This window comes from Colius striatus, chromosome 29 (assembly GCF_028858725.1).
Source record: "Colius striatus isolate bColStr4 chromosome 29, bColStr4.1.hap1, whole genome shotgun sequence".
NCBI lineage: Eukaryota > Metazoa > Chordata > Aves > Coliiformes > Coliidae > Colius > Colius striatus.
The window spans coordinates 1491218-1559518 of NC_084787.1; the positions used below are offsets into that span (position 1 = coordinate 1491218).

A 68301-nucleotide genomic window follows, 5' to 3' on the forward strand; every position below is an offset into this window, starting at 1 on the left:
TTTATCTTTTATTTTGCCTCCTTCTGCAGCAACCGTTGCCTGTGATGGGAATTGTGTGTCTACAGAAGCCACTTGGGCAAACTTGCCTTCATGAGTAAGCTATGAGTAAAGCTTTAGCTCAGAGTACCATAGAGTTCACCGTGCATCTCGAGCTCACCCAGCTCTTCCCTGGGGCAGGATGGGTGCAAAGCAGCAGACTGCTGCACAGCCTCAGACACTCTCCTGGCCCTGGTGCAACCAACAGTGCAACCAGGGCTTTGCAACAGCCCCAGTTTCTCCTTTTCCCTCCCATTCACAGCTAGACTGTGTGATTTCAGCAGGGCTCCCTGTGTGATTGTTACTCATTTTGCATATTAACTCCCCCTGTGAACATGGGAGTCACAAGGTTTTGTTGGGCAGAGATTGGTTGAACATCTGAAGCAGTGAGGTGGCTCCCACTTGCTATCTCTAAATGTCTTCAGTTTCTATCCAGAGGCGCCAGTTAGTGACTTTCATCCAGAAGCCAGGTTGGTGTTTACTGTTCAGCCTGCCTGTTTACAAACAGCCCAAGCTGAGGGGCCACAGCTTTTGCAAGTACCAACACGCTTGTGGACAAGAGTCCTGCACTATCACAGTTCGTCAGCAATGAGGGATGAGTCCTCCCCTGTTGCACAATGAGTGGGGAGGAAATCTGCATATGGACGTGTGCATGAGCATGCCTGCATGTGAAGCCCATCCTCTGCCTGCTCTCAGCTGTATGCTGGAGGTAAGCTGCAGCCCCTAAAGTGAGCAAAGACACTGGGATGCAGCCCCAGCTCCTCATGTTCAAGCTCTGGATGCAAGAGCACTCTCCTCCTCCCCTGGGTCCTACTCTATCATCTAACTCCATTAACATCTGAGCTTTTTGGTATAATCCTTAAAGCACCACCCAGGTGGGACAATAATTAAGCAAAATCCCTTTAAAGTGTTTTCAATTTCTTTATTTTTGGGAGGGGAATGAAATTTTGAGGTGGGTTTTGGTCAGTTAGTTGAATAGACAAGAAGTTTTTGAACACTCCAGAGTTTAACCAGCTTTCTGGAAGTCTCCTGGAAGCTGCTTGAGCTTACCTCTGATGCCATCAGGAGAAATGGGGAACACAACAGAAATCAATCACAAAGTGGGAGATTTTAGAAACATAAGCAAATGCAAATAAATGCTAATGCTGTCTAATTTTAGAACATAATTGAATATGGCTGATGACAAAAACTTATGTAATGTTCCCTGCACCACAGTCTTACAACATTTTATGGCCTGAAAGACACGTGTTGTGGCACCAAACATGAGGGTAGAGCTCAGAGGATTCGGGGGTTTTGGAAGCTGTGCTGTTTTAAAAACATCAGGGCAAAGTTTTCTGGATTTTTGTTGAGCTGAAAGGGTTGAAATGCCCACAGGTGGGTGGAAGCAGCAGTGGTTAAAAATACTGGATGATGTAATTTTATGGTCTTCTGTCTCCCATTAAATGGGCACAAATCTATGGATGGGTTTTTTCCCTTCATTACCAATATTAATATAAGGACTCAAAAAAATCCCAGAGATCAATCCTGAAACGTTGAATGTTTGGCAAATACCACATAAAAACCAGCCCTGGATGTCCAAACCTCCCTTGTGTTGTCCCATCAGCACAGCACAGAGGAACCATCTTAACCCTCTGCCTAATTAAGGGCCTGAGCCTATCAAAAAATGCCATAAAGCAGGTCAGTGCAAAGAAGCAAACGAGCTCATTTGAGTTGCCTCATGCCACTGGTGCAAGCAGTGCTCCAGCTTACGTGTTCCAGCTTACAAAATCACCTGCAATCTCTCTGAGACAGGAGCCTGGTGTGTAATTGCTTCCAGGTAAACAATCCTGCACTCCCAAGGTCAAGCTGTAAATAATAATCAGGCTGAAATCCCCTGGGAGTTTTGCATATCTCACATAATGTAGCTCACAGAGTTTGGCCTGAGCCCCCACAGAGGGTCTTGGCACGGCACAGCGTTCTTCCTTTGATGGGAACAGCATGGGGAAGCTCTGGCTTCAGCAAGAGTGAAATTAGGAACCCTCTCTTGCTGTTGAAAACGAAGTGTTTTCATTCTGTGAAATGCAACATTACATTTGAGTGTGGTTGTAAAATACATGCCAAAAACGTCGGCAGGTACACCTTGTGTTGGGAAATAGATTCCTCGAGTATCTGTGTTTTTGAGGGAAGGAGCCAGAAATCAAAGAAATGATTCAGATGCTGGAATTTTCCACAGACTATGAGAGTTTATTTTCCAACCCATGAGCAAAAGGAGATGGAGACAAGAATCCAGAAGCACAGATCACTTTTCCCAGCAGTACTCGTAGCGATGTCGCTAGTACAGCTCGATGCAAAGCGTTCACAGCTCCCTGACCATAATGACACAGTTGGGAAAAGCCTCATTGTTGGGAAAAGCCTCATCCAGGGCACTTTTCCTTGAGCAGGGATGGCTGCTGGGCCACTCACTTCTTCTGGATAGGGGGCCAGTGGCTCGTCTGCTTGCTCTGTTTGGGCTCAATACTGGGAATGACCACGGGGCATTTCTGCTGTATGATCTGGGAGGACCCACTGCCTCCAGAGCTGAACTCTGGGCCTGAGTGTCCCCCCATGTCATAGCCTGATCCTCCACCATAATACCCTGGTCCATAACTGTCCCCACCTGTTGTTAAGGGATTTTCTCTTGGTGATGCATCATATCCGTAGCTTCCTCCCACAGTGATGCCCAACCTCCCGCTGTGGTAGCTGGATCCTCTACCGCCCCCCGAGCTGCCAGCGATGCCTGAGTCCTCACTGCTGCACCCCATCCCCTCGCCAGTGCCATAAACAGGGACTGTACCCACTGAAACACCCCAGCCAGATGTTCCCCCGCTGTCACTGTTGTCTATCGTGACAGACCCATCAACACCACAACTGTACCGCCCTGCAAGGCTGTAGGGGGACGGTGATGGCGTGGGCTGGGAGAAGGAAGCTCCTCGGCTGTAGATGACTGAGCCTTCTCCACCACAGAAGAAGGAGCCATGTCCTTGGATGTTTGAGGGGCGCCTGCTGCCACCACCAAACCATCCGTGGTGAGAGGAGATCTCATTGCCGTAGCCTCTGTGCCGACGGTTGCATCTCCCTCGGAGGTACTGATAAATCTGAAACAGGAGGAAAAAAACAACCACCCTGGACCATTTTGTTTCATTTTGGCACCGTGCCAAGTGGGGAAGTTTCATGTACTGTGGTAAGAAATGCTTTGCCAGGCTTCAAAACCAGGTCCTGCCTCACTGCTCTTCAAGGGCAAGAGTGTTTTGACTCTTGCTGGGATAACTTTTCTCTTTCTTATCTCCAGAGGATCAAAACCTGAAATAGATCCTTATGAACTGCCATAGTTTCCCCCAGTCATCTGTTTTCATGGCTGTTAACTACAGAGCTGTTAAAACAGCAAGGATTCTCCCTGCCTCTGCTTGTAAACTGTGTCAAGAGCAGCAGATCAGAATTCGCCCCGCGAGGAGACGTTACTGGCTGGATTATTGCCACCATCACGTTGCATCCCCAAAGCTCTTTTGCATCAGGCAATCAGCACAGCCACAGACCTGTGTAACCCTTCTGAGGCACAGCAGAGGCTTGTTATGAAATAATATCAAAAGTGTGTCGTTACAAACACGTTCAGAACCTCAAAGTCTGTGCAATCGCCTCCTGCCGGCCTCGCTACAGACTCCTCTGGGTTTTGGCTGTGCCCTATGGCTCCCAGTCCAGTGACCTGACTTCACTTTGCTGCCTAATGATCTGAAGCCTTAGCAAGGAGCCCTACAGATCCCCAGAATTTTGTTATAGGTGCTCAGGCAGCGTGGGTACTGCTGCAAGCACGTGTCCAGGTCTCAAATGAAACCATCTCCCATGAACATGAAACAATAAAGTCTCAGAAAAGAGCAGACTTACCCTCCTCAGCCATTGGAAGCACATTGAGGAGCTAAAAAGTCAACTGAACGAGGAGCTTTAACAGACAGGAACTTTTATATTGCATTATCATGTATGGGAAGTGAGACATCCTAAGGAATGGCAAGGATTTAATTACCAATCAAACTCTGATTTCAGTGTTTGCTCTGACTCATCACATCTGATCGATATCTTTCCTTCACGCTGCTCGTCGTGCTGCGTGTGGCAGTAATTGCCACTTCTGCTTAATGATCCTATTCCTGTGCTCCAGTCCTGATCTACAGAGTGAGCTGGGACTGCTGGAGGGGACTGGGGAAGGTGGGTGGGAGTGTGGGTGGAGGGAAATGCTGAGTGAGGGGATTACAGTGTGAGGCAGAGAGTGATGGTGACCAGGTCCGGCTCAGGGAAGGGAGGCTGTAGTTCAGCGGTGTAGCAGCACTTGTGGTGTCACTATAGGGCTGGGTGTGAGCAGCTGGTACCCAGGAAAGAGGAAAGTAAATGCTCATAAATGTGTGTAGACACACGGCACATTGAGCCCCCCAGCATCTCACTGGTGGCTCTGGAGGGAGGTTTCTTGAAGAAAACATTTGGATCTGAACCAGAAGATTGTCAACAAGGGTGCTAGGGATGCTCTGAGAAAAGGGCCCTGGAGAGATTGCAGCGGTGTAAATATCCTAAAACTCAATCCCACGGTGGCTGGATCACTCCTATAATGAAGGATGATGCCTCCAAATGCTTTCAGCATCTTCATATGCTGTGTGCTTTCTCTGGCTTAGAAAGGACATGGAGCACCAGGGACTCCAGGAGCTTGTTCTGGAGGGCTGCAGGGGATGTGTGCTGTGGCCATGCTGGTAGTGCTGCCCAGCACGACGTCCGTGCTCCAGCTCAGCCCCGCAGCACAGCTCATGCAGGCTGGACTAGGTCTGTTCAGCTCTGCCTTGGGCACAGTGAGTCCCAGCTTTGGAAGAAAGGCCACGTCTGGGTCACTTCTACCAGGCAGAAAGCAGTGCACAGGGTGGTGCTGCCCTCAGCATTTCAAAACAGGTTTCAAATGCTGGGGCAAGGAGGGATTGAATGCCCAGAGGCAGGATTTGGAGTGTGTTGAGCTGCCTGAGGGACTTCCTGGTGGTTTTATTTCCTTCTACATGGCCTAGGGCTGATTTGTCTGACTCAGCATGTGATGTTTACCCTCTGGGTAAAGATGCTCTGAGGTTTGCAAATCTGGGAGGGAAGGAGAGGGGAAAGTCAGCAGAGACATGGACATTGGTATAGTGTTTGCAACCCTGGGCAGCAACAGCTGCTATTGAGGGTCAACCCCAATCCCTGCTCCTCAGGATGAAGCCCAATGGGCTTGGTCATGTCTGCCAGCAGCACTTTATTAATACACAGACATGGTCATTGGGTGCTTATACCTCAGACGACTTGAGCTGGGAGGGCTGCACCATGCACAGGTGCCAGAGGGGTGTGGAGTGCTGTGATTGCTTCATGTTTTAAGCTGTTACTCTATCACTGACCAAGCCCAGGGAGAAAATGAAGGTGAAAACTCTGCAGGGCTATAAACTGGATGGTTCTAGAACAACATCTACAGCAATGCACTGTTGGACCCATCATCCTCTTTACAGAGAGGAATGACACGTCTCATCCTATAGACTTCTATCTTCCATGTCAATGAGATGCTGATTGAGAACTCGAGAAAAGAAACAAACTCCCAAAAAAGGCAGCTTTGAGGTATTGTTACATTTATTGGATTAAAAAAGAACTCTTTGGAAAAGCAGCAGAGCCTTCTCAGAGGCATCTCAGCACCTGCAGCAGGGCAGGTTAATCCTGCAGTTCTCAGCACAGGGATGCAACGTCAAGGGAAGAGAAGAGGGTGGGGAGAAACCAAGCAAAGAGAGCCAGGTCTGGAGGGAAAAAGTAGACATGGAAAGAGGGAGGGCTGTTCTTGATGGGTGCCAAGAACACCCAGAGCTGTTACTTATGGCTGCAGGGGGGCCAGGCAGATCTCTGCTTGGCCTGATGGGACACGATGGTGGGGATGACAATGGGATGCTTCTGCTGTGTGGACTGGTAGGACCCTCCACCACCCCCTCCAGAGCTGATGATGACTGCATGGCCTGAGGAACCTCCACTGGATCCTCCACTGCAGCATCCAGAGGAACCTCCACTCCCACCACCTCCAATGATGATCTGCCCTCCTGAAGAGCCTCCACTGGATCCTCCACTGCAGCATCCAGATGATCCACCACCTCCACCACCTGAGCTAATAATGATCTTCTGGCTTGATCCCCCACTGCCACCACTGTATCCTCCTCCCATGCCGTAGCTGGACCCTCCACTGCAGCATCCAGATGATCCTCCACTACCTCCCCCTCCAATGATGCTCTTTGATCCTGAATAACCACCACTGTAACCTCCTCCCATACCATAGCCTGAGGACCCTCCACTACAGCATCCAGATGATCCTCCACTACCACCCCCTCCAATGATGCTCTTTGATCCCGAATAACCACCACTGTAACCTCCTCCCATGCCATAGCCTGAGGACCCTCCACTGCAGCATCCAGATGATCCTCCACTACCTCCCCCTCCAATGATGCTCTTTGATCCTGAATAACCACCACTGTAACCTCCTCCCATACCATAGCCTGAGGACCCTCCACTACAGCATCCAGATGATCCTCCACTCCCACCACCTCCAATGATGCTCTTTGATCCCCCACTGCCACCACTGTATCCTCCTCCCATGCCATAGCTGGAGCCTCCACTACCTCCACCTACAATGATAGTCTTCCCACCTGAAGACCCACCACCATATCCTCCACTGCACCATCCAGATGATCCTCCACTGCTTCCACCTCCAATGATGCTCTTTGATCCTGAATACCCACCACTGTATCCTTTTCCCATGCCATAGCTGGAGCCTCCACTGCAGCAGCCAGATGATCCTCCACTATCTCCCCCTACAATGATGCTCTTTGATCCTGAAGACCCACTACTGTATCCTTTTCCCATGCTGTAGCTGGAGGAGCCTCCACTGCAGCAGCCAGATGATCCTCCACTACCTCCACCTACAATGACGCTCTTTGATCCTGAAGAGCCACCACTGTATCCTCCACTGCACCATCCAGATGATCCTCCACTGCTTCCACCTCCAATGATGCTCTTTGATCCTGAATACCCACCACTGTATCCTCCTCCCATGCCATAGCCTGAAGAGCCTCCACTGCAGCATCCAGAGGAGCCTCCACTACCTCCACCTACAATGATGCTCTTTGATCCTGAAGATCCACCACTGTATCCTCCTCCCATGCCATAGCCTGAGGACCCCCCACTGCAGCAGGATCCACCTCCTCCACCTCCAGAGCTCACAATGATCTTGCTGGAGCCCCCACTGCTGGAGCCCCCACAGCAAGAGGAGCCCTGTGTCTGGTAGCTGGAGTAGCCGCCTCCGTGGCAGGAGGAGCCTCCGCTGTGGCATCCACTGGACTGGGAGGACATTCCATGCCAACCTCCGGAGTTCTGTTTGGACCACATCTTTGAGCAGTGACCCTGCAAGAAACAGTGCAGTCAGAAAGGAGACCCTTGGAGATGCTGTTGAACCTTCACCCCAAACCAAAAGTGGAGCAGTACCCAGGATATTCTGTCTGCCCCATTTTCTACAGTCCTACAGCATTGGCAGCTTGATAAATTCCCTCACCCTTGATAGATGATGGGAAAGACCTGCAGTGCAAAGCACCCACGGACTGCTCTGCAATTACAGCTCTTGCACAAACACTATGGAGGACTGAAAGTACTTCCAGAGGTTTGCACACATGGTCTGAACACGCCCAGAGCAAAAAGTCTAAAAGATTTAGTCCCACCGTAGATCCTTCTGAATATATTCACTGCAACAACTCACAGCAGCTGAAAATCCAGTGTTTGCAGCTGAAATATCAGCTATGACTCCCTCTGTAAGGAAGGCAGTCAACTTGGATTTTGGTGAACCCAGTCCAATATCAAGCTGACATGATTCTGTTCTTCAAATCCTTCTAAAAGACCAACTGGTGGAGCAACGTCTCTACACAGGGGTTCGGAAAGTTTCCGTACGGATGAACTCACCTTCAGTCAACTGGAAACGTGTGAGGCTCAGCGGTGGGTGAATGAGCAGCACTGGGACAGAAGAGCTTTTATTGTCTGCCCTGTGCTCTTAAGGGAAATGAGACAGCCTGAGGAATGATGATAGATTTATTTACTGGGCTTTAGCTGCCTCCTTCTTTGACTCACTTGCAGCAGAGACGTGATACTAAGGAGTTGTATCAATTACACTTGGCATCGCCGTTGCTAATTCTACTTAATGATCTGTTTCCGGGAGTCTTGCTCTGAAATGTTGGGGGCAACCAACTTCTGGGGGTCTACCTTGGGGCATCCCCGAGGTATTTCTGGGAGGAGCTCAGCAGAGAGTGGAGACTGAGCAAACGCTGAGGGATGGAGGGTTGAGTGTTAAGGCTAGAGTGTGGTGGAAGGACAAAGGGTAAAGGATGTGCTGGAGCAGAGTCCCAGGGAATTTTGGGGAAAGAGGGTTTCCTCAAGGGCTGCTGAGCTGGGTGGGGAGCAGGAGTACATCCAGCCCACTGGGAAAGGCAACCATGTACTCAGCAGGCCAGAGGTACCACATCTGATGGGGCTCCACTTTGGAGCACCTTAGTCCAGAGGGCCCTATGAGCATAGAAGAGATGTGGGGGCCATTTCCCCTCACCTTTTTGGGACCCCGAAGTGGTCACTGCTGTTGGGCTGAGCAGAGAGGTCTGTGTTCAGCTCCAGCTTCCCAGAGGTCCTGATCACCAGGCTGGAGTGGGGAAAGTCTTGAAACCTTTCTGTCTGCCAAAGTGTATTTATTTGAAGGCCACCAAGACCCTCCTACTCTGGGACATCAAACATTTCCTCTGTCTCAGCCAGACCTGTTTTCTGATGGTCCTGCTTCACTGGCCATGCCACCCACACCTGAAGCTGGGGAAGCGTCTGGGTGTTTTCCCTTGCTGGAGAATGGCTGTTTGTCAGCCCAGCACCAGCTTGCTGTGTTTTACGGCAGCTTCATCCTGTCTCTGCGTCACACGTGCTTGCAGGTTGACAACAGCATCCACCCTCACAGGAGACTGAGCAGAGGAAAGAATAATTGAGGGGTGATAGTTGAGAGGATGCTTGCATGACAGCAGCAGCACGTTGCCCAGCCATGTTATGATGGACATCGTTTGGAGCACGCACTCAACTCCATGGGGACAGGAGCATCAGCAGCGGGAACGTGGGTGCAGGGGGCTTCCCTCATTTTGCTTTGGGCACTCCTCAGTGGCTTAAGATCCACTCTCATCACCAAAGGAAAGTCTAAGGTGTCACTGCAATTCTACCTCTCGTCTGTGAAATATGGGTGGTGTGCTCCTGAGCGTTGCAACACCTCGATCCCTTCTGTGCATCTCACCTGTAGGGACTTGCACAAAGGGGCACAAAGGATTTGTGGCTCATCAGGACACAGGGTGTGAAGAAAGGCTGTGCAGGCTTTTGGCAGGGGTAGTGGGAGATGCTGCTGCAAGCTCTGGTGTAGAGACCCCAAGAACCCCTCCAAGGAACTGGAAACACTGAATCTGTGGCACACACACACGTGTGGCACTTGTCATACGTGGAGGAAGAACTTGGTGCTGGAGGGATTGGCATTGCCACAACCCAACCCCTCAGGTTACAAAGCAGCTTTAAGACTTGTATGGGTGAAGGTAAGGGTAGATGGAGAAGGCCCTTTAAGCCCTTTAAGCTCATTGAGTCCAACCCCTCCTCTCACCCTGCCCAGCCCAGCACTGACCCACAGCCCTCAGCACCTCAGCTCCACGGCTTTGGGGACTCCCCAGGGCTGGGCACTCCCCCAGCTCCCTGGGCAGCCTGGCACAGGGGCTAACAGCCCTCTCAGGGAAACAGTTCTGCCTCAGCTCCAATCTAAACACTCATGGTGGAGGCTGCCTCAAATTTGGGTCATGCTGCCCGTTGTCTGATGCTCTGGCTGGAACTTTTTCTGCAAAAGGCAGAAGCTGGTTGGTCATGATCCCTTGAGTGTTTTCATGGTTGATGATGCCTTTTACTCTTAATTTGGTTTTCTGACTGCCACTTGCGTGAGATGGACAAAAAGACTTCTTCAGTTGAAGTTTATTGAGTGCAAGACTGTTGTTTCTCCTCTCCTGAGGAGCACAAATGCTGCTGAATGCTTCTTACTGTAATTAATGGTTTTCTTGTCATAAATCTAGAGAAATGGAGTACATGGAAACCCATCTTTGTTTCCAAAAGGAGCTGCCCTCTACACTGGAAAGAGCTGCAATGAAACTCAGAACTTGTGGTCTGTTTTCTTCTCTAGGAGTGGAGGATCTGAGGTGGAGCTATTTCCCTGATTAATGTTGGAGCCATGGTGGACTTTATTTGCAAGAGGGACGGTGATCATCTGCTTAAGGAATAAGGTTTCTCTCAAGCCAGATCTGGTAATAACCAGCTGCTGCAGCACTGCAGGCTGAAGGTGTTTCACAGCTGAAGGTATTTGATGTAACGTTCCCTATTTGAAAGGAAAAGAGGGACTGACAAAGGACTTCAGAACACAGTAATCTTTATTTCCCTTCATATGGATGGGTGAGAAGGGAGTTCACAGCACAGGGATGAAGCATAAGGGGAAGAAAAGGAAAGATGACATGCTGGGAGGAGACAGGCAAACTTGCAGGAAAGAGGGAGGGCTGTTCTTGATGAGTGCCATGGCTGCCCACAGCTGTTACTTATGGCTGCAGGGGGGCCAGGCAGATCTCTGCTTGGCCTGATGGGACACGATGGTGGGGATGACAATGGGATGCTTCTGCTGTGTGGACTGGTAGGACCCTCCACCACCCCCTCCAGAGCTGATGATGACTGCATGGCCTGAGGAACCTCCACTGGATCCTCCACTGCAGCATCCAGAGGAACCTCCACTCCCACCACCTCCAATGATGATCTGCCCTCCTGAAGAGCCACCACTGGATCCTCCACTGCAGCATCCAGATGATCCTCCACTCCCACCACCTCCAATGATGATCTGCCCTCCTGAGGAGCCACCACTGGATCCTCCACTGCAGCATCCAGATGATCCACCACCTCCACCACCTGAGCTAATAATGATCTTCTGGCTTGATCCCCCACTGCCACCACTGTATCCTCCTCCCATGCTGTAGCTGGATCCTCCACTGCAGCATCCGGAGGATCCTCCGCTACTCCCGCCTCCAATGATGATCTTTGATCCTGAAGAACCACCACTGGATCCTCCACTGCAGCATCCAGATGATCCTCCACTACTTCCACCACCTCCAATGATGCTCTTTGATCCTGAAGACCCACCACTGGATCCCCCACTGCAGCATCCAGATGATCCTCCACTACTTCCACCTCCAATGATGCTCTTTGATCCCCCACCGCCACCACTGTATCCTCCTCCCATGCCATAGCTGGAGCCTCCACTACAGCATCCAGAGGAGCCCCCACTCCCACCACCTACAATGATGATCTTCCCCCCTGAAGACCCACCACTAGATCCCCCACTGCAGCATCCAGATGATCCTCCACTACTCCCACCTCCAATGATGCTCTTTGATCCTGAAGACCCACCACTAGAGCCTCCACTGCAGTATCCAGATGATCCTCCACTACTCCCACCTCCAATGATGCTCTTTGATCCTGAAGACCCACCACTGTATCCTCCTCCTATGCTACCGTAGCCTGATGACCCTCCACTACAGCATCCAGAGGAGCCCCCACTACCTCCACCTCCAATGATGCTCTTTGATCCTGAAGACCCACCACTGGAGCCTCCACTACAGCATCCAGAGGAGCCCCCACTACCTCCACCTCCAATGATGCTCTTTGATCCTGAAGACCCACCACTGGAGCCTCCACCGCAGCAGCTGGATGATCCTCCACTACTCCCACCTCCAACGATGCTCTTTGATCCTGAAGACCCACCACTGTATCCTCCTCCCATACCATAGCCTGAGGAGCCTCCACTCCCACCACCTACAATGATGATCTTCCCTCCTGAAGACCCACCACTGGAGCCTCCACCGCAGCAGCTGGATGATCCTCCACTACCTCCACCTCCAATGATGCTCTTTGATCCTGAAGACCCACCACTGGAGCCTCCACCGCAGCAGCTGGATGATCCTCCACTACTCCCACCTCCAATGATACTCTTTGATCCTGAAGACCCGCCACTGTATCCTCCTCCCATACCATAGCCTGAGGAGCCTCCACTCCCACCACCTACAATGATGATCTTCCCTCCTGAAGACCCACCACTGGAGCCTCCACCACAGCAGCTGGATGATCCTCCACTACCTCCACCCCCAATGATGCTCTTTGATCCTGAAGATCCACCACTGTATCCTCCTCCCATGCCATAGCCTGAGGACCCCCCACTGCAGCAGGATCCACCTCCTCCACCTCCAGAGCTCACAATGATCTTGCTGGAGCCCCCACTGCCGGAGCTGCCTGAGCCTGAGCCCCCACAGCACGAGGAGCCCTGTGTCTGGTAGCTGGAGGAGCTGCCTCCGTGGCAGGAGGAGCCTCCGCTGTGGCATCCACTGGACTGGGAGGACATTCCATGGCAGCCTCCGGAGTTCTGTCTGGAGCACATCTTTGAGCAGTGACCCTGCAAGAAACAAGAAGCTTTTCACTCAAGAGCTGTTGCTGTCATCATGATAGTTTCCCCAGCCAGAAGGACCCTTGTACAGCCCAATGACATTGGCCAACAATCTCCAGAATCAATGAGCATCCTTCTTCTAAGAACTTTCCCCTCCACAGATTCCAGCCTTTTGCTAACAGATCACCAGTTTGAAGCTCATCAACCCATCATGTAACATCTTTTGCCCCCTCAGCTGTTCCACCTCCTTCGCTGTGTTGATGAAACGCTTCAGATGATCCGACTTGTGCTGATTATTCCCCAGGAGATTTAAATCCACCCAATCTCTTGCCCTTCAGGCCACCACCCATCAGACACACGTTACCAAAGCGTTTATGTTTTGCAAGTGTGAAAAGTAAGAGAAGAACCACTGCCTTGGGCAGAAATGGACTTACCCTTCTTGGCTCTGACGACTTGTCCTACAGAGCAAAGCTGAGCTACTGAAGCACTGCGAGATCCAGCAGCTCTTATACAGCTTCATGTGGGAAGTGAGGCATCCAAAGGAATGGTGATAGGTTTATTTACCAAACAAACTGTCCTCTTTCAGCCCACTTGGTCCTGACTCATCGAATCAGATCGGTGCCTCTCCAGTGCATCATTTCCTAGGAGACCTGCAGTTTGGCCCCAGGTATGACACGTGAGCTCGGCTCTCGCGGTTGGCTTTCAAGGTAGGGCCGTGGGACTGCAGAGAGCATCCACCACTCAAGGTGGGAGATGCTGCTGGGGTGGTTGCTGAGAGCAGAGAGGGTCATAGAGATTTGTATCTATTGTGTGTTATAGACTATGGAGATGCCCAGTGGAATGGAGAGGGCTGCATGGGGTGGGACGGTGTTGCTGGGGCAGCAGAGGGTTCTCACGTGCCTGGACTGTCCCACTGCAACACTCAAGTGTTGATTGTGATTTTTGTTGTGAGTGCAGCATTGTGGACAGTACAGAGGTGGGGTCGCCATCCCTGGAGATACTTAGAAGACACATAGATGAGGTGCTAAGGGACGTGGGTTAGTGATGGGCTTGGCAGTGTGAGGTGAGTGGTGGGACTCGGTGATCTCAAAGGTCTTTTCCAACCAAAATGACTTCATGATCCTGAGAGGGTACATAGAGGCTTTACACTCTTTTGGAGGAGGGTGATGCCTACTTTAGAAAGGAATTGAAGTTCTGCAGGTACCAGATCCAGCATCCACCCTGGGTACCAGCATCCTGGTAGTTATTAACCAAAAGGATCAATTCACTCCAGTTCAGGACACGGCTCTGGCGTTTCTGAAGGGGCCACAAGATCTGAGGATGTACTGCTGTCGCCCTGAGAGCCTCTGAAACTTGCCTCCTATCTGTCTTGATCTTGGGCCATTTCTGAGTGCAGGGACATTCTAACAGCAACTCTCTCAGCTCTTTCAAGTGGAACCCCAAACTTTGTTAGCGCTGTGCAGGCAACATCAGTTTGTGCAGCTTCCAGAGCTGGTATTTTAGCATCCTCTGTCTTTCCACAATAAAATCCCAGGCAACTCAGCAGTTCCAGTGGCAGCACTGGCTGGAGAAACTCATCCAGTTGTGCTTTGAGAATGCTTGCATACCTGGGGTCCTCAGGAGGAGAGGATAGAGGTTAGAGGGACACATAAACATGAAGCCTGCTGTAGATGTGTCTCACTCCTGTCTCTCCTGGGTCACTTCCAGGTACCTGTCATCTGCCTCATGTAGAATAGTTCAGGCAGAGAAGGTTTGTTTTCCTTTCCCTGCTAATTGCCAAAATATACCACATCAAAGAAATAACTTCTCATAGGGAAACTCCCTCTGAAGACTCAGGCCCAGAGCTGTGTTTCACTCCTATGGGGATGAGGAGGTTCCTAGTTACCCCAGGCTTAGCACCTCAGCCTTTGGAAGGGGTCCCATCCCTGCTGCTGTCTCTCCTAGGGGTTCAGACCTGGAGTAAGGGTGGAGACACACCTCATTTCTCATTTACAGCTGTTTGGTGAGCTGTGAGCACCAAGAACTGCACCATGCACGTACAAGAACCTCAGCTTCACACCTGTAGGCAGTATCCTGTAATTCTTTGTACTAGGGTTATTGCATCTTTTCTCTCCCAACCCATTAAGAACCTCCTTGGGCATTGTGTGACCTTTGGATGAGGCAGAGAGACTGTCATGTTTTGTGGATCCTTATCTGATGGGCAAAAGTCAGGGTTATGAGTAGCAACAGACGTGAAAAGAGGACCTAGAGAAGATTTAGTGCATCCTGCACCTCTTCTACAGGTGGATTTTCAATGCACTTGTGCTCTGGAGCTTTATTACAGCAGCATCAGCTCAGAATCAAAACATGATCATGGAAACAATGCAAATGTTGTGGTGTACAGTGAAATCCAACCAATCAGACACTGAAGTTCTCTAGAATTGCAAGTTTTTATTGTCTTATTCAAGCACTAGAAAATGGAGGCAGATAACAGACAGTGAAGCAACCCTGGATGGAAGATATTGATAGACAACACCAGAGCTTCTGGTCCCCTCCAGCTCTGGAGAGCTGAACAGGAAAATCCCAGGGAAGAGGAGAAAGGAAGAATGCAAATATTCTTAAATTTAATAGAGAAAGAAATGTGAGGCACGTTTGTATCTGCAGCTAGAGAGTCCCTTCTGCAGACACTACTTGTGTTTAGCCTGTGGGGGCCAGGAGGTTGGCTGGGTACGCTGTTCAATGGACAGATGTCCAGAACTGGATGAACCACCTCCACCTCCTCCAGAAGAGGATGATCCCTGGCTCTGGTGGCCTGAGCCACCTCCTCCAATGATGCAGATGGATCCTTGACTCTGGTGGCCTGAACTACCACCACCTCCTCCTCCTCCTCCTCCTCCACTAATAATGATGGGGCCTTGGCTCTGATGGCTGGAACCACCTCCACCACCACCACCACCTCCAATGCAGATGGGTCCTTGGCTTTGGTAGCCTGAACCACCTCCTCCTCCACCACCACCACCACTGCTTCCTCCACCAATAATGATGGGTCCTTGTTCCTGATGACTGCCTCCACCACCGCCAATGCAGATGGGACCTTGTCCCTGGTGGCCTGAACCTCCTCCTCCTCCACCACCACCACCTCCAATGATGTAGATGGGACCTTGGCCTTGGTGGCCTGAACCACCTCCACCACCACCTCCACCACCACTGCTTCCTCCACCAATAATGATGGGACCTTGGCCTTGGTGGCCTGAACCACCTCCACCACCACCACCACTGCTTCCTCCACCAATAATGATGGGACCTTGGCCTTGGTGGCCTGAACTACCTCCACCACCACCACCACTGCTTCCTCCACCAATAATGATGGGACCTTGGCCTTGGTGGCCTGAACTACCTCCACCACCACCACCACTGCTTCCTCCACCAATAATGATGGGACCTTGGCCTTGGTGGCCTGAACTACCTCCACCACCACCACCACTGCTTCCTCCACCAATAATGATGGGTCCTTCACTTTGATGACCTGAGCCACCTCCTCCTCCTCCTCCTATGCTGCCACCTCCAATGCAGATGGGTCCTTGGCTTTGGTGGCCTGAACTACCTCCACCACCACCTCCACCACCACTGCTTCCTCCACTAATAATGATGGGGCCTTGGCTTTGATGACTTGACCCACCACATCCTCCTCCTCCGCCTCCGCCTCCTCCTCCTCCAATGATGTAGACAGGACCTTGGCCCTGGTGGCCTGAACCACCTCCTCCTCCTCCTCCACCACCACCTCCTCCTCCTCCAATAATGCAGATGGGGCTTTGACCTTGATGGCTTGAACCACCACCTCCTCCTCCTCCACCACCACCTCCTCCTCCTCCTCCAATAATGATGGGTCCTTGGCTTTGGTAGCCTGAACCACCTCCTCCTCCTCCACTGCCGCCACTGATGGATCCTTGGCTCTGGTGGCATGAACCACCTCCACCTCCTCCTCCTCCTTCAATGGAGGATGATGGTATGTGTGTCTGGTAAATCACACCACCACCGCTGCTGCCGCCGCCGCCACTGCCGCCTCCTCCTCCTCCTCCTCCGTGGCAAGATGATCCATGGCTCTGGTATATTATAGATCCTCCTCCACCGCCTCCATGGCACGAGCCTCCTCCACCACCTCCATGGCACGAGCCTCCTCCACCACCTCCATGGCATGAGCCTCCTCCACCACCACTGCCATGGCATCCACCAGACTGCTCAGAGATCCCATGGCCGTCGCCTTTCTGCTGATGAGAGCCCATTGTTACAGGTGCCGGGGAGTCCTCCAAGAGAAAGAGAAAACAAGCCTTAGCAAAACCAGGAGGAGAAAAGCTCATGTTCCTGTGCCTTCTCATCTCCTTCCAAAGGCAGGCCAAAAGTTTTCCTGTTCCCTTTTTGCCCTTCCATCCACTTCCAATAGCTAATGCAAAATGTCAACCTCAGGAGTTTATAAACTAAAATGATTCCCTGGGAAGTTTTCAACTCATTTCCCACCCTTTGATCATTTCTTCTACAGGAATTCCTTTACCCATAGATAACTGTCCTGGTTTCTTTTTTCTAGGAGAGGTGCAACCATAATTGTTCCTCAATAATTCCTCCTTGCAGCAAGTTGCCAGAGTGGCATGTCACTGCAAGAGGCACAAAAGGCCACTGTACACCAGAATTAGCCTTATCCAAATGTGGTTTGGGAGGTTTGAATGAGCTGTGATGCACAGGGCTAGATATTAATACTCCGTGTCATACAAGAAGCAACGAACACAGGTTATTGTTTGCATAGAAGCAACTTCATTGCACTTTGAAATCCTCCAATCTAGGTTCCAAAGCTGCACACTGAATGTTTTATTTCTTCTTGCAAATCAGAAGAAAAAGTAGAAAACGATATCAGCAATGCAAAAAAAAAACCCTCCCCAAAAAGCAGCCACACAAAGCTTTAGCAGAATGCTCTGGGTCACTCCTTGCAAGGGCATGATGGATGCCTGTACCCAAGGCTGCAACCTACAGGGATGCTGTGAAGTTTGAGCACTTTTTTTGGCACATAATCCCCACCACAACCTGCATCCATCCTGCTGGCAGTAATAACTTATATTCTTCTGACTGGCAAGTGGCAGCTCTGTGAATGAAAAGGATCTATGGGTCAGGTGGCTGAGGTGTCCAAATCTGCCACGGGAGAAAGTGGTTCCTCCAAGACAAAAGCTGCTCAAAAGAGAATCATTTCCAATTTAGAGAAAGGACTGGGAAATTAGACCAGACACCCATTTTGTATTTCAATTCCTTTGTTTCTCACTCTTTGCTAAAACTCCTTTTTTTCCCTGCTCTTTTTCTGAAGATTTATGCTCCAAGAGGATGTAGGAGCTGCCTGGTTACAGTGGTACCACATGCTGTTGGGCCCAGAGAAATCAAAGGGCTTCCAAAGAACATCTTTTCTATGTCCCAGGTTCCCCCCCTTTTCTGTGTGATTAAGTAATCCCATAGACTGAATAATTAGGAAAAAAAAGGAGAAATACTGTAAATAAGGAGGAATGTTTGGATTATGAGACCCCAAAGCCCCCTTTAGTCTCCTCTTTTCCCAGTTTAGCATTGCAAAGCTAGTCAGCCAAGTCAGTTTTCATCAGTAGCGTGATGATCTTACCTTGTCCCACGGCACGAACCAGTGGAAAGAAGTGAAATGGAGTGAAGAAACCTGTGTGTGAGAACTTTTATATAGTATCTAGTCCTCCTCTTGGAAAGAAACAATGATTGATTTATTTACCAGCCAAACCCAACCACAACTACCCACTTACTTGGCATAATCTTAGGCTTGTAATTTCTGATTACTATCTCCCTTCCACCACCTCTTTTGTTTTCAGCTGTATTAAAGTCATTGGATGGCTCCACCTACTACAAGTGGGGGGATGGGGAAATGCAGAGCTGCTCTTGTGTTTTCAGAAGGAAAACTAATGATTTGCTTCCACCTCCCTCTACAAAGGGGTCCAGAAAGGAAACATGAAAGAGGAACTTTTGTCTTTATTCACATAGTTAATTTGCCTCTCGTGCTACCAAATGCTTCTGAACACCCAGACGTGGCTCTGGCGTGTCATTATGTCGTGTTGTAACTGGCAGATTTGTAGGAGTGTATTATATGTTTCCAAGGACACCCACATTATTGCCAAGGGCTGTAGGGACACACATTGGACTCTGGTCTGATGAGCTGAAGTTTCCCAAACCACAACACGTGCCTATAGAGGCAGAGGATGAAGTGATGCAAATCTGGGACACTCCAGGTCATTCACAGCCTTAGAGGACGTGACCTACAGAGAAATGGAGGAAAGAAACAGCCAAAGCAGCAGTGAAATGGTCATCATGTAGACTTGCAGTGGTGTAAAAACACCTGGTTCAGGACTGGGACCCTTTTAGTTGCTTTTAACCACTCTGGCCTGCAGAGACCTCAAGTACAAGAGCAAAGGGGCTGGTTGTCAGCTGTGACAGGGATGGCAGTGAGCTGGCAATGCTGTGAGAGGATGGTCACCACATCCCATCAGATCATAGGAGTCATCCACAGCCGTGCAGACACTGCAAGAGCTGTCCTTGCCCTCAGGGGGTTGAAATGCCATAACTTCATTGGCACTTCCCTTTGTTTTTGCTTTAGCTGTGCCTGACATAGCCAGAGGACGTGGCCAGCTTGCTTAATTTTAGCTTTAAAGTCCAAAAGCCATTTCTCTGCTACATTCACTGGTAGTTACATACACAATAGCAGTGAGAGGTGCTCAGATGCTCTGAGCACTGACTGTGTGGTCAGTTTTGAAAGAAAGTCAAGACAATACCCTGAGTTTTATATTCAGTGGGGAGACAAATATGCATCAGGCTCTCTTTGAACCTCTTGGGAGCATATAAGAATAAGGAAAGACCCTCTTGCTGAGTGAGCATCATTTATTGCAGGCTGCACACAGTATTTTGCTACATTTACTTGTGGATTAAGAGATAAAAGGGCTCATCTTTGCCAATTCTCCTCCTGTAGCACCTCATTTCTTAACTATAAGGGCCACAGGGGATTTCACTCTGAATACATAGTTTGCTCACACTTTTCATGCCTTTCTTCTGCCAAACTGGAATGATTACAAGCAGCAGCAGCAAGTTCCTCTAATAAAATCCTCCAGCTCCAGGCAAGTTCTTAAGTGGCAGTTCTGGAAGGATCTTTCACTCAGATACATCTGATGGAGGCAACTGTAGCTTGGTTTATTATTTCAGAGCCACACTTTGTGACAGAAAGCTGTAGGCTGTGCCATCTGTAGTCTCTGCTAAGTGCCTCCTTCCTTGTTTTGCCCATGTGCATTTCCTGCCCTGGAGCACGAGACCTGCTCAGCCTTATCTCATCTCTGCACTCGTGCCTCTCAGAGGATGCTCTGTCAGAGATGCTCATCAGCCTCACCAAACCCCTCGCTGCATGGCCACCCTCCTGGGAGGAAGGAAACATCACCATTAGTGGTGGAGGACAAGAGATCCCCTTCCCATGACAGAGTGCTCTGTTGATGGCTCTCATCTGAAAGTTGCCTGTAAGTGACCCCAAAAGAGAATTGCATTGTCTATCAGCCAGCCTGAGTGCTCAAACACTTGTAAAAACATGTAATTTGCAAACCCAGAAGAATAATCTCATCACTAGTGTGCTTTCTTCTTCTTTTTTCCTAGCAAGGAGACGGGTGGTGCCTGTATGATGTGTAAAAGAACTAATTTGGACAGCAGGCTGTAACCTTGACCAGGAACCAAGAAGAGCCAATGAGGCAAAATATCTCCCTCTAATTACTGATTTTCATAAAAGATTTGCCTGAAACACAGATTGCTGCCAGCCAAGAGGAGCCCAGAAAGACCTGGTGTCCCTTGAATCCCTCCCAAGTGATCGTGCACAAGGCAGCCATCCTCATCCTCTCAACCACCTGGATGTGCATCCAATTGAGCAGAGCTAAATAAAGTCAGATAAAGCAAAAATCACCTCTTCTTCCCATCTGCTCCTTCACTAAGTGAAAATGCAGTACTTGCTCCAAGACTGTTACATTTACATCTAGAAACACCCAACTGAGATCATACAGCCCCTAATGTGACAGAGACACAGTCACAGGTAGTGTCAAAGCCCCTCTGTGGTGTGTCTGGACTGGGAAGGTAAGTAGGGCAGGGAAGACAGATGTCAAAGGATTCACTGTTTGTCTGAAAACCAAATTAAGGGCTGTGGTTGTAGCATATACTTAGCTTATCTAGAACAGCTTGTTTATCTCTGCTATTAAGCTCAAGGGTAGTCAGGATGCAGTAGTAAGAGGTTTAGCATGTTCTGGCACATAAAAGATGAGTCCTGGGATTTTAGGTACTTGTGCTGGGGAGTGGGGCATAAGAAGCTTGATCTGGTTGCTCTAAATGAGGCTTGTTAGCCTGGCTGCATAGATCAGAGCAACTCAGAGGTGCTGGCACATGCTGCCACCTTGTTAAAGGACAGAACAGGAGCATTTGCAAACTACTGAGAGACAGCAAGAAAATCAGAATTCGAGACCAAATCCTGCATTTTGACAGGGAAATTAAATGCTCTCATTAGCTGAAATGGGCTTTATAGTTAGTCTCAAACCTTCTGAGTTTTGCTTCCAACCACTCAGTCCTTCCCACTGCTAAGGTCCCTTTTTGCAGGTATATCAATGGCAGGTTTAGTACCAGAGAAAGCAGAATTATGTCCCCATTTTAGGCACAGGGGAGAGTGATTTGTGAGATCAGTGACTCAAACCAAAGATATAAAATCTCAGCCTGAGATTTTATCTCACCAGATAAAGCCCCTCCTTAAAGAAGGAAAATCACGTCAGAGGCAGAGCTCCCCAGAATTTGGGGTTCAGAGCTCTCTTTCCTTCAAGCAATTTAATGCAGAAGCCTCCAAAGAACACCCTGTACACTGGATATTTCTTTTGTTCACTACAACGCAGGGTCTGGAGCTACCAAAGCTGTACCAAGTGGGTGGAGTATAATTGCCACAGAGGCATACGTGTTCTCATGCTGCTCGATACCTCCTGATTGCATCCTCTGCATGGGTTATGAAAGAGGTGTGATCCTCACATCCGTCCTGACTGTAGGAGAGGGCCACGCTGCTGATGGGTGACGGGGAGCAGATGGTTGGTTGTTGGTGTGACCAAGGCACACTGGAGATCCAGCCAGTCTCTGAAGCCCTCAGATCGTTTTCTGTTGAATTCTCTCTTCCTGTGATTTTTGCACGTCACAGGCTGGTGGAGAAGGATGGGGAAGTAAAGGCAGTGTGGGTGCTGGGATGGAGGATCATCTGTTCCTTGATGTAAGCCATCTCTCCACAAGACTTCAGTTGCTCCCTCAGTAGATTAATATGGCAAAAACGTTTAACAAAGTGGCCTAATGCACAAAATACCTGTGAAGTCCAGCATCCCCATACACATCCAGGCACTGGGGGACATCATCCCTGGAGACATCTAAAAGCTGTGTAGATGGGGTGCTGAGGGCCATGGGTTAGTGGTGGGCTTAGCAGTGTGAGGTGAGGGGTGGGACTTGATGAGCTTAAAGGCTTTTTCCAACCCAAATGGTTCTATGATTCCATGACACTCGTGCCAGTGAGTTGAACACAGAGCTGGGCACACCCTGGGCAACTCCCAGGGCTACAGGAACCTGACATCTCCTTTGTGCCTCCACCTACTCTGAGCTTTCAGGGACTGGGGTGAGTGGTCCTCAAGGAGAGCAGCAGTTCATGAAGGATATTTGGAACAGTTTTATCTCTTCACCAGCTCGCTGCCACCAAAGCAAGACCTACCCACTCTCCCCTGACAGGCAATCTGTCTTTGCTGCCAGACAGCTTGATGATGCAAGACTTGCTACTGGGTATGACAGACACCCAGACAGCGGGTGCAACGGGTGCTGTCCGTGGCTGGGAGTCCCTGGAGGTGGCCAGGACTGATGCCACGCTCCATTTGTGGTGGTGGCCTGTGCTCTGGTGCAGTCAGCACCCCTGTCCTGAGGACGCTGACCCACCTCTACCGAGCAGAAGTTGCTTTTCTCCTTTCCACAGTATCACTTCCTTTTCACAGCTATTTCCTCACTCTCCATCTCCTCAGACAAGGCACAGCCTGCCTCTCTACCCACTTAATCCTTGCTGTCAGATGGGTGCAGGAACTGGAAAGGAAGGATTATTTTTAATCTGGAAGTGTTTCTGCCTCCATCCCTCGGGTTCTGCTTCTATTTCTGGGCATCGATGCTTTCCTCTCCTTGGTGCCAGCTCTTCCCCCACATCTGTCCATTGAGAAATTACCCTTTTTGTCCTTATTACAGTACTTCACCTTCTATAATCTTGGCTGGGCCTCTTTCTATCAGTATTCCTTCTAATTCCAACGCGTGGCGTGATCGAGGCCTCTCTGCCAAGGAACACGGGCACGGCGACAGAGGTTTGTGTACCCCAACGAGGACAGCTTTCCCCAGTAACCATTCCCTGGTGGCTCTGGCAGTTGAACAGTCAGTTGTCCAGCCGTGGCTTCCTCTCCTCATTTCACTTTTATCTGGCCACATAAAGTCACAAACCAGGCACACCCTGTTTTCGATTTTCTTCTTTGCACCCCCTCAGTTCCTCATTCTTCCTGAGCTCGTTGGGAAATGATCACTGCTACGGTGGGAATTTGGGAGATATGAAAGAAGATGACTCTGTCCTGCCCTACCAGTAGCAGCAAAGCCTGCTCAGCTCTGCAGCTTTGTGATGACACGAAGCAAAGCTCACCCACAGGCAGCTTTGGCTTTCGATCACAGGGTATGACAGAGGCTACATCAAAGAAACGTCCTTGAGATCAAAATATTCCCAATTGCAACGTTTAATGCCTGATAAAATTTGGTGGTGGGTGTGCTTGGATGCTGCCCTGCACCTGCAGTCTGCTGGATACCAAAAAGCTGATCACCTCAGAGGGTTTTTAGCTCTCTGGGTTGAAAGAGGGGAAATATTTATTCAGTTATTTCACCATTTTTCAGCCAATGTTTTCTGAATATGAGGAAAAAAACCCAACAGGGTGAGAGAACAGAAAGGATTACTTTAATGAATTCCTTTACAGAAATTATTACTTTAAAACAACTGAAATGGCTGAGATTGATGGAAAAGTGGAAGGATCTTATGAAGAAAGGGGGGAAAAAAGACACACGGGCCCTCACTGTTTCCTCTGGCGTGCCTCAGCCTAGGGACAAGTCTGACCAAGTAAGACAGCAACAGGTAGATCAAGCAAAAAAGGAGGATAGGTCAAGATTGAGCAACAGCTCTGGTGCACTGGATATGCAGATCTCTTATCACACCCACAGTCTCATCGCTGAGAGGTTTTGTAACGACAGCAAAGATCAGAGCACAAAGGGGAATATGATGAAAGGCACCGTGGTGCTGTGGGCACGATGCCCTCTGACACCATGGTTGCCCTTCCCCTCCCACTGCTCTGGTGTCAGCAGCCATGGGGTGATATAGGCCCAGGCATGAGCTTCATGGTGGAGAGGGGAGAGGAAAGCATTAGGGCATCCTGCGTGAGAAGCAGCTGGTTCTTGGTTTGCTTGTACACATGCATCACCCAGCAGAGCCTGGGCATAAAGCAACCTGAATCCCACGGTACAAAACCACTGCCTTCCTTCAAATATCAAACTTTGGCCCATGTTGTTTGGATAATTCCAGCTCTGGCCAAATGAGCTTGTTATCTCTGGTACTGGACTTTCCACATGTTAGGTGGTGACCAGAGAGAGAGCTCCAAGACCATCGCAGCCTCATGAGGTGGGAGACCATTTCCTTCTGTTTACAGGTGAGATACAGAAGGGACCACCAGCCTGCACCCACCCCAGAACTCACCTCCTGAGCCAGACTTCCTGCCCTGATCAGGGAAAATGAGGTTTACCAGGCAATTACAGGGCATTCAGGCTGGAGATGACTCGTTCATCCAGCTCAGGGCTGCGGCTCAGACACATCCATGTCTTTGGTAAGGGGACGTGACAGGACATTCATGGGAGGCGTCTGCCCACTGCCCAAGCCACTGGCATGGGGTTCAAGCAGTATTTTAAAGTCCTTTGGCTTTAATGAAGCTATTTCTGGGTTGTGGCAGTGTGAGAGGAACCAGGCCTTTCATTTACACTCACAGAAGGTAATTCTGCTGTCTACCAGCAAACCCAAGCAGGCAGATCACACCCTCATTAACCCACATTTCAAGGTCTTCTGAAAGGGAACATCATCCACTGGCAAAGGAGGGCAAGAAACCCATGGGGTTATTTTGTCTTGTTTAATTATCCACAGCAAGTCTTTGCTTTACCCTCCTTTTCACCAAGCCTTTTACCTTCACGTGCAGGAGTTTTGCAGAGCCCATGGACAGCACCCTGTGGGACCAGGTTACAAAGGAAACTGGAGTAGTGATGGGGTGACAGCCATCACCTCAGCACCTCCTTCCTCACCAGAACCTCCTCACCAGTGGGCATTTTCTCATCCTCTCCTCGCCAAAAGGGAACAGGAGCATTTCTGAGATGCCAGGAGAGCTTGCTTGAGGAACATGTCATTAGTTACCTAGGCACCAGCAGCACTCAAAATGTGTCACAGCCAACCTCATTTTAGTATCCAGTATGGACTGATGGTGACAAGGCCTGTGTGCAGGACAAACTCCTTGGGAAGATGGAGCTGCTCATCACCTGGCAAGTTTAATTGCATAGCTTCCTATTTTTATGATCCACCCAGCTGTTTAGTGGGTCATCTGCCCAGTTTTTACCTATGGCACTGATGCAGCTTCCTTCCTGTGTTATTGGGCTGGTTTTGCACCAGCCCATTAAAATTACAGTCATCAAATGGAAAGTCTTAATTGCTCCATTCATTATGGTTAGTGGTCATATCCGACAGTTAATTTATTTGCCTGGGAACTCCCCACAGGCTTCACAAGAGGATTTCTTAGACTAAACCAAGATTAGCTGTTCTGACAGTAAGCTGAGGACAGTCAGAATAAGGAATGCCACCCATATGGGAGACCCCTTCCAATGACCACAGTTCAGGGCAGTTCATTGGCAAGAGGCCAACGGCAGCCTGGGGAGCATGAAGGAGAATGTAGGCAGCAGATCAAGGGAGGTTCTGCTCTACCTCTGTTCTGCCCTGGGGAGGCCTCAGCTGGAGTCCTGTGTCCAGCTGTGGGCTCCCAGCTCAGGAGAGACAGGGAAGTGCTGGAGAGAGGCCACTGCAGGGCTGCCAAGATGCTGAGGGGCTGGAACATGTGTGTGAGTAGGAAAGGCTGCAGCCCTGGGGCTGTTGAGCCTGGGGAAGAGAAGCCTGAGCTCAGGGGGATCTCATTAACACTTACAAGTACCAAAAGAGTGGCTGCTAGTAGCATGGGGCCAGTCTTTTTTTTTCTGTGATGACCAGTGCCAGGACAGAGGGTGATGGACACAAACTGGAACACAAGAAGTTCCACTTAAACCCAAGGAGAAAGTGCTTTGGTGCTGAGGTGAGGGAGCCCTGGCCCAGGCTGCCCAGGGAGGGTGTGGAGGCTCCTTCTCAGGAGGTTTGCAAACCCACCTGGACATGTTCCTGTGCCTTTGAGGGCAACCTGCTTGAGCAGGGGCTGGGGCTGGATGATCTTTAGAGGTCCTTTCCAATCCCCATCATTCTGTGTTTAACATTTACCAGGGTTACCACATCTTTCTCTTTAAAGCTGAGCCATTTTTGCACTACTTCATTCAGTCATGGACAAGGCAGTACCACCACACTGGCATCCCAGCACCATGTACCTGCTTTTCTCCATCTCCACTGACAGGCAGTGTTGCATCACTTTACCACTGAGTTTACAGACAGAAGTTTGTCATCAGGACAGCGACTTGCAATTTCAACAGCAAAGCACACCATTCCTGTGCTGCTTTGCCTTCCCACACCCACATCCATTCTTTAACTCCCCAAATCACCTTATGCAACACCTCAGATTCACTCTTCAAAGTGAAGAACAAAACCAAAGCTGCACTTGCCTCTTTTAATGATAAAAGTCAGAGGATGAGCCGTAGAGAGATCCCTGAAGAACACCAGACCTTTACAGTCTTGTGTGAATAGCTCATCTGCTTGTCCCACTCCTCCTTGGTTTCCATCCACAGCAGTATCTAGGCTGGGGATCAGCTGAGCTTTGGTTATTCATCAGCTAATTGCAACAAGCACCTGCAGCTGTACCAGGAACGAGGATGATGAGTCAGGAGGGAGCACATTCCTCAAGCTTAGCACCTGCATTGCCACAGGATGGCGCTCTATGACCATCTAACTCCTCTTGGATTTGAAAAGATTGGCCATCAATTGAGGCTGCTGTCCCAATCCACCTGAGGAGACTCAGCTGCCTCCTGTTTGTTAGCTAATGACCCACCTATGCACTAAATATAACAGTCCCTCGTTAAGCCCTGACTCTTTTCTGGGACAGGAGGTCTTTTGATGGAGCTGTCGTTGCAGGAGCAATATTGTGAAGCTGGAAGTGATGCCTGAAGCTTAGAAGCAGGTAAGCTTTTCTGAATACAGTAAAAAGGTAGTTTCTGTTCCTCTCTGTAATGTATTGAGAGAGCACTGGGGATTGTACCAGCTGGATGGTGGAGAAAGCTTTGCTTTGACTTCTTCTCTTGAAAATGCTTTGTGTTTGTATCAATTTGTCTGCAAGCTGCTTCTCTGCTCTTGTTAACTGAGGTGTGATGTGCTGGGATGCTCTCTGGGCTGTTGGAATCCTGAGCTTTACTTCTAGTCCAAGTAGGTGAAATACAGATGCACGTCCACGAGGTGACAGCTGTGAGCACGTTGGGAAGATGCTCCAGTGTAAATTACTTGTCTGTTTTGTCCAGGACCATAAGTGGCAATTAGGCCCTCCCTGTCCTTCGAGATTTACAAGGTCTCATCGTGGTCTTTTGTCCCTGGATGGCCCTAAACTATGACATTGTGGTTCTAATTAGTCTCACAATATTCTCATTGGAACATCCATTCAAATCAACCTTTGTGGTGCTGCTGCTGGTTTCCAGCTGCTGCTGAAAGCTCTCTCATTTGGAAAGATTATTCTAATGCTTAGCACCTTTCTATTCTAGGGGGCCTAATGGGACATTGTCAAGGGTAAATGTTTTGTGAGGTGACTCAGTTGCTGTTTGCTTCCAGCCTACAAGCACCTAAGGGTAGGGCTGGGTGGCTGGTGCAGATCAGGCTGAGCTCCTTGGGGCAGGCTGGCTTTGGACTGATGAGCTGTGGCACTTATAGTTTAGCTCTAACTTAATGTCCCCTGTCTCCCTGAGCTTGGACTAACCTCAGCGTGGCATTTTGGCATTTAACCACATTGATCTGCCTCTGCACAGGGCTTTGAAAGCTGGGTAGAGGTTTCTGGATGGCAGGGACACTTTAAATGCCTCCCTAACTTCTCACCCTTTTTGTTATTTAATGAGGCAGTTGTTGCCCAGCTTGTTGAAAGAGCAGACAGCTGTATCCATGCATTTAAATGCGAATCACATGCATTTTCCTTGCCATATTGTTGTCCAGGAGTAATGGAGATTAGGAGAGTTGGGCAAATTTAAAGCATTTTGGGAAGCAAGTGATGTAGAGAGATGATGGTGAGGCGATGAGCCCTTCAACAGAGATGCTCTCCAGATGATCACACGGTACTGAAACCTCTGAACACGCAGGAACTCTTAAATCCTGAATGCAGCATGGAGGAGTGGGTGAAAAACTGGGGGTTTTGGATGTGGAAAGGTTCCTTTGTTCAAGTTGCTGATGTACCATCTTCCCAGGCTGTAGCGTAGCAGCCAGGAGAGGGAATGGGAGAACATTGCCCTTGCTTGGTATCGCTAGGCGGCTTCACCCTCCTTTGAAAGCCACCACATTAGAGCTGTGCCCTTTGGCTACCTGGTGGGGAGGACAACTTTATGACTTCTCTCCTTACTAGGCAGACCTGGAAGAGGCATATCATCCTCGCCTCTGCTGACTATAGGGAGGTTGTGCCACTTCAGAGCTGCCGTCTCTGATAATTTTTGGCTCCAAGACAGTCTGCTTGTTATATTTTTTGCTTCAAACCCTTTTTTTTTTTCTTGAGATGCTTCGTTGCTATGTAACTCAAACTGGATTTAGAGTGCTGTAGCCTGTCAAACCTTGTCACAAGTGACATAGCAATTTCAATGCTGATAGAAAAGGCAAATCCCTGTAAATCTAGCAATATGTGTGATGCCTCATTCTGATACTGATGCATTACTCTGGCTGTTTGTGGTACTGTTGGTCTTTGATAGCCTGGCTGTTGTGCTGTGATGGTGTGTGTCTGCCTGGGGCTCACCCTGTTGTGCTTCCTTCATTGTCCACTAATCATAGAATGCTAGGGGTTGGAAGGGACCTTTAGAGATCATCCAGTCACATGATGGTGCACAAAGAGCTGCTGGGATATGCTTTACAAATGCACAAGGAATGACTTAGGGGATGATTTAATCTGGGTTTATTGGCAGGTGGGGTCATAAAGCCTCAATTTGTAAATAGCTTAATGTCCTGTGTGTTCTAGGTGTTAAAGCATTATTGCCTTGACCATTCCAGGGTAGCTTATTGATTCACTGTGTTAGTCATTTCACAGCTGTCTCAGCTCTTCTGTAAGTTGTTTTGAGATCCACTGTGGGGAGCTGAGTGTTTGTTACCAGCACAGGTAGAAACTGAGTTTGTCTTTCCACAGCTGCTGTACAGCTGGAGATTTTTCAGCTCCGAGTCAAGTGTGAAAAGGGCTGGAGGAAAAAAACCCAAACCAAATAGAAAGCAGGTAGTTTGATGCAGTAGAGGCTTTATTATGTGAGATGCTGGTTATATACCATAGAGGATACAGTAATGCAGAGTATAGAGCAAGTACTCTCTGACTTCCAGTTGCTCTATCAGAGGTGGACACTGAAGTAGTAAGTGCTTCCAGAGTGAGTTGCTTCACACAGCAGATCCCCTTGACTTGAAAGTCAAGTTCTTTTATTTTTCTCCCATTTTTGGTTGCACAGCATTAAAAACTCCTTTCTGTACAAAATATCTTCTGGAACAAAGTTGAAAGCAGAAAGAAATGTGTGTTCTTGGTAGTATTAGCATGGAAGAACCTAGTTTTTGTTGGCATTAGACTAGCTGAGGTCACTTTGGTTGTCCAATGTCATCTGTGTCAGTGCTGATGCCTATGGTAAAACTCTGGTATCATTTATGCTGGCAGTTGTGGAAAAACTGTCTTCATTCAGTCGAGATCTGAGCCCACTGTAGATCACAGGAGACTGTGAGTAGGAAGCTGAGACTTCTAAATCTAATGCAGCGTAGAACATGCAGAGGATTGGATAAGGGCTGGTTTGTAAAGGGGGCTGGTTGTCCACAAGCCCCAGTGACTGGAGCAGGAGAAAGTGCTTCTGAAAGCTGTGCCTGTGAGCTCACGTGTGTGCATCTTGCTCCTCATCAACTGGTTGTTCTGTGAGCAACTCCACAGGACTTCTTATTGCCCACAGTTGTACTGGTAGCTATTGGACCACTGGTAGGAGTAAGGAGATGAGCTGCACACAGGAGTTGGAGCACATATCTGAGGGCATCTTGTAACACTTGCCTGTCCACACTGTGGCACACAGAGCTGTTCCCTGACCTGCACTTGAGGCTGAGGGAATGCCATGGTGCACAGATCAGAAGACCTGGAGCTACAGGAGGAAGAGTGGCCTTCCATGACGTGTGTCTCAACACAACGTGATGGACATGACGTGTAGCACACGGGGCTGCTCTCTATGGTCTTCCTCACAGTGCACAAGTTGGAGCCTTTGGGGGCACACGGTGTGCATGGCACACACTTTGCCACACCAGGGTTGTGGCACTGGGTGATGACTGGCATTGTACACTTTGTTCCACTTGGAATATAGTACTGCTGCTTGTATTGGTACCCGTAATAAGACATTGTCCTGGAGTGGAGAGCAACCTGAAAAACAGAATAGGGAAGAAAGGAAAATGAATTCCCCACAGATCACTGCTTGTGTCTGCCAAGCTGCTTTTCTGCTGTTTGAGCTAGCTGCTCTGACTCTCAGCCCTTCCCTTGATAGCAAAAGCTGCACAGCGTTGCATTTAGCCAGCAATTTCTTTCACAGCTTCGGATGTCACGTGGAGCTGGTAACTATTATCCCTTAGAGGAGTTTCTGACGTAGCTGCAAAGTGACTTGCGTGCTTCAGCTAGTGAGACAGCAGCATATCTGGGATTAGTGCTGAGATGGTCATCATTTTTGTGGCAAGGGCTGTTATTTATTTGCTTTGCAGACGCTTCAGTTGCAACTGGAATTCTGCTGGCACCAGGTAAAGCAAAAGGAAGTATTGCCCTTCTGTATGCTAATTCAAATTGCAGCACAGAAGATTCTTATCTCTGTAATCTGCAGGGTGATGTGGCACAGCTCTATTTTTAAAAGCCTGATGTTTGTTAAAGGACAGAGTGGCTTTAGAAAGTCTGGCTCAAGCTGACAGTGTCCCTCATGAGAAGAAAAAGATAAATGTGACTCTCAGCATCTCAGGATGGAGCTGTGTAGGTGCTGTACTGGCTGCTCTGTACTGTCTCTTGCTCTTTCTCTCTGAGCTGCTTCTGTTTAGAAGCTGGTGACCAAAGGGCTGCAAGAATCACAGGAGGTGTCTGCTTCTGTCTGCCCTTCAGCTGCCTGAATTAGCCTGTGGAGCACTCTGTTCTGCTCAGGGCAGGGAGATGGCCTGCCTTGAAAGGTTGTGGGATGTCAGAGCTGTCTCTTGCTATGCTTGGAAGACAAGAGGTGTCCATTCCAAAGGTGTGATTAAGCAAGAAGTGCTGAGACCTTGGATTTCCTAATTAAACTTTAAAATCTGACTGCAGATCAGCTTTCCTCAGCACTAGCAAATGACTCTGGGGCGTCTGAGCTGGGCAATTTGGTGGCACTTGGTTTTGCAGAGGTAGAGGACTACTCTAGGAAGAAGCTCTCAGGTCCCAGTTGCTGTAGATCAACATGATCTGTTTACAGAGATGTCAGCTGACAACTGCAGACACAGGAGAAATGCCAAACAGGATTGGATTGGGGTTTTCTTGTTACATTTTCATAGCATCTTGGTAATATTAGCTCTTTTAAAGAAGAATCTCCCCCAAAAAGTGTGTATAAAAGTGGTCTTGAATATCCAAACCCCAAACTTCAGTCCAGTTATTCCAGATAAAAATTAACCTTGATTATAAGTAATCTCTGATTAAGAAGGTGAAGGTCAGCTGCCAATAGAAATAGTTACTTGGACTACTAAAGTGGCTCTTAACACTAGAATATGCTTTTTAAGTAGTAAATTAAAGAGATGGGAAGCAAAATGTCTGTATCAAAGTGGAAACATCACATCCCAAACTGGGTAAGGTTCTGTAAGTCTCAGGTTTAACTTTGAAAACCTTTTTCTGACTATGCCTGGAAAAAAAACCCCCACAACCAACCAGCCAAATGCAAGAAAGATCCTTTAGAAGAAACAGCCTTCTTGATTTTGCAGTGTCACAGTATTTCTGCAAGATCTAGATCCAAGTTCAAAGTATCAACAGAAGGACATTTTGCTAGCTAGAAACAGAAATAGGCAAGTAACTCACCGAGCTGAAGGCAGAGGTGAAGGACTGGATTGGAAGCTTGGAAATGGGTGTTTTTATACGGTCTTACAGGCTGTGGAAAACCTGAGACACTGTGCATCAAATCCTAATTAGGTACAGGAGAGAAGTTGTTCACATACAACTCTTTTATTGGCTGTAATTATTTTACTCACTTGTGATTATTAATATATGTTTTTATCCCCAAATACCACGAAATGCACCTCACACCCTGCAGCTTCTTTCCATTTTAAATCTTTATGGGAGAGGTAAAAAACACCTTTTGTCCTGTTGACCTCATTAGTTGTGTAAAGAAATCGGTCCCTCAAAGCTTCTTTTAGCAGGCTGAAAACAGGGAAGCAACTGGGGGCTTTTTCCTTTCCCATTTACCCATTTTCTCATTTAAATGAGGGGGGGATCCTTTTCTAATGACCCCTTTTTCTTACTCTGTGACCATCCTGGAACTCAGCTGTGCCTGTGTGGATGCTGCCTGTACATGTGCCTTGTGCTTGATCATCAGAAGGGGAACTGCACCCTACATGTGATTGTAATTAGTAGCCTTTTGACATCTTGAGACGCATCCTTTAAATTGGATCTGTTTATTATAATGGAGTTCAGCTTGAAGAGCTTTGCTCGTCTAAAATGTTAATGAGCACATGGGAATAGTTTTGGGAGGTCCTGTTATGAACATGCTGTTTAATAGCCTCTGTGAGTGCCATTCATGTTTTTCTGTAGGGATAAACATAGGTCTGCACAAGTGTGGTACCTGATATCAGAGTGATACAGGTCATGCCCTGAGACACGAGTGTTGTTCAGTGAAATTCAATGATGTTCTCATTTTCCTTTTTCCTCTTTGCAGCCCAGAGAATCTCTTTAGAAAAAGGCCAGCTTGATTTAGTGGTTTAGCTCCCTGATTTTCATGTAATTAGTACATAAAATACATGTTTAACTATAATATACATAGCCATGAATATTGACACTTGTTGGAACCCCTTTTGGGACAAGATGATGGATACAGGCAGTAAGGCCAGTGCTTCACTTTGATATCACATGTTAAGCAATAACCCATGCCATGTGCTTCAAGGGAAAATCTCCTTCACAGTGGGTGTGCAGATAGGGCAATACCTAATTATCTAAGTTTAACTTGGCACTAATGCTCAGAGGAAGGAGTCTTTGTTGGCAATTCCATCTGTGCATTTACTTTGGTGTAGTACCAGGGTGTAGCAGATCATTGCTCTTCACCTTTCCCTTGCAGTGCTCATTACTCAGCAGTTGAGGTTCTCCACACTGCTGCAGCCTTTGTCAATGGAGAAATGGACATTTCTTCTCTGGTTCTCACCCCACCTCCCCTGGTGAGTTTAGGGCTTATAGTTTTAATGCATGAGCAATGAGAAGTATCAGGAGCAGCTGGTAAGGACTGAGAGCCCCTTGTAGTGGTGCACTGTATAGTGGAGCTCATGTCTGGGAGGGAAATTCTCCATTTCCCACCTGCTGGAAGCAGTTACAAATCATCTTGTGATGCTGAGCCCAGGTTTGGCTTTTTTCAAAGCACTTTGTCTCTGCAGCTGCTCACATCTATAAAATGCAAAGCACCTAATGAAAGGCTAAGTTCTGGGAAAGTTGTGTCATTCCCTGCAGAGTAATGTAGTGATGCTGGGTGGTTTGAGGCTGGGCTAGTGGTGACAGCTTTGGTTAAGTGTCTAGGGCAAGGTTTGGAGCTGTGGTTAAGTGTGTAGGGCAACAGTGTTGGAGCTGTTCTGTGTAGCGGAGAGGAGGCATCAAGGCTGTCTTTGAGATGTTGCAGCACATCTCCAAGCCTGTCCTGGACATGTGTACATTAAAGCACACTTCTTTTGGTTTAGTTTTACACTTCATGAACCAAATCTGCTTGTTGGGGTGTTTCAGTGGTCTGAGGCATGGAGTGGGATCTTGATACCTGTCTGCTTTTTTGAACAGGGTAATCAAATGGATGTATTCAGAGAGCTCCCTGCTCTCGTGGTGAGCTCTAGCTTGGTCCTTTAAGGTTTTATACCTCTTTCCTTTATAGTCTTCTATCTGGAAGGATATGCAAGTCTTTTGAAGCACCTAAACATTTCAGTTACATACAGAACTAATGTCTCCTGTCAGCACTTTTGAGTGCTTGAAGATGTTGATGGTTTGCCTGCAGCTCAGGTGTGGTTTTCTTCTGTCTCCTGATAAATACAAAGATGGTATTTTTTGGTGTTTAATATCTTATTTTTAAGGAGGTAGAATTTGATTCTGAAGCTTGTTTTAACTGGTGAATCGAGCTGACATGTGCAGTGCTTTGCATTGTTTCCTTATGGACACACTCTTTAGGTAGTGAGTTTTGGCTGTGGCTCACTGACTGACTCATCACTTTTATTGCCTTCTCTTGTCTTGGTAGTGTTTGAGCTGGCAGTTGTAATACTTCTGTCAAAGAGAAATAATTGCAACATCAGTTGTGTTGAACACTGAGCTTTTACGACGTGCTTTGACAATCTTTGAGAGCACTGTCATGCCTGCTGTCAGTGTTATTAACCTTTATGTTCAGATAAGTGGACCCTGAAGTGTCATTAACTCAAAGAAGCCTGCAGCAGAGAAGGAAATAAATCCTGGCAGTGTGGATTCCTCTCACAATCAGTTGAAGACTTGACTTTTCAAGACAGACCTTAACATCCAGTTTTATATCCAGCTGGCTAACTGAAAATAGTAAATCAGTATTTAATTCCAGTGTTTTTGAGGGATTAATTTAGGGACAATTTTCTATCCAGTCAAAGCTGAGATAGATGTATGTTGCAGCTAACGTGGTTATCTTTAATGACAGAAAAGGCAGAGCCAGTCTTCCAATGGAATTACAAGTATCTCAAGCCATCATCAAACTTTATGATACTGTGAAGATTAATCTCAGTATGCAATTAAAGCGAGAAAGCATTCCAATCATTTCTCATTGTTGTGGAAATCTTGAGGTTTCTGCTCCACAGTGGTGCATAATGCACTAGGATCTTTTCCTGCTCTTGTAAGCCATTTTACTGTCGTTCTGATGATATATTTTACCCCTAAGATACCTTGGAAGGGGGAAACTGTTCTGCAGTGTTATCACATCCACCTCTAACCTCCAGCAAAGCAACATGATGCTACTGGGAGAAAGGGAAAAGGCTTTCAGGTGAGGTTTAGTATAATAGAACAGCCCAAACAAGCTCTCTCTACTGCTAGAGAAGTAGCAAAGGATGTTTGTTTCTAAACAAACTGAAGAGTAAATCAGAACAGCCAAGTTGCTGCCCACCGTGGCCCAGAGTGAGTGTCCGTAGGGCACACGCCGTTGGCATCTGTTGCTGACTCGTGGTGCTGCTGTTGAATGCTGATGATAACTCCACACTGGCAGTTGCAAGTCATCAGCAACTGGGGTGCCCAAATGCGTTCTCCACTCGTTCCCTGTGTGCAACGTGAGTTATTTTATAATGGCTTTAAGTGCCTTTTGCTGGACAAGTGACGACTCACTGGCAAAAATACCTGACAAGGTCTTGCCCAAGCCACACCTTACTTACTGTCTTCTTTTTTGCCATTGTCCTAATCAGGTCATGATTTATAGCTTCATTTAATTTCATATAAAATATGGCCTTACCCTTTTTTCATTCTTTTTTATTGTTAAAGCTTTTGTGTTTAAAGGAACACACCCTCAATGTCTAATTGGAAGAGCTGCCCTGACTTATTTGGATATACAACTCTATAAAAGTCAGGATTCCTGCAATGTGACCAGACTTTGTCTTAGCCTAATTTCATCACAGAACCATGAACCTGGCTACCCCTAGGCTAAGAACACAAGTTACCCCTCACTTTTGCAACTCTTCCAGTGCTGAGTCAAGTAGACTTTTTTTTTCTTCCAAGCAAACGGCTCTTTACCACCTGACCAGGAAGAAATTCATTCGTGGAGGACACCAAGCATGAGCCATGTAAACCTTTTGTGTTTCTCCAAGGTATGGAGGCAGTGTGTCCCCTCTATATAAAGTTTTGAAATAACAGACTGGAAGGCAGTAAAGTCCAAGTCATAGGAGGTGGAAGGACAAGCTAATAATTACAAAGAGTGATTTGTTTAAAACAATTGAGGTTCATTAACAAAGTTGTCTTGAAAGAAACGTGTTTAGCAATTGATTAGGATGTTGTGCATGTAGGTGATTCATGCCCTGGGCAGTTTAAGGGTGAGTATAAAAGTGCTCGACATCAGATCTTGTATGATCATTTCTCTTGTCTTCTCTTGTGGAGTAGGTAAGTTTCATCTGAATTCCTCTTTCTAGCAAAGCCTCTGTAGTGTTAAGGTGAATCCTGTGCAAAGATTCTGGCATCAGTCTCAGGTTTTCTTGCTGTCAGTGAATAAATTTGTGCCTGTTTGGCCATTGGCTTTGGTAAAAGTGGATCTGGATGATCAGCTCCAATGAATTTTTAATGAAAACTCATTTCCAGATGTTGTTGTGTTCCAGACAGGGTTTTATAGGTGTCTTTTAGGAACTGAGCTGTGAAAACGCTGCTTTTTCCTCCAGCCTGTTGATAGTCTTTCATTATAACTTTTGATCATGAAACGTAGATGACCTTGTGCCTTGTTTTTACACTATTCCCTTGTGCTCCAGACTAACCATCCCTGAGAGATGGTGCACTCCCTGAGCCCGTGCACTGACGGCAGTGCCTCACCGTGCGGGGTGGCCGTGCCACAGCCCATCGCCGACAGCTGCAACGAGTCCTGTGTTCGGCAGTGCCCCGACTCCAAGGTGGTGATCTACCCTCCGCCGGTGGTTGTGACCTTCCCAGGACCCATCCTCAGCACCTTCCCGCAGCAGAGTGTCGTGGGATCCGCGGGAGCCCCTGAAGTTGGAACTGGCTTTAGTGCTGCTCGTGCTCCTGGGGGCTCACACGTTTATGGTGGTGCCAGATGGGGACGGGGATACCCGACTGGAAGCTGTGGACCATGCTAAACCTAATGAGAGCTGCTGAGGGGAGAAGAATGTCCAAGAAACAACAAGCAGGATGTAGATATGTGGCTGAACTCCAGGACACAGCATTTAGTGAAGGCTGAGAACTTGGGGCTGCCATTAAGTGGATCTGTAGGTGCTTGGATCTTCTGAAAAATCTCTTTATAGCCTTCTCAAATTACCCTTCCTCATCTTCTTTTTCTAATGCCTTCCTAAGTGCTCTGTTCTTGATGCTGTGGACTATACTGCTAATTCCTTGAGGGCTTGTAGGTATCATTGTGGCTATGTAAAGGGAATCCTGTGTGACATAAATCTCGGATCTCTTTGTAGGCTCTTTCTGTGGCTACTGATTTATAAAAAAAGATGGTGAGGTCAGCTAGCCTAAGCTGCTGTTTCTGTGCTGTGTGTGTCTTGCTGTGATCAGGGCTGAGGAGCCACACGGAGCTGCAGTAAGAAAGCAACATCAGTTATTACGTGAATCATCTGGCATCAAACCACAGGCTGGGTGGGCAGTTTGTAATCTTGTACTGTATAATCCTGCCTCTGTATGATTGGCTTCTTTCTCATTAAACATGACATTGCAACATGTTATTGTGCTCTCTGTGTTTGTGTCGTGTCCCTCTGTGTTTGTGTCCCCCTCTGCTCCTCCTAATTCATCTGGCTTTGTCCTGCTCCCATCAATCTGCTTCAGGACAATGGTACTCTGGAGAGATTTGGCAGTGGGTTATGTCCACATCTCCTTCTCACAGCAGCCTCTCTGCCTTTTAGCTTGTGCCTTCATGAAACTGCTGCCCATAGCTTCTGCTTTCATTGCTCCTGGCCTTGCTCAGCCTGTGGAGCTCCTGCCTCATTATTACCCTTTCTGATGTCCTCCCCATCCAGACAGTGATTCCACACATCAGAGCACTGGTGCATGAAGAGTCAGTGTTGCTAAAAAGAATCAAGCCAAGTGTTATGCAAAAGCAGCTGTTTCTGAGTGTAAAACCAAATTTTCTGGCTTTACTGCTCTGCTCAATGTTGTGCAACAGCACAACCTTTGCATGTGGAAGTGGATGCGAAAGTTCTTTCAAGGGATTTAGAGTTCCTTCAGGAATACATCAGTAATAAACATTCCATAAGCTTTCCAGGCTGCTGTGTGTGTTTGAAGTGTTATGTAGTGTACTAATGCATTTTACAGAAACAGTGTAATTCATCACTAAAATATGCTATAAAGCAACTTTGAAATGCTCTGAGGCTTTCAGAGGACTAAAGGTATCAAGTATCTTACTGAAGCTACCAACATCTTTTTAAGATGTAGTAGAAGCACTTTATTTGGTGTCTCTGAGGTTCATTATTCCATTATGGGACAACAATATTTATCTAAAAACAGTGAATTTTGAAGTTACCCCCATTAAGGCCATTTTTTTCTACACCTTGATCCACTTTCCCTTCTCATAAAAGGTTTTGTTGTCATATTGCACTCTCCAGGACATACTTTGAAAAATGTCTTAGTCCAGTTTTTGCAGTAGTTTGCCCAGTTCCTCACTGGGATAACTTTACTCTTTGAAAACGATTCTTACCCTTTCAATGACTCTTGGTGCTGGAGGCAGGTCCTGCAGTATGCCTCGTGTGTGCATTTAAATGGGTAATTTCTCTACATGCATGGAGTTAAACACATGCTGCTTCAGGCTGGCATTCACAGATTTAAATGAAATTACAGGAGTCAGTTTTCTGTTAGGTAAATTATCATCCTAACAGATGACAGATGGCTATCTCATAGGCAGGCACCAAGTTCCTCTAATCATCTGACTTTTCTTAAGCCTTAGGGCATAAAACCCCTATGAAACAGGAAAAATGCTTTTCCACGCAGCACTGAGCAGTCAGAGGAGAAGCTCAAAGCTTCCTGAGGTGTTAAGATGAATCCATGGGAAATGAGCGTGAAGGAACTTCAATTTAGCAATGATTTGGTGCTTTTTGAACCATTATGATGCTCTTGAATGAACAGATAATAAAATGATCTAGTTCCTGTGTCTGAGAGCTCTGTAGTGGGGGCACTGTAGTAGTTCCCTCCCTTTGTGGCTGGGCTCCAGGCTTTGCATAAAGCTGACCTGCAGCAGTGCAGGAGAATGGATGTGTCTGGGATCCCTGAAGCATGGAAAGAGCAAAGGACTTGCAACTTAGAGCAGTGACAGCTTCAAAGCAAAAAGGAAAGCAGGGTGGTGCCCAGGTGGCTCTGACTGTGGTGGAGGCAAGTGAGAGGTCTGAGAAGGTTGGGGTTGGCCAGCAATAACAGCCTGTGGACCACATTGCCCTTAGGCATTGGGTGGTGATTGTGTAAATAGTGCCTCTGGCAATGAGTTGGGTGGGATGTGGTGAAGGGAAGAAGCATCATAAATACACCTGCAAGTGCAAAGGTGGGTAGGGACCTGATGTTCTATTGGTGTCAAAAAACTCTGGATAGGCTGGGAATTTCATCTCAGTCTTTGGCTTTCTGTGTTTTACGTTGTCTCTCTTCCTGTGCATATCTGTGCAAGCCCTTCTGCACCAGGTATGCAGGTGAGAAAAGCCTTCTGTACCAGAGGGCACTGAAGGGAGATGAGATGAATTTACTGTGTTGGGAGACTCTACCATTTCTTGTTGTTTTCCCTGGAGAACCCATCCCTTTTTGCTGCTGACAGCAGCTAGAAGAAGGATTACAAAAGATGCCTTAATAGCTTTGCTGTTTTCAAAGGGTTGTGCTGATTTACTGCTGACGTGCCCTGCTAGGAGGGTAGGGTGGAGGTTGCTGCCCTTACCCTCTGCCTGGAACGTGGTGATCTGGCTCTGTCATGCTCAAACTAGGACACCAAGAGGAGAGCTCTGAGCAATGAGGCAGCAGACCAGGCCCATCTCTAGTCTGTGACTGCTCCTTCCCAGGCAGGGAAATGGATGTGTGGGGCTCATCTTCTGCCATGGTCAGCTGAGAAATGCAGAAATGCTCGTGCAGGTGGCCACCATGAGAAGAGAAGGGGCAGCCACGTGAGGTATCTCTTGAAAATCAGCCCAGAGATGTCCTCTTAGAGTCAGTTCTGCAAGAAGAGTCTTTATTCCTGGTGATGTCTTTGATGTATAAGTGGGCTTGCATGGGATCCATGCAGCTTAGGCTGTGCTTGTTGAACCACCTCATTCCATGCCAGATTATAATAGTTAACATTATAAATCTAAATCAAGACTACTTGGTCTCCTAAGATGACATGGTAGAGGCTGACAGGAGCTCCCTGAATAACCTGGCTGTTCAGTTTGCAAAGGAGATGATCTCTTCAGCAGATGATCATCTTTGCCTTTGGTCCTTTCTCTTAGGTGTCTTTAACCTTGAGTGTCATTGCTGTCTTTGCTTGGCAGACCCCGAGGCTTGTACTGTTCCTCTTGCTTTTGAAAGCCGTTTTTCCAGCATAAAGCCAAGCTTGCTGCAGGAATGTGTGTGTTTGGTAAGACAGTCTGGAGATGCCTTTTTCTGGAGAAGTGTTTGTGTAAACCCATGCTCACGGGTTAGCTAAAATAAGGTCCAAATTCTTCTTACTCTGGGAAATGAATCAGGGCTGGAGCATTTCAAATGGAGATGTGATGATATTGTCTAACATCTGGAGTCTAAGGCCTCCCTCTTTATATTGTATGTTTGGTTAGAGTGGCAGTGCTGCTGATCCCTTTGCAGTGGCTCTTAAGCACAGATGGAAGGATGGGACTGCACATCTGATGCTATTAAGCAGAGTCATTTTAATGAAAATGAGAAACAGTGAGGAACAGAAAGAAGTTTGCAGCTTTACAAAAGGGTCTTCAGCAAGCAGAGTGTGTCTGGTGCTGGATGATGATTTGTCCTGGTGGAAATGATGGAGTTTGACAGTCCAGACATGTTTCTTGTTTGCAGAGTTGCTTGTACATCACGTTCACTGTCAGATGAGGCACAGCATGGATATATAACAGGAGCTTGTCTGCTAGATGTCATCTTTGGTGAGGTTTATAGCTGAGCAAAGTGGACTCGTTCATGCTGGTTGCAGAAGCTCCTATTACTATTGCAGTACAAAGTGGCTGGGAATTAAAAGGCACTTTACTCACACCTGAAAGTTTTGCTTTACTCCAACATGCTGAAAAGGTGCCTCAGTACTTGCTGTAACTCTAGCTGCCTTTTAAAGTAGCCATTGAAGAAACAGGAGGTATTAGAGAGGGTTACCTACGGGGTAGTCTTACATAGCCTGGCACCCACAAGTCCCACTGAGCTCATCCAGAGGCAGGGATGCTCAGTGTTTCTCAGCACCATAACCTGAGCCATGAATCCGTGTCCTGCATTCCATTTCTGGGTTGCTATTTCTGCTGGTTCAGCATTGGAATAGCAGTTTCAATAGCTGTATCTGTTTCCAAAATAAGAGAAGGGGTAGCTGTACCCAAATCCATTCAGGTCCCCATACCCATACTGGCCCCCATAACCAATCAGGCTTCTGTTCCCATAGAGGTTCCCAAAGCTTCTGTACCCATAGGGGCTGCTGTATCAGTACTGGTCCCGATAGTAGCCATATGGGCTCCTAAATCTGTAGCCATTCAGGCCCCCAAAACCATAGAGGTCTTCGTAGCCGAATGATGAATAGGATCCATCATCACTGAAGTCCCTGTAGAAAGTCATCTTTTGTTGATGCAGGTAAACCTGAAACACACACCCAGAAGGATGGTGAGTTTATGGGCTGCCAACAGCAGGAGGAAAGGTTCAAAGCTGATGAAATGCCACTCACTCCCTCCTGCAGATCTCTCTCATCCTCCTAATCCTTTATTTTCCTAATCTCCTAAATCCCAAAACAACTCTTCTAATTTTGTTTTGCCCTCAGCTTTTGAGAACAGCTGACTGTACAGAGAAAACATGTTTTTTACCAACTGAAACTGAACTTTCCCACCCCAACATTTAGAGAAATTAAAGAAGAAGATATTGATTAGGGTACTGATGCTTATTCAGATGACACCAACAGCCTATCACACACATCTTGTCTTCCAGAGTGCTGCACACCACTCAATGTGGGATAAGCTCAAAGAATGTTCCTTATGTTTCAATGGAACTTTTTATGTTCCAGCTTCTTTCCATCACCCTTTGTCCTGTCACTGGATACAACAGAAGCAAGTGATGCCCCAACCTCCTGACACCCACCATTTGCACCCACTTTATATGTGTCTTATATAGACACCAATGTGGTTTTTTTTAGGTGTATATGTCCACATGTGAGTATTTATACAAACATATATATAAATATACAAACATATATAAAAATATACATACAAACATAGATATATCAGAGAGTAGAGTCAGTGTTGACTTACCTGGTTCACCGAGGGAAGTGGCTGGAGAGAAGTGGATGAGATTTCGGAGTCGTAGGTCCGTATATATACCCTCCTCAACCCGGGTGTTGCTTATACAACAGATCTTGATGCACACACTGTTCCTTCAAATTGATGTAATGGCAGGCAACCATTTTCATATTTCCCAGGTTTGGTGTCATGACACACGTGGAACACGTTTGGGATTTCTTTCATCTCTAAAGAAGATGAAACGGACTCAGCGCGTTTCGAGCAAAATTGCACAGAATTCCTTGTAATTGGACGGATGGGAATCATTTGGGGAGATGTTTTAGACCATTAGCAATCTACTCATTGGTTCTTCCATGTGCTTTGGCTTTTGCATCTGTGATGCAATATGCAGGGGAGAAAAGGGGAAAGGCTTCTCTTTGGTGTGCCGAAATGGAGTCGAGCTTCTGGTTAGCATCATCATGACCTGTATGTGCTGCCCAGGGATGTTGGGGATCTCTTGCCACCAGGTTCCACAAGAGCAATTTTAAAGTGACTTTTCAGCTGCTTTATGAACGTTCCCAAACATTTCTTTCTGATTTAGAAGAATATATGTGGGGTTTTTTTTAATAGTTTCTGGCTTTCATCAAACATATAAAGCCTCACCTTAGAACAAGAGAGCTTAATGTGTCTTGTGACCATGTTATTAAATCTGGGGGTGTCTTTTGGTGACAAACTATTAATATTTAAATACTGCAACACTTTGCAAATTGAGAACATTATTAAGTGCTTATGAAGTGCTTTGGTATTCAAAATTCCGAGGAAGCCTCAACAACCTGCTTGGTCATTATTACCCTTATTTTACATTCAAATTAATGCCAGAAATTGGGTGAAGGTCACACAAGGAGCTCTGCAGTAAACTCCAGCACTCCTCACATATTTGATACATGTGGTTGATTCTTTTGCAAACTAAATATTAACGTGGTTCCTTGGAAAAGAAGCATTTCCTACATCTCCCTAAATCCTTGTTTGTTGTTTCCCAGACCAAGTTCATACTTGTGTTCTCCCCTTTGTTCTGCTGATGCCTTCTGGTGAACTAAACTGCAAACGATGCTGTAGTCATATTTCTGTCAAAAACATGCTTTCTGCTCGTGCAGCAGCATGACTTTTCTTCATCTTGAGCACTTTGAAGAAATGCAATTAAGATTTGTTTGTAGTTCATGCTGGTGCTGTTTCCAGAAGTTGTTACGTGGCTTAATATTAAAACCCCTAAACACGTCTCTATGTTTCCTGTAAGCAGGAAGCCTGTGCCATGCTGTGTCAGAGTTTTTAGGGAACAACAGACCATTTCAAACACGTGGGAAGGTTTTCCTTCTTTACTGAAAGCTTCTCTCTTCTCCAATGGCTTTGGGAACTTATAAACCCTTTTAATATCTTTATAAAATCAAACTTCAGTTTTGACAGTGAAGACAATAAAATGGTATCAGGAATGTAGTTGGCCCAGAAAACTTTAAGATGAAAGAAACCTGTAATATATGTGACATGGGAGGCTGGGAACACACTAATAATCCCAAGCAATGAAGAAAATTATATTAATTGAAGATATGACGTGTACTTGCAAATTTGTTTTCTAACCAATAAGGCTACAAAGCTTTTGAATACCTTGAGGAGTCTTAGATAAGCCAGGCAGGCAAAGAAACAGTATAAATAGGGCTCAGAGCTCCAGGCTCCTCATCAGCTCTCTTGTCTTCCTCCTCTCGGTGAACTCGGTAAGGTTTTTCTCCGTTCAGTCTCCTCATGAGGATTAGGAATTGGAGTTTCTGGTAGGATTGTGGCTTCTCTGAGATGTAAGACTTCTCTGCACCTTGTGTCTGTGCTTACTGCATCTTGGAAAAGGTTTTAAAGCTGGGGTTGAAACTTTCCTGGTCCTGTTGGTGTCGGGGATGTCTGTCTCCCTGATAAGGGTTGCTGGTTATTAGATCTGTGGAGCTGCCTCCAGCAGAATTAGAGATGGGTTTCCCCACAGTGTGTTCTGCCCTAAATATGCTGTTTTCAAGGGAGGTTTCCAGGTCTGTCTGTCAGGACGGCACATGTTCACATGTGTGCTAAAGCTCTGTAGTTTCTCGTCTGTGCTGGCGCTGTTTCCAGCTGCCAGTCAAAGTTGATGTAAGTTACTGAGATGGGACTTGGAGCAGCGGACCCAAAAGCTGAAGTGTGCTATCATGGCAAACGTCAGAGACATTTTAAGCTTTCTTGGAAGATTTTCTTAAAGGATTTGGGGATGAAGAGCTCTATGCAAAACCAGCATCTTAAAAGAAATGTGGGGTTGTTAACTCCTAGCAGAACTCTCTATCTGAAACAGCAGCAAAGGGTTCTTGGTCTTTAACAGGTATATTCCATAGCCAGTGCTTTCCCCAACTGAGTAAGCGAGAAAAGAAGTAAAATGGTCTAAAAAAGAAAAGTGGGTAAATGGGGAAGTGATAGAAATGGGAAATAACACAGAGCTGAGGAATTTGGTCATAGTTTTACTTCTGTCCCCAGCAAAGAAGCCTTTGGGCTCTGAGACTGTTGCTGCCACTGGAAGTCTTTTTTACTTTTGCTTTTCTTCCCTGCTGCTGCATTTAGGTTTGCCTCCATCACAGAAAGATGACTTTCTTCCAGTATGAAGATGACTGCTATTCTCCCTGCAATTATGGGAGCCTGTACAGCTACCGGAGCTATGACTGTGGCAGTCCCTGTGGTTACCGGGGCTATGGGAGCCTCTCTGGCTACCGGGGCCTCTCTGGCTTTGGGGACCGGTATGGTTATGGGGGTCTGTATGGTTACAGGAGCACTTGTGGCTTTGGGGATGGCTTTGGCTATGGAGGTCTGTATGGTGGCTACAGAGGCTTCTACGGCTCTGGGGACTGCTATGGCTACCCAAGCTACTACTCCAGCCGCTACATCTCCCCCTTCAGTTCAAGATATGGACAAAGGTTTGGCTATGGGGGCTGCTACTCCTTCTAAACCCAGTGGTAACATCCCTGAAATGAAGATCAACCCAGGTCTGGCAAGCACGGATTGATGGAGAGCCTTGGCAGCAGCGGTGGGCTGATGTGAAGAGCCCTGATGACAGCAGCCACCCTCCATTAAGGCCCTGAGTTCTCTACACTGCTGCTGAAGTGCTTGCAGTGATTTATCTTTACTCTCTTCCATGTCTCTTGTCACTCAAACTCCTCTTGATCAAAAGCCTGCTTCTCCCTGGTACTGCAGTTCTTTGTAAACTGGCTTTTATGTTTGCTGCACAAAACATTGAGTCTGAACGAATGGTCTGGGCAGGGTGTAACGTGTTGTTGGGAATGCTCTTTCTGTTCTGTATCCCTTTGAAAGTCTATCTGTCTTTCACCCACATTAAAAATTATGCTGCATCGATATTGTAGTTCTGGTTTTGTTTTTCACTCGCATTTTTAAAGGGGTTCATTTAAAATACTTCAGTGATGCTACTGAGCTACCGTGATGTGATTAGGACGTGATCCATCACTGGCTGTCATCTGTTATTGAGGAGGTCATCAACAAGAGTGTGGGCAGCAGGTCAAGGGAGGTTCTACTCCCCCTCTGCTCTGCCCTGGGGAGGCCTCATCTGGAGTCCTGTGGCCAGTGCTGGGCTGCCCAGCTCAGGAGAGACAGGGAAGTGCTGGAGAGAGGCCAACACTTCTGCCTTGACACTTTTCCCATTGCTTTTCATATAGGTTTTATTGTTTCTTATGTTCCACTGGCTGGTGGTGAAGTTTGTTAAACTGCAGTGGGATGGGAACCCAGGACTCAAGAACATTTGAATTTGGTCTCCAGGAATAGGACAATATTCTGCTTACTTGAACACTTTCATATACTCTCTCTAGAGGCCTGGGACTAATTCTTTTCAGTTTTAAAATGTTGTTAGAAAGACTATTACAGCCTTATTATACTGAAATATGTTGACTTTAAATCTGGTGGGGTGAGTTGATGCCGGCTGGATGCCAGATACTCACCAAAGCTGCTCTATCACTCGTCATACTGAGCTGGACAGGGGAGAGAAAATACAACAAAAGGCTCACAGGTAAGGACAGGGAGATCACTCAGCAACTGCCATCATGGACAAACCAGACTCGATTTGGGGAAATTAGTTTAATTTATTCCAAGTTAAATCAGAGTAGGACAATGAGAAATAAGATCAGACCTTCCCCCTACTCCACCTTGGTGCCTGCAGAGCTGCTCTCACGTATTGTCACTGCTCTTTCTGCCTGCAGCTTGCTCCTCTGCAGCAACTTTCTCATCTCAAATGTCTTAATCACAGAGGCATTACCACTGTGGCTTGGCCTTGGCCAGTGGCAGGTCCATCCAGGAGCCACTGGCACTGGGTTTATCAGGCACAAGGGGAAGCTTCCAGCAGCTTCTCACAGAAGGCACCTCTATAGACTTCTGCTACTAAAACCTGGCCATGCAAACCCAATACACCTGGTAATAGTTTCAACCAAGTAAAGGGAGAAATTGTGGCATTTCTCAGATTTCTGAGGGGCAGAAGAGAAGAAAAGGGTACATTTACCAGGACAAGCTGCTCTGAAGGTGGGAGGGTATGAAGTCCTTTGCCAGGACTAGGGACAGAAAGTCCCTTCGAGTTGCCACTGCTCTCAGTGTATTTGTGTAAACTAAGGACAGAAGAAAAAGCACAACTGGAACTCCATTATTTTTTTTCATGCAGAAGAAGTTTTAATGCAATCAGAAAAGGAGACAGATACAGCAAGATTATAGTTTTGTGAGCTACAGAAGATGAGTCATTGCACTACACTATATGGAACATTCCTTTTTGTTGAAGCTGTGTTGTTCACCCTTTAGCTACTTGTAAATCCAGATCAAAGGAGGAAGAGTTGTAATATTTCTCCATTACGCAGTACTGCAGCATCTTACTGGGAGCAGTTATTGAAAATGCAGATGACACAAAAGCTAATCTTGCAGAAGTCCTTTAACACCACTGCAGCAACTGTAAGAAGTCGCAAATGGGCTGCAGGTCGTCGTTGCCATCGCTGGAGGGAGCGTAAAGGGGTTTAAATGTAGGAGAATGTCAAGAGGGAACTAATAGCTGAGGAATCAGACAGAAAACAACCAACAAAAATACTAATGCCAAGAAATTTTAGAAGGCAGCCAAGCTCCCCGTTCTCAGTAACTTCTGTTGCTGTCACTGGGGCTCAGCTCGTCCTCAAACATAGTTCTGAGAGCAATTGTTTGTCTTCGTTTGCCAGGTCGGGTTTGGTTCTTGTTGCAGAGGTGTTGCAGCTGGGTTTAGCAGCAGGGGTAGCAGTACCTGTAGGTGTAGCTGCAGCAGGAAGGGTAGCAGTAGCGGGTTGTGCGTGTGCCGTAGCTACAGCAGTCACTGCAGCTGTACCTGCGGCGGCGGTAGGTGCTGAGGGTCCGGTAGATGCTGGGGCTGCAGCAGTTGTAGGAGCGGGTGCAGCACAAGGTCCTGTAGCAGGGGGAGCAGCACAGGCTGTAGCAGGGGTATGAGCAGCAGTAAGTCATCTTGGTGTGGTGGAGGGAGGGAGGGTGGCAGACCTGAAACAGAGAGGCAAGTAAAGGGTCAGCTCAGCTTGGAGGGAGCAGCAGCAATGGTGGGGTGGTGGCATGAGTAAGGAGGGTCTGGAAAGAAATACTGAGCAAATCCTTCAGTCTTTGGTAGTGATTTTGGCTTCCATTTTACCTGGCCTCTTCCTGTTCTCCCTCCTTGTTAGATTTGACTGGGAGACAGTCTCTATTCTTTAGCTTCTCCTCATAGAAGTGAACATAACACCCTGTATTTCTGGACTTTGCATGCCAGAGGTTCCTCTTGCAGATACACATCCAAAACCTGTGTTTCTGAGCTTTTGGTATCCAAGCTCCCAGCACAGGCTCATCTGCAGCTCAGGACAAGGACATCTAAGATGTCCTAATGGCTGACCTGAATCTCACACAGTGTTTTCAAAAGTTGTCAGAAGAATTCAGACATAAAATGACAAGTTCATTAAAGTCAGTGCCCTTTCTCGTTTCAATCTCAGCGTGTAAACTGTTCCTCTTCCTGTGCAATGTGCTCCACATGCTTTGTTAGTGCCAGTTCTAGCAAGGACACTGAAGATAAAATACTCTGCTTTGCAAGGAAGAGCTAAGATTTAAAACCTCTATTGCTGCAGATCAGACCTGGTCCAGTAGTGACTTCAGAGAGACTAAAGCAATTCATGTTACCAGCCCATATTCGTTATTGCAACAGCTCTCCACCAAAAAGCCACTTTCATACACAGTTCTGCCCATGAGCCAAGATTTCAGTGTTGAGTATCACCAAGTAAATTGAAATTCCTGCTCCATTTAAAAAGCCAAAGAAGCAGAGCTGTTGCCTTCTTCATGTGAACACAAAACCTTACTAGGCTTCACATCTGACCAAAGACATCTGAATATTCATTCATCGCTGCCCCCGCTTCTGTTTCTTTACCCGACAGATCAAAAGCACACATGAAAAAACACTCCCACCATTACAAACCAGAGGCTGCTAGCAAAGGGCTTGTTCCCACTTTAAAGGAATCTCCACGGGAAGGAGACCTGAACTTACCAAGTTGGCGGAGGAGGGTAAAGCAAGCGGAGCGATGCGAGGAGCCGGGGCTGTGAGCACTTTTATACGGTTTCTGAGACGTGAGGCTGCCAGTGCAGCTGTCCTGAGCTGCTGTTAGTCACAGGCCAAAGCTCGGAAGTACATCACCAGTCCCAATTGCTATAATTGTTTTCCCCCCACATACAGGACAATTTTCACATTCTTCTGGCAGAGCGTTGTGATTATACCCTGTGAGATTCTTTCATCTTAAAGCTTTCCAGGACAACTGGATTTCTGGGAATTCACCTGGAGGACAGCTGGGAATGAAAGTGGAGGATGCACAGAGCAGTTCCAGCTACATGCATGCCTAGCTTGGGAGTCCATAGGCTGTTTCTTTATGCAATATCCTGACGAGGGATGTAGATGCTACACGTTGTGGGGTGATGTAAAATATCATGTTCTTAGGGCTTTTACCAGCCCTAAGTTTAATTTGATTCATTTCCGTCTCAATTAATGACAGACATTCCATTGATTCCTTTAGATTCTTCCACTGTCTATAATTTGACACAGGTACTATGAGATGTTCAGGCCAAGGCAGAGGATCAATTAAATGAGCATCTGAGCAATGTGTCTAAGATTTACAGTCTCTTTTGGGGATTTTTTTTCTCCTTTTTTCTCTTTTCCAGATGAAATTATTAGTAAATACTGTTTGAATCAATATCTCATGGTAACACACACATACATATTTATGAGCTATATGACACACATATATAATACTGGGGTGAGGATTGCTGCAGGATCTGGTAGTGCAGAACACATTTGAGTACCCTGTTGGTCTACCACAGGATCTGCAGTAAAGAGGGAGAGCAGCCTCTTAGGAAGGCTGTACAAGCCAGCAGGATGGAGATGATGCGTTTCCTGACTGGTGAGAAGTGTTTGCTGGGGAGGGCAGCTGGAGACTCTGCTATCAGTGAGGTGTCTTGTGAAGTCACTTGCATTGCAACAGACTTTAGTAGCATAAAAAGGTTGCTGATGTGCTAGAAGGGATTTTTCTAAGCTGGGGAAGGAGAAATCACATCTCTGACCTTTTTTTTCTGTGGTGAGGTTACCCAGTGAGATATGGCTGTATCTCTGGCAGCCTACATCAGGTGGGGATGACAACTGTAATGCCTTAGTTTTAATAAAGAAGAGCATTGCTTAGCCCAGGGGTTTCCCTTCCCCGTTCTGTTGCTTATTAAACAACGTCGAGGCACCTTTCAGTAACAAACCATTAATATTTAAATAACACAAACGTTGCTGAAGTAAGTCTTTAATGACTGTTTTGGAAGAGCATTGATACCATAAATTCTGATGGGGCTCAGCACTTCTAGAATGTCTGTTATTATCCTCATTTAATATGGAAATGGGAATGGCTCACTGCAGTGAAGGTCATACGAGAAGGTATTTGTTGAAGGGAGGAAAAAAAAGGGTGGCTCTTCATGTCTTGTGCTCTGCTTCCTTTGGGAAGTCGGTGTTAGGTGAGGTTGGAAGCCAGCATCAATAAGATTTCTGGTAAAACAGTGTTTCTAGTTTGACTTCCAAATATTCTGCTGACATCAGTGTTAAATAAAAACTCAATATTTGCCTCTGTGGTATTCTGAATGAGTTTTTTAATGGTATGAGCAGGTGCAGTGGTGAGGTACAGACTGTGATTAGTTTTTCCTCCCTCCTTTTTGTAGGTGTATCTAACAGTTCACCAGGTGAATGCAGCACTACAAATACTCTGGTTTTTGTTAGTGGACCAGACTGAAAGGAAAAGTTAAAGATATCACATAGAAGTGTTTTGGAAGGAGTGGAGAAAACATCTATTTTTTTTCTCAAACATAAAACTCAGCTTCACAGGCACAAGTAGGAGGCCAAAAAAAGGGCACAAAATACTTTTGCATCCTCTGTTACTCTGTGAAGAAGAGAGGGTGCACTAGGTTCTGTTTTTAAGTATCTTTTAGGTATATGGAAGTGCACAGAACTTTTAACACTCAAGCTACAAAAACTTTAATCTGTTAAAAACGACCCAAATACTTGAATTTGGATTCTCAGTCATCTCTAGCCTGTCATTCTCTTGTCTCTTCTGGTATCTTGATTTGAAAATGAAAACTGAGGGTGACCCAAAAAGTTTCAAGGCAAAAGAAGTCTGTAGGCTTTGCACTGCTGCGTGGAAACGAGAAGAGACTAATGATCCCTGACGTTGGAGAAACCAATTAAACTAATTGTTGTGATGTGTGAATAAAAAAACGTGTTCATTTTAGCACAGGTCAGAAGATTGTAATTTCTGAGTAACCAGGCACCAGGTCTGAGCATGTTAATCCCCACGGGATTTCAATTGCTTTTTGTCATCTGAGGTTTTTGCAGGAAAATGGCTTTTCCTCTGTTGTTCCTGTGTCTGATGTGTTGTTTTTCCAGCTGTGCTGTGGTGGAGTTTGTATCAGAATTAACATAATGTTTTGGAAGTGTGTGCTATAAAAGGACTTCTGAAGGAAAAGTGTTGTTTTCTCTCAAGATAGATGTTGCTATTTTGTCTTTACCTTTGATTTTATCAAGAGCATAGTTGTTTTATGTCCTGTCATGTCAGTGATAAGATTATATAGAATTAGTACTTGTAATTCTAAATACACAGAATCTTAAGGGTTGGAAGGAACCTCAAAAGCTCATCCAGTCCAACCTCCGCTTTCCAGAGCAGGACCACCTAGAGTAGGTCACCCAGGAACTGGTCCCGGTGGGTTTTGAATGTCTCCAGGGAAGGAGATTCCACAACCCCTCACAACTAAGAGATATCTGTGTGTGTACAGAGAAAGTCCCATTGTTTCTTGAGATGTGACCTACTTTTCCCAATGTGTTCTGACAGTATTTGTTGCAAAACCTCTGATCATTCCATTTCTCTGAAATAATGAGGGGTATTTTGGGTAAGTTTAACATTTTTTATTGCTTTTTTTCCATCAGGATGGTTTGAACAAGCAAAATATAGATTGTGCTCGTTGAAAGACAATTTCTTTGGGTTACTCTGAAATAGGAAAGTCTATGGTATCAACTGGTAACTTCTCTGAAACTTTTCAAACAGCTTTCAGCATAAACCAGAGCTACTTTTAAACAGAAAAACCCCCCGTGAATACCTTCAGATGCCGAGTCTGTACTTCATGATCAGTTGAGGGGAACATTGATTTGCATTTTTAGACTGTTAGATGAGTATTTTCAGCAAAAGGAAGATCAATACAGCAGTTCAGCACAGGGAACACGAAAAGCCTTTGTTAGCAAGCAATTTGTCCAAAATAGTTTTGCAGAAGTGCCCAGTGGGTTACTGTAGATCGGAATGGTGATTATTCAAAGCAGGATTTCATGGGTGTTTCTGAGAGCTCACCCAAGGACTCATGGGCTTATTTTTCTCCAGATCTCTCTTTTGCAGTGTCCTCTGGCAGCCTCTTGAATAACCTGTTGAATAAGTGTCTAGGTTCTGCTTCACTTCTGTGCTCTCCTTTTACGTGGATGCAAATCCACACGAACCTCGCTTCTGCCGGGAACTGGTCGCACTTGGCACTCAAAGGATGAGGCAAGAAGCCCTACAGCAATCCCTTCTCTGATGGTCTGCCCACCAGGGAAATGTCAGCTCCGAAGTCCATAATTCTGCCTCCTACATGCAGATCAGCGTTTGCTTGGGGAGACGAAGCACCTGCAGACTGGGAGGAGAAATATTTCCTGTTGGAAATCCCTTCCAAAACTCAATCTTCTTGTGGCTCCAGCTGGTTCCAGACTGGAAACCGTCCCAGTAGGTTCATCCTTTCGTCATCAAGCTGACAGTCACTTTTACTTTAAGCAACTCTTGTCCCTCCCTGTCACGTGCCGTCTTGATAATTACGGGGAAGAAGAGGCTTCCGCTCAAAGCCTCGCCTTGTCTGGAATCTGCATGCTACTTGTCTTCCTTTGTCAAACAGTTTTTGCTGATGGTGAAGACCAGCTTGCAGGATGGTCTGGGCAGTGATTGAAGGACTAAAGTCACAGCTCACACACAGAATATCGGCTGTGCAAAGCAACCTCTGGGAAAGAAATGGCAATATTATCTCAAATCTTCCCATCTGTAAGGTAGTGTTCTGGAAATAAGCAATGTTGTGGCACATTTGTGGGAAGAGGGTTGGAGTTAAGCCACAGTGAATCTAAGTTTTCTGGCCTGTCTGGGAGGAGACAGGAATTGAGGTGGTGTAATGTGTCCTCAGTCACCACAGATTCTAGAAGGAAGAAAATCATAGAATGGTAGGGATTGGAAGGGACATTTAGAGACCATGTAGTCCAACCCCCCTGCCCAAGCAGGTCTGCCTTGATCTGAAAAGCTAGTACCTCTTCTTTTTTCCTGCTTGCCACGTGCCAGGTAAGAGATTAGTAAAGTCAAATACAAAAGAAATAACCCCACCCATCAAAATATAACAGAAAGCAGTACTGAGATGCAAGGTCTTTTAATGAGAGGAAGCAGCACTGTATACAGCGGTTACAGCTTGTAGTAGTACAGAATAGGAGTATCCAGAGGGTTCATACATTCCTTAAACAAAGAGTTACTACAATTCACAGCAGATGCTTTCAGGACTGTGGTGGTGTTTGGTGAAGAGCAGAGCTGTCAGCACAGCAGCGAGGCGTCTGCTCCAGTCCTCATCTCCTGCTGCAGAGCGACACATCAGAACACACAGTACATCCATCAAAGGCTATGAAGGAAGGGCTGACCCTAAAAGCAGGTTGTTCAAAAGAGCTACAGACATTGAAGAGCGATACTAAGCACTCAGTCGCTGTCACAGGAGCTTAGCAAAGGTAAAATCCACGTAAGAGCCGTAAATGACTGTTTTGCCTTTCGTTTCCTATCTGGTAGCTACACACCTGGGTTTAGCAGGGGTAGCAGGGGTAGCAGCTCCCATAGTTGTATCTACGGGGGTAGCAAGAGGAGTAGGAGGGGTAGCAGTAGCGGGAGCTGTAGGAGGGGTAGCAGTAGCGGGAGCTGTAGGAGGGGTAGCAGTCCCGGTACCCGTAGCTCCGGTAGCTACAGGGGCTGTAGCCACAGTCGTAGGTGCGGTAGCTGTACACGGTCCCGTAGTTGCAGGGAGAGTAGCAGGAATCCTCACACTGGTTCTGGTAGCAGAAAGTCATCTTGGTGTGATGGAGGGAGGCAAGGCTAAAACACCACAGGGAAGGAAAAACTTGTGAGACAATGATCCCAACAGTAAGTATGTCTCAAATACATGCAGGGAGGGAAGAGAGAGCCCTAAAAGCCAAGCACAACACCCTCTGTGATCATCTATTGTCCTATCCTGATTTCTTAGTGCTGGGTCTTCCCGCTAGTTCTCCCTCTTGACCAGCCTTTCTGAGCTTTCCTGCACAGCCCCACTCTCTGCATCCCTGGATCTTGATGGGAGATGGGATCGTGAACTGTGATGCCTGTGTCAAAAGGGAGTCATCAGGAAGCAAACTGGGAAATCCTTCATAGCTGTACTGAGAGGAAGACTTCAAGGGAAAAGAGAGATAACATGGAGGGCAGACACAGTTCCAAACACTCAGGTATTAAGGAAAATCCAAGGAAGAAAGACTATCTTACATAGAATTAATTCTGATTAAATCACATCCTTAAACCCAATGCATTCATCTACAGCACTTGTAGATTAATAACTACGAGGGGAGGGGAAAGAGAAGGAAAATAGTATCAAATGCATCTCTCCATTATTCACTAGGTCTGTTCCTACTTACCCACTTCTTCTTCAAGGAGGATGAAGCAGGAGAAGCGAATGCCTTAGTCTCGGCAGCGCGGGTTTTTATAGAGCTCTCAGTCCCACCCAGCACGTGACTGGCACGGCTGTACCCTGGCTTGGCTCCAATTACCACACATATTTAGCTTCCCTCATGACTCCTTCTCATTGATATACCGGTTCTCCACAGGGTTTCTGATTATTGGTCCACCAGCAGTGTGACATACAGGCTCCACCCTCCAGGTTTCTTTCATCTCAAAACTGTATAGGGCAATTAAGCCTTGGTATCATCGTGCTGAACTCACTTCAGTACATTGACAAGTCAACAGAATGCTCAAAGAACGTATGAATTACCAAGCATGTCATTTTTGGAAGACCAGCCTCACTGTGCATATTGACCTGAGTAATTAATTGTACACCTCTCTTTTTTTTCCCCCTGAAATACTTGTGGAAGGGGTAGCTTCTCCTTTTCGTGTGTTTCATCACTTTAATGACACGTGAAACAGCAAGTTCTTACCAATCCCTTCCAACATTTCCTGTGACAGGTGAAGAAGGAAGGGCTATTTCTTTGATTTGATGCAGTAGGATTTTGCTGTGTTGATTGATTCAGCTGGAAAATAGGCCCATAAGCATTAAAATGGCATCTATGTGATGTATTTTTCGAGACAAAAACCCTCGCAGACCCAATTCTGAAGCTGTAAATTACAGCCTTCATAAAGCACAGAAACAGGACCAAGCAGATATATGTTTTTAGAGACTGTGTTACATAACACTGGGGCGTTTTCCAGTAACGTGCCATTAATATTTAAATATCTTTGTATGTGTAAATATTTAATAACTATTAATGACAGCTTTGATATTCAAAATTTAGGGAAAAAAGGCCCAGAATATCTGCCATGCCTGTCATTATCCTTCCTTTGGATGCGAGTAAACAGCAATGTTTCGAGCTGAAGGTCACCAGGGAAGACCAGGACGTTGCTGCTTACCGTGTCACACTCACAAGGACTCAGCATTATTCACTGTTATTAATAGCATTAGGTTAAACACCTTGAGAGCATTAAGAAGATGTCATGTTGAGCCATGTGTAGCATTTGGGGGACTCCTTAGGGAAGCTACAGTTATTACAGAGATATGTTGTGGAGGCACTTTCCTTGGAGGTCTTCAAGACCCGTCTGGACATGTTCCTATGTGACTGGATCAAGGTGGACCTGCTTCTGCAGGGGGCTGGGCTGGATGTTCTCTAAAGGTCCCTTCCAACCCCACCATTCTATGACTCTATGATTCCACATTCCTATTTGTTTTATCTTGTTCCTTGTAACAAGCCCCAGAGTGAATCGTTTTCTGATCTGAGGGTAAACAACAACTAAGCAGATATTTGTTGGATCATCAATGCATCTGCGTGTATTTGGTTGCAGCACAGTGGAGACCAGACTTGTCTCTAATTCAAAGACCTTCCTTGTACTTATGCATTCAAGCTGGAAATAAATGATAAATGCAAATAATGCTAAAATTCTGACCTAAAAATGCAGTTTTTGTAACCAATCCAATCAAACAAAGGAGAAATGCTTTCTAGGGATGATTATTTCTGCAAAAACATGAAGTTCTTTCTTCCTCAAAGCAATGCAGAGTCACTGCAGGCTTTGTTTGCCCATCCCTCCAAAACTGGGACTGCGAACGTCAATCAATTCTGCTCTCAATATCCTTTCCTATTATAACTCAGATTTCACCACACTCATTCTACAAATGTAATTGACCCAGGAAGTCTGAACATGAAAGAAAACTGCGATGCAATGTCATGCTTTTGGAAGCCAAGGGCTGACTAATGATCACAAACCAAGAAAAACAATTACATCAACTGAAGGAGTGACGTGCATAGGTAAATTTGTTTTGTGATGAATACGAGTTTGAGGCACAGCAGGCTCAGCCAGATAAATATATAAAAGGGAGAGAAATCCAAGGCACTCTACTTGCATCTCCAGGTTTACACTCGCACTGAGCTTGGTAAGTCAGACTGACTACAATGTCTTTATTGCTGTGTAGATGCTGTGTTTTTGCTGTATTGCTGTAGAGGTAGCAGCTGTGCTTTTCATCATAGAATGGTGGGGTTGGAAGGGACCTTTAGAGACCACCTGGTCCAACTCCCCTGCAGAAGCAGGTTCCACCTAGATCAGGTCGCATGGGAACGTGTCCGGTCGGGTCTTGAAGAGCTCCAAAGAAGGAGACTCCACAACCTCCCTGGGCAGCCTGTGCTGCTTCTGGGCAGCCTGTGCTCCTTCATAGACATGCAAGGACAGTCCTCTTTGTTTTGGTTAAAAACGGGATATTTAAGATGCCCACATAGGCTTAGAAGATTCATCTAGCCGTGCTCTATGAGAAACTAACTGGCTTTGTGATATACTGAAGCATTTCAAGCTTCTTTATTTTGAAGCAGAAAATGCATCACAATTTTTCCAATTATTTAAAGCACAAAGCAAGTATATATTCCATCTGGCAATTAGGGCATGGACATGGGTCCAAACAAACAAGCCATCTTTTCCAGTAGAGCACTCTTGGCTTGCACAAGGGGAAGACTTTTGTGGTGCCTTGTCTGGATGTCAAAAATGGGCAGAATTGATTCTTCAACTAGTGTCTCATCGCTTATGGCTTTTAGAGGAACACTGGACATCCATAGAATAGAAACATGGAATCATTTCATTTGGAAAAGACCTATAAGGCCATCATACAAGCAACTGAACCTAAAAATGCCTTTCCTAAAAGAACTATGTGAATCTGAATAATAGAATCATAGAATTGCAGGTTCTGAGCAATGGCAACAAGGAAAGCAGCACAAAATATTCTTATAGGGAAAAGAAAGGCAAGAAAACAGAAAGGATTGAGCTGAGCAAGAAAGACCCAGAGTACAGCCCTGAATGGAGATGTTCAGTCAGTTCCTATGTTTGCTCTTTTCTGCCTCTTTCCTGTGCTGACACGGGGTTTGTTAGAAGCAGCGCGCTGCCGCTTGGTCTCTGGGACCGACCTCACCTTCTCTTCTGCTGTGTTTCAGATTCACCTCCCTCCATCACACCAAGATGACTTTCTGCTACCAGAACAAGTGTGAGGATTCCTGCTACTCTCCCTGCAACTACGGGACCGTGTACAGCTACCGCACCTACGACTGTGGCTACAGCCCCTGTAGCTACCGGAGCTACGACTGTGGCTACAGCCCCTGCGGCTACCGGAGCTACGGGAGCCTGTGCGGGTACCGGGACTGCTACCCCTCCTACAGCTCCCGCTACTGCTACCCCTCCTACAGCTCCTCTTGCTACACCCGTAGATACAACTATGGGAGCTGCTACCCCTGCTACCCCTGCTAAATCTAGACGGATTTAATGGAATACGAGGACTGGGACTTGAATGTGGAATTGACGGCTGCTCTTAGGAGGAGGGTTTGCAGGAGCTCTGAGTCCAGGACTGTGACTGTAAGCTGCAGTGCTTTGGAGAGCTCAGTGTTTCTGTAAAACTTCTTCAATGTTCTTCTGACATGTTTTGTCTTCTTCCCCCCCCCCCACCTTCCTTCTTAATCCTACATAGGTTTGATGGTGTAAAGGAACCTTTGCTTAACATGGGTTAAAACAACTTTGTATCTCGTTTACAGCTCTTTCCCAGCTAGTATTAATGAAATCTAGAGTGTATCTGTACCAGCCTTTCTATGGATATATTGCTGACTTAACTGCTTTTGAAGCTGTGCCAAAAAACCCAGTTAAACATTTGACCTGATTTGCTTCACTGGACTTAAAACAAATGAAAAAGTTTGAAAAATGGAAATTGATAGCCAAATGTTACACCTGTAGCAGCACAAATAGTACCCATGGAGCTGGGAGACCTTCTGCAGAGATAAATTAATCCCTGTACACTTTCTTTCTCCTTCTGCTTTCTGTACTACTTTAATTTGTGGTTGTGAGCTTCATTCTTATTAAAAATGATATAGCATCATTGCACGTCCCTGTTTTTCATTTCCTGACTTGGATGCAAACAGATTTTTGTCCCCTGCTTGGTATATTTACAGAGACATACTGCACCCTGTAGCTTTTTAGGCACGTGGACTGAGCCTGAGCACACATTTTGCTAACCAGTGACCTGGGAGTAGCTCAGAAAAGGAAGTCACCCATTCTGGGATTTCCTCGTGAGGATTTGGAAGGATTGTTTTAAATTTGCCTTAGCACAAGTTGTGTGTGTGCAGACAACGGACAGAACAGCAGCACATAGTAGTGATTTGGAGATGCACAGGCTGGCCAAACCCAATTTAATGCAAAGCCAAGTTAATGGCGAGTGAGCCAAGAAGCTGGGAGAAAATCCCTGCTTCTCAGGCAGTTTTGTGCTGGCAGTGTCTGTGATGTTGTCTGGATTTAAAGACCTGATCTGTTACAGAGCAGAAAATGGCACACTTTCCATTCACCTCATTAAGTGCTGGTGAGAACAAGGATTTGCAAGTGTAACTGCAAGGCTCCATTTGAATGACAATGGAATGGCCTGAAGTTCCTAGGCTGCAGAATCACACAGTTGTTATTAGGGTAAGGTCCCTTGACACAGCTCTGAAGTGACTCTATTATTCATGACTGAAGTACCTAACTGTCAGCTGTAGTAACCTCTTAATAGTAGGATGCTGTAACACAATCTGGGCATGAAAGAGCTGGTGGAGTGCTTTGAAAACCCTATTAAACCCTAGAACCCTTATTGTGAATTTAATTGCTGTCCTTTGAACACACACAGAGAGGCACTTTGAGGGCAGCCTCACAAGGAGAACACAGCTCAATTGTGCTGCTGCACAAAATTACAACTGCAAAATTAATTGAAAACCTTTGCAAGTAAAGCTGTGGGTTACACTTGAAGCAGCTTTCAGGATGGAGCTTTCTGATGGCTTCTGAGCAGCTTTGCTCCTGGGAAAGCACTCATCAGCTTTGGTGCCTGACATATTCCCCACAGAAAAACATACAAGTTGCTGTTCAACATGGATCTTGAGATTGAAGTCTACAAATTTAAACTGGAACTGGTCACAATGTCAATTTTTCATTAGCTAAAGCTATCAAATAAGGATCTGGGAAGTTATTAAGTAAGAACTGGAAAGTATTAAGTGTCTCAGAGTGCACAAGTGGGAGACGATGTTAGCTTGAAATCATTACTATTATCTCAATAGTTTTACAGGCTGTTTATGTACTTGTCTGCTTTTAACAGGGGGCCTAGTTGAAGAGTTACAAATTCATGGGATGCCACACACATACATGTTTCTTCCACTCCAGGAGGTTTTTAAGATACGACTAGAGAGAAGTAGGAACTTCTGGGATGAGGAGGCAAAGGAACTGACTGTAGGGTCTGCCAGGGGTGTTTGTACTGAGCCACATTAGAATGAAAAAGGCATATATTGAAATGGCACAACCACATACTTCTGAAGTGACTGTCACTCAGTAATGAAGCACCTGACTGGAGCAATAAGCTTTTAATACAGTAATAACATACTATAAATGTATAAAATAGTTATGAGCATCCGAGAGGTGCTTTGAACTTCTCAGACTACCTAGTGTGGAAAAATGTGATGACTTGGTGTATTTTTTGCTTCAGAAATGGATGATAAAAAAGTAAATAGATTCACTGATATTTCTTCTGTCAAAATCTGTCCCCTAAAGTGGGTCTAATAACACTTGTTGTGTGCTACAACACAGGGATGACTATGACAAGCTGTTGAACCCCTCACAAAACCTGTTGCTCACCCACGTACCATCTGGTTGTTAACACATCCCTGGACAATGATCAGAATCAGAACAGTAGGCTCATAAAACCAACCAAAAGCCAAGTTATTAATGCATTGTGAATTCTTTAATTGGGATGGAAAATACAACAGAAAGAGAGAGCAGGAAAAAAAACAACACCACAGAAACAAGAAGTGGCTCAACAAAGCACAACCCACAGGTCCACCACAAAGATTTTCCCCCTGCTATTGCAAGTTGGGAGTCTCAGAGGTGGGCAGAGCAGGGCAGGCTCTCATCCAAAGATGAGTACAACCTTGCTGTATTGCAGATGGAGAGGAGGCTTTGGAGGCAGTGCTGGAAAAAGACACCAGGTGAAGATCTGAAAGGTCACTATTTGCTTATTTAACCAAGGACATTAAACATCAAGTAGCTGCTTTGCCACAACCTAAATAAGACTGAAAGCTTTGTTCTGCATGTGGATGGAGAAGACAAGAGCTGCTACTTGCAGACATGGGAGGCAGCACTGATGTCCATGGACCTTTGGAGTTTAGCAGGGCCCACAGCTGCCTCTGAAGTAGCTGCTAGATCCACAACCCCCAAAGCCTCCACAACCCCCATAGCCCCCAAAGCCTCCATAGCCCCCAAAGCCCCCATAGCCCCCAAAGCCCCCATAGCCTCCAGAACCACCACGGCGTCCAGAGGATCCACCATAGCCCCCTCCAACAACGGGGGCTCCTGCTGAGCCAACAACACTCTGCTGGGGGAAGTTGCTGAGGATGGGCCCGGGGAAGGTGACCACCGAGGCCGGGGGCTGGATCACCACCGTGGAGTCGGGGCACTGCCGCACGCAGGGCTCGTTGCAGCTGTCAGCCAGCGGGGCCGGGGCACACACCCCACACGAGGTGGAACACAGGCTGGAGCAGGACATCTTTCAGGCAGGAATGGAGTCCTGCAAATGGAGCAGGCATTAGGAAAGGGTGCAGGGGAGAGACTGAAAGGAGAGAGGCTGGAGAGATCCCCAGGAGGCTTCCAAGAGGAGGACTTACCCAGTTGCTCAGGAGAGTCAAGTGGAGGCAGGTGGATAGAGGGCTGTGGAGCCCTCAGCCCTTTTATACCTGTCCCAGGCTGCCTGGGGCATTGGCCAAGCGGGAGGCAGAAGAAACCTCAGATAATTATGAATTCAAGAGGACAAGCTTTGTGACCCTCTCAGTGTGGATCGTGGTGTGTAAATCTGCCATGGAGTGGATAGAGGAGACAGGAGTGACACACCATGATGCAGAACTACATGAAAGCTGAGGCACTACTGTAGCTTACCTGGAGGCACCAATAAACCCTGATCTGTCCCTAATCCCACGTTTTGCCTAGGTAAAAGAATCCTGAGCATTTTACACAAGATTCTTGCAATCCTGGGCATCAAGCCATCAAGCCTATCATTACCTTCCTTTTACAAGCTGGTAAAACAGAGGCACCAGGATGTAGGGCAATGGAGATGCCGTTCCACATGCTTGGGGTGACTTCCAAACACCCACCTTTTCCCAAAGCCAGTAACAGCTGCACATCTCACTGGCCCAGGGTCCATACAGGTGTCTGGTATTTGCCCTCTTCTAAGGCTCTGGAGGACAGGGAGACTTTCAGGTCCCAGTTTCACTTCAACAGCCATGCCAAGAGTAGAGGAGATGAGTCCCACGTGTGGCAAACCTGCAGATGCACAGGGGGCTGTTAGAGATGTGAGGGACACAGCAGTGGGGGATGCATATGGAGGAGCAAAAGGGCAGCAGTGGCATGAAGTCACTGTCAGTAGCTTCAGGGATCTGTCTGTGAGTGTGATCATCCCTGAGCTGTGTTTGGAGGGAGTCAAATACTCATCTGGGCACTGGGGAGTGTGCCAGGAGATACTGGCTGATCACCCCTGAGAGCCAGGCTGCTGGTGCCCAAGCTCCCACAGGCACAGGCACGCTGACCACTGCTTGCTCTGGGTGTGTGGCTGGTGAGTGTTGCATGGTTGACCACACCAGTCTTCTGCAAGATGCCCAGGATTCTTCTGTGTCAACAAAGTGAGGGATCAGGGTTTATTGGTGATGCGAATTCAGCTACATCAGTGCCTTGTCTTTCATGTAAAGATGTGTCACAAACCGTCCCTCCCATCACACCTATCCTCTCCAAGGCACGTTTGTATGACAGCGTCTCCAATGAAGAGACATCCATTGTACTTGGACCCACACCACTTTTTGTGTCATGAAGGTTGAAGTTTACTCTTTTGTTTTTATGATTATCAGGGTTTTTATTTTTGGAAACTGCCACTTGACCTGTTGCCCCAGGCAGCCTGGGATGTGTATAAAAGGGCTGAGGTCTCTGCAGCCCTCTATCCACCTTCTTCCACTTGACTCTCCTGATCATTGTAGTAAGTCCAAGCCTTACCTCCATCTGTCTTTCTCAGTAGTGACTTTCTCACGATAGCCTTGGCTTTCTGCTCCATCCTGCTTTCATGGTGCATAGTTCAGAGAATCGTGTACTCATGGAATGATTTGGGTTACAAGGGTATCTGAAGAGCTTCTAGTTTCAATCTCCTTCCGTGCCCAGAAAACCTTCTACTAGTTAGGATGTGATGGTTCTCTTAGAGACCTGTGGAAAGGAAGGGAATTTAAACTTGCAAGAACAATGCCCTGAGTATACCAGTGGATGAAAATCCTTTGGGAGCTCGATAACTTGTCATCTGCTTTGGATGAGGGAGTTTTTCCACTCTCCTGTGGGTCAATAAGATCCAGCAGCACGAGATGACCAAGGGTTCCAAATCAGCTTTTCTGTTTGGAATGTGTTTCTGCCATGTCTGCCTGAGATGATCAAGAGTATGTCCTGGGACAGAGGTGCCAAGTGTGAGAGAGCCAGGGATTTGTGATCAAGCTTTGTCCTGAGTAGTAGCTCTGCCTTGTCTTGCAGCTTCACCTCCTGATCTGAAAGATGTCCTGCTCCAGCCTGTGTTCCACCTCGTGTGGGGTGTGTGCCCCGGCCCCGCTGGCTGACAGCTGCAACGAGCCCTGCGTGCGGCAGTGCCCCGACTCCACGGTGGTGATCCAGCCCCCGGCCTCGGTGGTCACCTTCCCCCGGGCCCATCCTCAGCAACTTCCCCCAGCAGAGTGTTGTTGGCTCAGCGGGAGCCCCCGTTGTTGGAGGGGGCTATGGTGGATCCTCTGGACGCCGTGGTGGTTCTGGAGGCTATGGGGGCTTTGGGGGCTTTGGGGGCTATGGAGGCTTTGGGGGCTATGGAGGCTTTGGGGGCTATGGGGGTTGTGGAGGCTTTGGGGGTTGTGGATCTAGCAGCTACTTCAGAGGCAACTGTGGGCCCTGCTAAATCCCACACTGAGTTCAGCCACAGGTGAAGGAGAGCTCTGGAACGTGCCCTGGCACATCCTGACGCTTTCTGGAGGAACATCCCTTTGCTATTGCTGGTCTATGGAACTTGGAGGAATCATCGCTGCTTGGGGCCAACCTCTGTCTTTCTCCTGCCCTGCCTGAGCATCCCTTCCAGACGTGCTGCCCTGGATTCCGCAGCCCCACACCGGCTGCCTGCTCCTGCCGCACGGATGATGCTCACTGTCGCTCTGCCTGCTGCCAGCACACAGGGGAAGGCTCTGGCCAGGACCCTGATCTTTTCTCAACTCCCTCCTCCCCTGGAACTACAATAAAAATCTGTTGCATTGCAATGTTGGCCAATGGTTTTACTTGGTTCTTCTTTCTTCTTCCCCAGCCCTCAGGGTATCTCAGTCTGGGCTGCTCCAGTCTGCCACAGTAGTGCCCATGGAGCATTTGGGCAGTTTCCTTAGTGTGTTACACCTCATGATGACAGTCCCAGGTGTCTCATATAGACAACATCTCACTCAGCTGATTCTGGTCTCCTACCAGCAATAAAAACATTCAATTCCCAAACCCCACTTGCAAGGCCTGGAAGTGCCAAAGGTGTCTTGCAGAAACTCTTCCTCATGCTCTGCAAAACCAGCACACCACACATTACCTCCTGTTGTTGGCTCATTAATGGTCACAGCTGAAGGCCCAGGGAAATGGAGAGAACACCACTGCAGGTAAAGAGCTGCTCCAGATGCTGGCCATGATCCTGTTCCCGGTAAAGAGAAGAAGGAAAAAAACAATGAAAAGATGGTGCAGGTGTGCTACAATGGGATGGAGACATGGAGAGATGGGAGGTGCTGGTGTCTGCTACTCCAATATAAGCAAAAGATATCCAAACTGTCTCTGAGCCGGGCCTTTGCCATGGAAAAAAAGTGGAAAGATAATAGTGGGCAAACAAACCTATTGTGAGGCACAGGAGCTCATCTGGGGCAGCAAGGTGTAGGAAGAGAGGCAGCCACTGCTGCTGCCCCTGAGGTGGCCCCAGCTGGAAGCTGCTGGGACAGCCCAGGGAGCCAAGGCTGTGCCTGTGCGTATTGGCTGTGGAGGCAGGGTGAAGAAAAGCCATCAGTCAATATTGCAATGAAACAGAGCTTTTATTGCGGTTCCAGGGGTTGCAGGGGAGGTGGGACAAGAGGCTCTGCTGACAGAGTCTGCTGGCAGCAGGCAGAGCGACAGTGAGCATCATCCGTGCGGCAGGAGCAGGCAGCCGGCGTGGGGCTGCGGCATCCAGGGGCAGCACGTCTGGAAGGGATGCTCAGGCAGGGCTCGAGGAAGGCAGAGATGGAGTTCTAGCAGCAATGAGGCCTCTGAACTTCAGAGTGCACCAATAGCAAAGGAATGTCCTACACAGATGGCATTTCAGGATGTACCAGGGGGTATTCCACAGTGCTCCTTCATCTGTGCTGGATTCAGTGTGGGGTTCAGCAGGGCCAACAGTTGCCGTTGAGGTACCTGTGGTTTCCTCCCCAGCCACAACCTCCAAAGGCTCCATAGCCCCCGTAGCCCCCACAGGCTCCATAGCCCCCATAGCCACCAAAGCCCCCATAACCCCCACAGGCTCCATAGCCTCCATAGCCCCCATAAAGACCATAACCCCCATAGCCCCTATAACCTCTGTAACCCCCATAGCCCCCAAGGCCCCCGTAGCCTCCATAGCCCCAGCCGTAACCCCCACGGCCTCCAAAGGCTCCACCATAGCCCCCTCCAACAACGGGGGCTCCCGCTGAGCCAACAACACTCTGCTGGGGGAAGTTGCTGAGGATGGGCCCGGGGAAGGTGACCACCGAGGCCGGGGGCTGGATCACCACCGTGGAGTCGGGGCACTGCCGCACGCAGGGCTCGTTGCAGCTGTCAGCCAGCGGGGCCGGGGCAACCACCCCACACGAGGTGGAACACAGGCTGGAGCAGGACATCTTTCAGGCAGGAATGGAGTCCTGCAAATGGAGCAGGCATTAGGAAAGGGTGCAGGGGAGAGGCTGAAAGGAGAGAGGCTGGAGAGATCCCCAGGAGGCTTCCAAGAGGAGGACTTACCCAGTTGCTCAGGAGAGTCAAGTGGAGGCAGGTGGATAGAGGGCTGTGGAGCCCTCAGCTCTTTTATACCTGTCCCAGGCTGCCCGAGGCATCGGCCAAGTGGGTGGTGACACAAACCCCAGCTGATCATGAAATGCAGAAGACAAGTTTTATGGCACAGATTGTGATGCAAGACAATTCTGTCCCTCATCATCGGGAACACTGACGTGCAAACGTGGCCTGGGGAAGTGACATGTGATGGGAGGGACAGAACGTGATGTGCCATCACATCAAAGCCAAGCCACTGCTGTAGCTGCCCTGGTGGTACCAACAAACACTGATCTGCCTCTAATCCTCCTGCTCTCCTCACATGCCAATGTCCTGACACTCTTCAGTGTATTGCTGTGTCCAATCATCACATGAAAGACAAGGCCCTGGCTTTGCAGCACCAATAAACCCCAATCTTTGTGTAATCTCTCACTTTGCTGTGTGGAAGGATCCTGACACAGCCCTCACTTGAGGCACAGCCATGCAGACAGAGCCAGCAGTGCCCAGTGTGGCTGTGCTTGAGGGCAACATGGCCACAGGCAGCCTGGCTCTCTGCAGGTGCCTTGACAATATCTCCTGGCACCATCCTCCAAGCCCAGCACAGCCACTGAGTCCTTCCTGATAGGACTCGGGGAGGAACCTGCTCACAGCCACGAGGCCAAGTAAGCTGAGAGTGTCCTGACAGGCTTCCTGCCCTCCAGCTCCTCTGTGTGTGTCCCCTTCACATGACCCTGTGCCTGATCTCACTGATACCCACCCCTCTCCCTGTTGAGCCCACGCTCATACGGGTCAGGCATCCCTGATCTTTGCATGGCTCTTAATGGGAGAGCCCCAAACACACCCTCAGCCAAGGCCGTGGTGATGCCAAGGCGCCGGGATACTCCTGACCTCTGACCCAACAGGCCCTCAGCCCTCACCAGCACTGGGAGATGGTGGGCCTCGGGGAGTCACTCCAAGCACGTGCAATGGCTTCTCCCCTTTCCCAACCGCCCCGTGCCTCTGTTTACCAGCTTGTAAAAGGGAGGTAATGATAGTGGTGCTGGCTGTACCCAGAGTTGCAAAGCACCTCTGCAAGATCCCGAGACTCCTCTACGTAAGCAAAGCGGGGGAATTAAGGGATAGATTGGGGTTTATAGGTGCTGCCAGGTCAGGTACAGCAGCATCGTTTTTATCATGTAACGATGAGTCGCGGTCTCTGCCTCGTATCACCTCAATCCCCTCCAGGCCACAAAAGCACACCAATGCCCTCAATGAAGGGGGGGTGTCATTGTCTCTAATCATTACCTGTATCAGGCATTGTGTCTGTTTAATGTCATGATCAGCTGGGGTTTGTGTCACCACCCGCTTGGCCGATGCCTCGGGCAGCCTGGGACAGGTATAAAAGAGCTGAGGGCTCCACAGCCCTCTATCCACCTGCCTCCACTTGACTCTCCTGAGCAACTGGGTAAGTCCTCCTCTTGGAAGCCTCCTGGGGATCTCTCCAGCCTCTCTCCTTTCAGCCTCTCCCCTGCACCCTTTCCTAATGCCTGCTCCATTTGCAGGACTCCATTCCTGCCTGAAAGATGTCCTGCTCCAGCCTGTGTTCCACCTCGTGTGGGGTGGTTGCCCCGGCCCCGCTGGCTGACAGCTGCAACGAGCCCTGCGTGCGGCAGTGCCCCGACTCCACGGTGGTGATCCAGCCCCCGGCCTCGGTGGTCACCTTCCCCGGGCCCATCCTCAGCAACTTCCCCCAGCAGAGTGTTGTTGGCTCAGCGGGAGCCCCCGTTGTTGGAGGGGGCTATGGTGGAGCCTTTGGAGGCCGTGGGGGTTACGGCTGGGGCTATGGAGGCTACGGGGGCCTTGGGGGCTATGGGGGTTACAGAGGTTATAGGGGCTATGGGGGTTATGGTCTTTATGGGGGCTATGGAGGCTATGGAGCCTGTGGGGGTTATGGGGGCTTTGGTGGCTATGGGGGCTATGGAGCCTGTGGGGGCTACGGGGGCTATGGAGCCTTTGGAGGTTGTGGCTGGGGAGGAAACCACAGGTACCTCAACGGCAACTGTTGGCCCTGCTGAACCCCACACTGAATCCAGCACAGATGAAGGACAGCTCTGAAAAATACCTTGGCACTTCCAGCATCACACTCTGTAGAAGGATATCAAGTTGGCACTGATTATCTTTAAAGCTGAGAGGCTTCATCCCTGCTAGAGCCCCATCTCTGCCTTCCTCGAGCCCTGCCTGAGCATCCCTTCCAGACGTGCTGCCCCTGGATGCCGCAGCCCCACGCCGGCTGCCTGCTCCTGCTGCACGGATGATGCTCACTGTCGCTCTGCCCGCTGCCAGCAGACTGTCAGCAGAGCCTCTTGTCCCACCTCCCTCCTCCCCTGGAACCGCAATAAAAGCTCTGTTGCATCGCAATGTTGACTCATGGTTTTGCTTCA

At 47.5% G+C, this 68301-nt stretch overlaps 11 protein-coding genes and 1 pseudogene across 11 annotated transcripts; 5 read left to right on the top strand and 7 right to left on the bottom strand.

Moving 5' to 3' along the window:
• Positions 1-2474: 2474 nt before the first annotated feature.
• LOC104554945 (keratin, type I cytoskeletal 9-like) lies at positions 2475-3534 on the bottom strand. Its single transcript, XM_010198157.2, has 2 exons — positions 3514-3534; positions 2475-3149 (listed from the first exon to the last, which is right to left on the bottom strand). Exons 1-2 carry the CDS (start codon positions 3532-3534, stop codon positions 2475-2477), a joined length of 696 nt encoding a protein of 231 aa, XP_010196459.2.
• A 2367-nt stretch (positions 3535-5901) lies between these two features.
• Positions 5902-7464, bottom strand: LOC133628284 (loricrin-like). Its single transcript, XM_062016064.1, has 2 exons — positions 6570-7464; positions 5902-6536 (listed from the first exon to the last, which is right to left on the bottom strand). Exons 1-2 carry the CDS (start codon positions 7462-7464, stop codon positions 5902-5904), a joined length of 1530 nt encoding a protein of 509 aa, XP_061872048.1.
• Positions 7465-10702: 3238 nt separating this feature from the next.
• LOC133628285 (loricrin-like) lies at positions 10703-12589 on the bottom strand. Its single transcript, XM_062016065.1, has 5 exons — positions 12457-12589; positions 12004-12201; positions 11671-11946; positions 10939-11598; positions 10703-10866 (listed from the first exon to the last, which is right to left on the bottom strand). The coding sequence occupies exons 1-5, from the start codon at positions 12587-12589 to the stop codon at positions 10703-10705; spliced, it is 1431 nt and encodes a 476-aa protein (XP_061872049.1).
• A 17441-nt stretch (positions 12590-30030) lies between these two features.
• On the bottom strand, positions 30031-30477 carry LOC104555318 (proline-rich protein 9-like). Its single transcript, XM_010198682.2, has one exon. It carries the CDS (start codon positions 30475-30477, stop codon positions 30031-30033), a length of 447 nt encoding a protein of 148 aa, XP_010196984.1.
• Positions 30478-36779: 6302 nt separating this feature from the next.
• LOC104555319 (claw keratin) lies at positions 36780-37103 on the top strand. Its single transcript, XM_010198683.2, has one exon. It carries the CDS (start codon positions 36780-36782, stop codon positions 37101-37103), a length of 324 nt encoding a protein of 107 aa, XP_010196985.2.
• Positions 37104-41451: 4348 nt separating this feature from the next.
• On the bottom strand, positions 41452-41733 carry LOC133628311 (scale keratin-like; annotated as a pseudogene).
• A 3293-nt stretch (positions 41734-45026) lies between these two features.
• On the top strand, positions 45027-45386 carry LOC133628286 (keratin-associated protein 6-2-like). Its single transcript, XM_062016066.1, has one exon. The coding sequence runs from the start codon at positions 45027-45029 to the stop codon at positions 45384-45386; it is 360 nt and encodes a 119-aa protein (XP_061872050.1).
• A 12380-nt stretch (positions 45387-57766) lies between these two features.
• Positions 57767-58051, top strand: LOC104555320 (keratin-associated protein 21-1-like). Its single transcript, XM_062016068.1, has one exon. The coding sequence runs from the start codon at positions 57767-57769 to the stop codon at positions 58049-58051; it is 285 nt and encodes a 94-aa protein (XP_061872052.1).
• A 2917-nt stretch (positions 58052-60968) lies between these two features.
• LOC133628287 (claw keratin-like) lies at positions 60969-61349 on the bottom strand. The gene has a single exon (XM_062016069.1). It carries the CDS (start codon positions 61347-61349, stop codon positions 60969-60971), a length of 381 nt encoding a protein of 126 aa, XP_061872053.1.
• Positions 61350-63379: 2030 nt separating this feature from the next.
• LOC104554230 (claw keratin) lies at positions 63380-63770 on the top strand. Its single transcript, XM_010197169.2, is given in 2 exon segments — positions 63380-63520; positions 63522-63770. Coding segments are annotated over 2 exon segments (390 nt in total).
• Positions 63771-65244: 1474 nt separating this feature from the next.
• LOC133628343 (claw keratin-like) lies at positions 65245-65736 on the bottom strand. The gene has a single exon (XM_062016274.1). The coding sequence runs from the start codon at positions 65734-65736 to the stop codon at positions 65245-65247; it is 492 nt and encodes a 163-aa protein (XP_061872258.1).
• A 1707-nt stretch (positions 65737-67443) lies between these two features.
• On the top strand, positions 67444-67935 carry LOC133628345 (claw keratin-like). The gene has a single exon (XM_062016276.1). It carries the CDS (start codon positions 67444-67446, stop codon positions 67933-67935), a length of 492 nt encoding a protein of 163 aa, XP_061872260.1.
• The last annotated feature ends 366 nt before the right edge of the window (positions 67936-68301 follow it).

Bases quoted from the DNA above. Each gene is read 5' to 3' on its own strand.
- LOC104554945 (XM_010198157.2), bottom strand. From the start codon at position 3,534: ATGGTGGCAATAATCCAGCCA. The intron at 3,150-3,513 runs GTAACGTCTCCT...CTCCTGTTTCAG, and splicing joins TGGTGGCAATAATCCAGCCA to ATTTATCAGTACCTCCGAGG.
- LOC133628284 (XM_062016064.1), bottom strand. From the start codon at position 7,464: ATGTGGTCCAAACAGAACTCCGGAGGTTGGCATGGAATGTCCTCCCAG. The intron at 6,537-6,569 runs GTATGGGAGGAG...GTGGTTATTCAG, and splicing joins TGGAGGGTCCTCAGGCTATG to GATCAAAGAGCATCATTGGA.
- LOC133628285 (XM_062016065.1), bottom strand. From the start codon at position 12,589: ATGTGCTCCAGACAGAACTCCGGAGGCTGCCATGGAATGTCCTCCCAG. The intron at 11,947-12,003 runs GTGGGTCTTCAG...GAGGCTCCTCAG, and splicing joins CTGCGGTGGAGGCTCCAGTG to GCTATGGTATGGGAGGAGGA. The intron at 11,599-11,670 runs GTAGCATAGGAG...GGAGTAGTGGAG, and splicing joins TGGAGGGTCATCAGGCTACG to GATCATCTGGATACTGCAGT.
- LOC104555318 (XM_010198682.2), bottom strand. From the start codon at position 30,477: ATGTCTTATTACGGGTACCAATACAAGCAGCAGTACTATATTCCAAGT.
- LOC104555319 (XM_010198683.2), top strand. From the start codon at position 36,780: ATGGTGCACTCCCTGAGCCCGTGCACTGACGGCAGTGCCTCACCGTGC.
- LOC133628286 (XM_062016066.1), top strand. From the start codon at position 45,027: ATGACTTTCTTCCAGTATGAAGATGACTGCTATTCTCCCTGCAATTAT.
- LOC104555320 (XM_062016068.1), top strand. From the start codon at position 57,767: ATGACTTTCTGCTACCAGAACAAGTGTGAGGATTCCTGCTACTCTCCC.
- LOC133628287 (XM_062016069.1), bottom strand. From the start codon at position 61,349: ATGTCCTGCTCCAGCCTGTGTTCCACCTCGTGTGGGGTGTGTGCCCCG.
- LOC133628343 (XM_062016274.1), bottom strand. From the start codon at position 65,736: ATGTCCTGCTCCAGCCTGTGTTCCACCTCGTGTGGGGTGGTTGCCCCG.
- LOC133628345 (XM_062016276.1), top strand. From the start codon at position 67,444: ATGTCCTGCTCCAGCCTGTGTTCCACCTCGTGTGGGGTGGTTGCCCCG.